The sequence below is a fragment of the Chanodichthys erythropterus genome, chromosome 10 (genome assembly GCF_024489055.1).
Source record: "Chanodichthys erythropterus isolate Z2021 chromosome 10, ASM2448905v1, whole genome shotgun sequence".
Lineage (NCBI taxonomy): Eukaryota > Metazoa > Chordata > Actinopteri > Cypriniformes > Xenocyprididae > Chanodichthys > Chanodichthys erythropterus.
The window spans coordinates 19025795-19097883 of record NC_090230.1 but is presented as its reverse complement, the minus strand read 5'-3'; the positions used below and the strand labels follow the sequence as shown (position 1 = coordinate 19097883).

Below are 72089 nucleotides of genomic sequence, written 5' to 3'. Positions count from 1 at the left end.
GACTAAATCATCAGCAATAAACAACTCAATTCATCTGATCGGAAGTTCTCTTGCGTTTATTGCTATCACTATCATGCCTTGATAACGCAGTTAAAGCAGACAAAGAAAATCTAATGTTATGTGTCAAGAATCAAGAGCCCATCTAAAGCAAACGCTCACCTCTATAACGGTGACTTCAAACTTTATTATTTTCTATAAAACACAAAGGCGATGTTCTCGTGACCTTGTTCAACTTTGCCTAAAAGTTCTCTAAAAGTGACAAAAATTCTGACATTTTACAGAACATTTGTGACATAAACGTCCTCTTTTGGTAATGAAAGTGCTGCAGTTCAAGGTTCCTTATATGACTTTAGGGGGACGTTCCAATTTGGGTCATTTTATGGTCACATAAGAACGTTCAAAACATTGAACTTCAAAAACATTTAGCAAATATGAATTACATCATAAAGACGTTACGGCTATAGCAATGTTGTTCTCACAACGTTTTCTCTATATAATGAGAACATTCATTAAGTACAGATTACAATGTAAGGACGCTTTTTATAAACATTGTACTCAGAACGTATTATGAAAACATTCTGAAAACATTTAGCAAATAATAATAACATTAAAAGCATGTTCTCAGAATGTTATCCTAAGAACGTTTTCGCTCAACATTACGAGAACATCAGTCAAGTACAAATAACGTGATAAGACGTTTCAAGAATGTTGTTATGGGAACGTTTTTACTCAACATTATGAGAACATCAGTCAAGTACAAATAACGTGATAAAGACGTTACAAGAACGTTGTTATGGGAACGTTTTTACTCAACATTATGAGAACATCAGTCAAGTACAAATAACGTGATAAAGACGTTACAAGAACGTTGTTATGGGAACGTTTTTACTCAACATTATGAGAACATCAGTCAAGTACAAATAACGTGATAAAGACGTTACAAGAACGTTGTTATGGGAACGTTTTTACTCAACATTATGAGAACATCAGTCAAGTACAAATAACGTGATAAAGACGTTACAAGAACGTTGTTATGGGAACGTTTTTACTCAACATTATGAGAACATCAGTCAAGTACAAATAACGTGATAAAGACGTTACAAGAATGTTGTTATGGGAACGTTTTTACTCAACATTATGAGAACATCAGTCAAGTACAAATAACGTGATAAAGACGTTACAAGAACGTTGTTATGGGAACGTTTTTACTCAACATTATGAGAACATCAGTCAAGTACAAATAACGTGATAAAGACGTTACAAGAACGTTGTTATGGGAACGTTTTTGCTCAACATTACGAGAACATCAGTCAAGTACAAATAACGTGATAAAGACGTTACAAGAACGTTGTTATGGGAACGTTTTTACTCAACATTATGAGAACATCAGTCAAGTACAAATAACGTGATAAAGACGTTTCAAGAATGTTGTTATGAGAACGTTTTTACTCAACATTATGAGAACATCAGTCAAGTACAAATAACGTGATAAAGACGTTACAAGAACGTTGTTATGGGAACGTTTTTACTCAACATTATGAGAACATCAGTCAAGTACAAATAACGTGATAAAGACGTTTCAAGAACGTTGTTATGGGAACGTTTTTACTCAACATTATGAGAACATCAGTCAAGTACAAATAACGTGATAAAGACGTTACAAGAACGTTGTTATGGGAACGTTTTTACTCAACATTATGAGAACATCAGTCAAGTACAAATAACGTGATAAAGACGTTACAAGAACGTTGTTATGAGAACGTTTTTACTCAACATTATGAGAACATCAGTCAAGTACAAATAACGTGATAAAGACGTTACAAGAACGTTGTTATGGGAACGTTTTTACTCAACATTATGAGAACATCAGTCAAGTACAAATAACGTGATAAAGACGTTACAAGAACGTTGTTATGGGAACGTTTTTACTCAACATTATGAGAACATCAGTCAAGTACAAATAACGTGATAAAGACGTTACAAGAACGTTGTTATGGGAACGTTTTTACTCAACATTATGAGAACATCAGTCAAGTACAAATAACGTGATAAAGACGTTTCAAGAATGTTGTTATGAGAACGTTTTTACTCAACATTATGAGAACATCAGTCAAGTACAAATAACGTGATAAAGACGTTACAAGAACGTTGTTATGGGAACGTTTTTACTCAACATTATGAGAACATCAGTCAAGTACAAATAACGTGATAAAGACGTTTCAAGAACGTTGTTATGGGAACGTTTTTACTCAACATTATGAGAACATCAGTCAAGTACAAATAACGTGATAAAGACGTTACAAGAACGTTGTTATGGGAACGTTTTTACTCAACATTATGAGAACATCAGTCAAGTACAAATAACGTGATAAAAACCCCCGACCCTATAGGTTGTTTTTCAAGCACCTTATTACGACCTTTATTTACGTTTTGAAGTCATGCGCCCTCTAGTGGGCGTAAAAACGTCTGTCGTCATGAAATGACGTCATAACCAATCAAAATGCGTGTTCATTTAAATGCAATGGGTCTCATTCATGAAACATTCGTAAATATACGAGTAAATATGTGAGTGATTTGCGCGTAAAGAGACCTTCCCGAAAACTGTGATAGGTGATAGTGAAATGTGTGTGTGTTAATGAATTCCAATCAGTCGTAAATGGGACGCGCGTGCACGCTCATTCTCAACTACCATAAACCCCACCCATTAAATCCGACTGACAACTATATATGGTCATCTTATTATGACACCAAACGAAGGATTTTGGCCATTTTATAGGAAACAATTTCCATAACAATTAAGGGGCCATTAGTTTGCCCAGCCCTATTGAAATCAATTAATTATTTGATTAAAGTGCTCCGTTTGCAGACGCTATTACTGGCTCTCACAATAAAAGTAAAAAGAAAAAACGTATGTAATTACTATATATAATATTTTTTCAAAATGCTGTGTAAATATGTACCTTATTAAGGTGAATTAAAATGCAACCTTATAATGAGCAATGTTAAACGCACTATTTACGCGTGGCTGGGAGCAGGTGTAGATTTCTTTCGTACCAACTAACATTTGGAAAATACAAACATTTTAATGAATCCGAAAATTTAAGGCAGAAACACTTTACACACGATTTACACAAAAATTAGTTCTGCTCATGTTTCATGAATAAGACCCAATGTCTGGACTTTTTACACCATTTCTCCTATTTCCATTTAGCAAAACTATTTTTTTTTTATTAACAACTGCACTTGAACTTCATACTCGTTGTTTCCCATTCACTGCCATTATAAAGCTGGGATGCGTTAGGATATTTATTAATATAACTCCGATTATGTTCATCAGAAAGAAGAAAGTCATATACACCCAGGATAACTTGAGGGTGAGTAAAGCTTGGGGTAATTTTCATTTTAAAGTGAACTAATCCTTTAAAGGTGCCCTAGATTGTTTTTTTACAATGTAATATAAGTCTAAGGTGTCCCCTGAATGTGTCTGTGAAGTTTCAGCTCAAAATACCCCATAGATTTTTTTAAATTATTTTTTTAACTGCCTATTTTGGGGCATCATTAACTATGCACTGATTTTTTCAGCACGGCCCCTTTAAGAGATGCGCTTCCTCTGCCACACGAGCTCTCAACTATATATACATCGCATAAACAAAGTTCACACAGCTAATATAACCCTCAAATGTATCTTTACAAGATGTTCGTCATGCATGCTGCATGCATGCTTCGAATTATGTGAGTAAAGTATTTATTTAGATGGTTACATTTGATTCTGTGTTAGTTTGAGGCTCTGCTCTGTGGCTAACGGGCTAAAGCTAACATTACACACTGTTGGAGAGATTTATAAAGAATGAAGTTTAATGAAGTGTTTATGAATTATACAGACTGCACGTGTTTAAAAATGAAAATAGCAACGGCTCTCGTCTCTGTGAATACAGTAAGAAACGATGGTAACTTTAACCTCATTTAACAGTATATTAGCAACATGCTAATGAAACATTTAGAAAGACAATTTACAAATATGACTAAAAATATCATGATATCATGGATCATGTCAGTTATTATTGCTCCATCTGCCATTTTTCGCTGTTGTTCTTGCTTGCTTACCTTGTCTGTGCACAGATCCAGCCGTTAATATTGCCTTTTCTTGTCTAATGCGTCGAATGGGCTGGCATTATGCAAATATTGGGGTCATACATATTAATGATCCCAACTGTTACGTAACAGTCGGTGTTATGTCGAGATCTGAGTGTTTTCCGGAAGTCTTTTAAACAAATGAGATTTACATAAGAAGGAGGAAACAATGGGGTTTGAAACTCAGTGTGTCTTTTCCATGTACTGAACTCTTGTTATTCAACTACGCAGAGGAAAATTCAAATTCTGATTCTAGGGCACCTTTAAGGAAGATACTGCAGTTGCTCTGCTGCCCTCATGAGGCTGCAAATAGAAGTTCTCCACTTATTTTCACCAAGGTGCTGCTACTGGATAATTTTGGTCTCACCACTAGATGGCAGCTGTTAATGACAGACTCTTTCTGTTTCATGTGAATGGTTGTTCGCTGCACACACTCAAGATTCATCATATAGGCTAGGCTATGTCAAACCGTGAGTTGACAGAAACACTTAACTTACATGAAACCAGTTCTGTTACTGTGAGATTGTTCATGAAACAGACCTCTTGAGTCACTCCACAGAATCAGTCCTGAAACTGTTTACAGCCACAGGCCTTTCTCTGTAGCAGTCAGTTTGTTTCAGTTTGTTGACTCAGTTTAATCAAACACACGCACGTCACAATATGATTAACACTATCAAAAATCTTATGAAACAGTGTTATAGAATAACTAAATCATTTTTGATTACTGAAGTGAAGATAATGGGGGCATTATATGTTGTGGTCAAAGTCACTTCCTCTGCTTGATGTGAAGTTTTTTCTTCTTGTCTTTGCTTCAGAGTTGCAGTAGATTCATCTTAAATGTTGTGTGGAGGGAAACAGATTCATATTGAGGTGTTTTAATCACAACAACATGAAGATCATTCATCTTCAGCTCTGTGAGTTCATTAAGATCAGTATTTTACATGTGCTTTGTCATTAATTGTTTTATGTTATAGGTTCACAATGATCTTAATTATGATGCTTTTTTTCTCTCTTATAGATGTCTTAATCTGTTGTCAAGCAGCAGCAGCAGATCAACTAACTGATTTGGGATCAAATGTGTCCATAAACTGTGATCTTGATGAAAATGAGGTTTATTGGATTTTACTGAAAACACCAGATCCTCCAGCAGTGATTCTACGATCATTACAATCACCACTACCACCTTTTTACTCAAATAAAACATTCAGAAAGAAATATTCAGTGCAATTTAAACATTGTCTGGTTATAAATAATGTGACTGCTGATGAATTAGGAGTTTATTACTGTATGAACACTGATACACCTCCGAAATTCAGCAACAGCTCCAGACTGAACTTCACCGGTGAGTTTATTTACTCCTTCAGAGATCATAATGATGATCATTGCAATTTATTTACTGTTCGTTTTATTGTTATTCACTACTTCAGTTTTTTAGACACATGAACAACATAATTATTTCTTTCATTGGTTGCTCCACACATATGAATATATAATAAGCTAGATATTATAGATGTATGAAACTGCAGTCATTGTGCTCCACTAGAGTCAGTTTTTACAGTAACAGATTATGAACACTTTCTTTCCAGAATCAACTCGACTAACTGAGTGTCACAATCATACAGTGATTGAGTTTATTGATCAGAATCAAACACAATGTCAGATTATCATCATCATATCTAGTCTGATGATCGGGCTTCTGCTCATTGTGCTGATCGGTGAGTGACTGTTCTTCATTTTAGAAAATAGAATATATGCAATTTGTAAAAAATATTAATATGATGCTCTTATCAAAGGCAGGTGGACTTCTTTATTTAGGATTGTGTATTCTGACTAATTAACAATTAATTTGTTATTTTTGTGACTTTGAATGTCTTTACATTTTAAGAAAGAATAATACAACCTTTAATAAATATAGAATCTGATTTCGCTGTTTGATTTTTAGGACTATTAAAAGTTATTGTTGATGGAAACAGAAGGTCTGCAGAAGAATCACAACTCACTGATCTGCAGCAGATGCACGTTATGCAGAATCAGGAGCTAATGCAGGTTAAATATGCAAAACCATCATTATAACTAATATTTCTGACTTGATAGTTATTGAGGAGTCTTATTTCAACAAATTATTGCTTATTTAGATTATGACATTAATTTTGGTTAAGCAGGTACAAATATTGTTTTCCTCATTGTTCTTTCAGGTGAATTTTACCTGCGTAAAAAATATTTGCCCTGCCAAATCAACAGGACCCATTCTGCTCTAAAGCTGCTGAAGTCATAAACACTTGAGCATGACTGAGCTCATACTTATATTGTACATTATATGATTATTAACTTTTTCAGGTTTTTATTAACCAATGTCTTTATGACTTCTGAGTCCTTGAATTCCAAGTATAGCACAAGTTTGTTATTGTTGTTGTTTTACCACACTGTAAAAAAAAAAACATTCAGATAAACTTTAAAATTCAAAGGCAATTAAAGAATATTTATCATTTAACAATGTAAAGAGTATTGTTCTTTCATCTTCATGTTTGATTTTTAAACCTTGATATGAACATTATTTGCCTCTTTAAAACTAGAGCTCACGTTACAGTTTCTGTTTTATGTGTACAGTCATATTTCCTTTGGGTGTCTCTGCCATTTTACTATGAAAAAAATGAGAGTAAGGGTCCATAAAAAGGCTGATACAGTAAAAATGCTAAAAAAAAAAAAAAAAAAAAAAAAAGGCTTTTGTTAGGGCAGTGCATCATATTTCAAGGCCTTTTTTCGACTTTAACGAATTCTGTGGTGGCCAAAAAAAAAATTGCACATTTGGAAAGAAACCTTTTTGGAAAGAAATCAATACTTTTGTTCAGCAAGGATACATTAATTTGATCAAAAGTAAAAACATTTATGATGTTACAAAATCTTTCAATTTCAGATAAATGCTGTTCTTTTGAGCTTTCTGTTCATCAAAGATTCCTGCACAAAATTGTACACAACTGTTTTTATCACTGATAATAATCATAATGTTTCTTGAGCAGCAAATCATCATATTCGAATGATTTCTGAAGGATCATGTGAAACTGAAGACTGGAATAATGATGCTGAAAATTCAGCTTTGCATCACATAAATTACATTTTAAAATATATTCAAATAGGAAACATTTTTTTAAAAAGTTGTAATATTTTACAATATTCCCGTTTTACTGTAAGTTTTGATTAAATAAATGACTGACAGAAAAGACTTCTTTTAAAAACATAAAAAAATCATACCAATCCCAAACTTTTGAATGGCCGTGTATATATGAATTCAATAAAAATTCAATTATTATTTTGTCTTGTGGATTATAATGTGAATATGTGTGAAATTAACACATTTTTTACAAGTTTTACTAATATTCTTATTTTTATTTTAAATGATCACACATATAATATGTTTATTATATAAATGGTTTTGTATTCAGAAAAAAAAGTTTCAGGCAACACCATGTGGTTAAACTCAACTGAAACGCTCAACCAAAACCAGAAACATGTTCCACTGGTCACTTGACAGCCAATGACAAACAGGGTCTCACCTTTGTCTAGAGTGGAGGTTTAATCATGAACCGAGAGCAGTGTTTTTCCAGTACCTTTATACGTTTATGTATCTTAGTTCTCACAGTTGTCTAAACCTCAAATGGAAACAACAGCACTGCAGTACATCTGCTGGGGTTTAAACACTGTTCTTTACTTCATGATGACCTTTTGTCTGTATATCTACATCAACACATTTAATATCAGAGCATATGACAACTCATAGTTACTGAAGATTTTATTTCAGTGAATGGTTATGCTCCACCTGTCAAACATGAAACTTGGTCTGCAACCGATAGCCAAAATCCCACAGAGATGTAGGCTACTGACATGTGAGAAACAGAGAGAGGGAGAGTAGATTTTGAGGAGGCCCTTTCTCATGTGCAACACTTTTAGATCAAGCGTAGCATTAGTTCTAGCAGGTCACATTAGTCAAGCTCACATCGGCTGACTTTCAGCTGATTCTCGTCTACCTAAAACAAGACAGTGCCTGTCACAGCATCCCTGTATAAGGTCCATTCAGTGTTATCAGCAGCTTTATCATGTTTCTCAGGAGCTCATTACCCTCCTCCATCCCCAGCTCCTCCTCTCGTCCAGTCAGGACTTGTCCTTCTGATATTCCTCTTCAAATCAGACTCATTTTCTTGAATTATGTTGTTACATTATATTATTAAGAACATTAATGATGCAATACGTTTATGCAGGGAGCTGTAGTTGCTATGGCAAAATAAAAAGTGAAAAGAAATCATAAAACGAACATTCACACTACAATCTGTAAATATGAGACTTGATATAAAGATGTAAAGTCAGGCTGAACATTGTGTGTGTGTGTGTGTGTGTGTGTGTGTGTGTGTGTGTGTGTGTGTGTGTGTGTGTGTGTGTGTGTCAATATTTAATAGAAGTAAATATTAAAAGTTATGTGCACTCACTAACTGATTATATGAAGTTACAGCAGATTTCATTTTCCCTTGGCTGTTAAGGGAGCATAAATTTTGAAATTGTTATTTTTGTGTTTTTGCGCAATTAATATTGGGGTAGATCTGGTATTTTGGTAAAGAATATTAACTTGTATTAACTAGCACCTGTACTGTATGTGTGTTTGTGCAATTGCTTTCTAGCTGGCATTTATCTGCAAAAGATTCTGATTTTAATGGTTTTATGCAATTTAGTTGAGTTTTAGCTACACAAAGTATTTGGATTTATAGTTTAATTTAATATTAAGAAGTATTCTTTTTGTGCACTCAAATGGAATAAGTTCACAGAACTCAAAACTGAAAGAGAGAGAAACAAAAAAAAAGTTTCATTATCACAAACAAAATTTATATTTCACCCCTTGTGAAATATGAATTTCATTTGTGATAATTAAATTAATCTTTTTGATGAAAGAAATGTCTGTTTGTTTTGAAATTATTTCTTTGCCACTAAGAAGAAAAAGAAGTTTGCAAGATAGTAATAGTGATGAATAACAGAATTTAACACAATTTTGTCAAGTACTTTTAAAATTCTTGCAAGCTTGATTTGTTTTCTGACCATTCAACATATTAAAGGTGGCCTTGTTTCAAAAATTGAATTTACCTCAGCATAGTTGAATAACAAGAGTTCAGTACATGGAAATGACATACAGTGAGTCTCAAACTCCATTGTTTCCTCCTTCTTATATAAATCTCATTTGTTTAAATGACCTCTAAAGAACAGGCGAATCTCAACATAACACCGTCTGTTACGTAACAGTCGGGGTGTACGCCCCAATATTTGCATAATGCCAGCCCATGTTCCCAACATTATGAAAGGCATTAGACAAGGGCAGGCAGTATTAACGTCTGGATCTGCACAGCTGAATCATCAGACTAGGTAAGCAAGAACAACAGCGAAAAATGGCAGATGGAGCAATAATAACTGACATGATTCATGATAACATGATATTTTTAGTGATATTTGTAAATTGTCTTTCTAAATGTTTCATTAGCATGTTGCTAACATACTGTTAAATGTGGTTAAAGTTACCATCGTTTATTACTGTATTCACAAAGACAAGAGCCGTCGCTATTTTCATTTTTAAACTCTTGCAGTCTGTATAATTTTAAAAACTTGCAGTCTGTATAATTCATAAACACAACTTAATTCTTTATAAATCTCTCCAACAGTGTAGCATTAGCCGTTATCCGAGCACAGCCTCAAACTCATTCAGAATAAAACTTTAACATCCAAATAAATACTTTACTCACATAATTCAAAGCATGCATACAGCATGCATGACGAACATCTTGTCAAGATCCATTTGAGGGTTATATTAGCTGTGTGAACTTTGTAAATGCGTTGTAATATAGTCGACAGCTCATGTGGCAGGGAGGACGCGATTTAAGGGGGCTGCACCGAGTGTAAATCAGTGCATTGATAATGATGCCCCAAAATAGGCAGTTAAAAAAAATTATAAATAAAAAAAAAACTATGGGGTATTTTGAGCTGAAACTTCACACATTCAGGAGACACCTTAGATTTATATTACATCTTGTGAAAGAACGTTCTTGGGCACCTTTAATAAACAACTCTTCAAAAAAAAAAAAAAAACACTATAAAGAAGACTACACAGATGTTTATGCGGCCAAAACAAACATCATATGCTGCAGAGCAGACAAGAGACCACAAATTCAGCAAGATCCACCCACTGACACTTCCTCTGACTGATGTGGGAAAAAAATATCTTTCTTTCTTTCTCATATCTTTGATTGCGATCTCTACAAAAGAGATTGAATGGTGTGTGGATGGAGTGTTTTAATACACAGCAACAACATGAGGATCTTTCAGCTTTTTCTCTGTGAGTTTATTATGAATATATTTACATGCACTTTATCATTTTTGTGGGTTCACAGCATTATGCTACTGTTGTTTTTTCTTTCTTTCTTTTAGATGTCTTAATCTGTTGTCAAGCAGCAGTAGCAGATCAACTAACTGATTTGGGATCAAATGTGTCCATAAACTGTGATCTTGATGAAAATGAGGTTTATTGGATTTTACTGAAAACACCAGATCCTCCAGCAGTGATTCTACGATCATTCTCAACACCACGATCACCTTTTTACTCAAATAAAACATTCAGAAAGAAATATTCAGTGCAGTTTAAACATCGTCTGGTTATAAATAATGTGACTGCTGATGAATTAGGAGTTTATTACTGTATGAACACTGACACACCTCCGAAATTCAGCAACAGCTCCAGACTGAACTTCACCGGTGAGTTCATTTGATCTGTGACTATTTACAGTTATAATTACTTTGTTGTTTTGTGTTGTAAAAGATACACTGTTAAAAAAAAACTGTCAAATTTACGGTAAAATACCGGCAGCTGTGGTTGCCAGGAATATACCGTGAAAAAAATGTGGAATCTGTAAAAGACAATACGGTATACTGGTTTTGTAACCCTAAATTTTACAGTAGACAACGTTTTTTTTTTTTTTACCAAAATCATGGTAGAAAAGAACAAATATATTTGTCAATTATACAGTAATTTTATGTAAAAAAAAAAATGCAACTTTCCATAGCTTTTTACAGATATTTGCAGTAAAAAAACAAGTTATAATATATACAGTAATTTGTTGTTAATTTAACAGTAATACTCTGTAAAAAAATCCCAGTACAATTTACTGTAAAAAAAGGTATTTCATTAACTGATATAATGTTAATTTACCAACCTAATGAAGTACTAATATCTGTTTTGTATCTTTATAATACACTGACAGTCACCAAACACAGTGGTGATGAGAGTCACATGATGAATCAAAGTTCATCACAAGCAGATTTCCCACAAGCTGAGAAACACAATACTAATATATTAGGTGCACACAGTGTCATTCACACACACACTAAACACCATCATGGTAACATGCAAGAAATTTTAAAAATGCAATAAACATTAATTTAACAACATTCGATGTAACATAAAACCCTAATGTACATAACTGATTAGAAAAAAATGAGAAAAACTAAGAAGAAACAGAGTTATGTCAACGAAAATATGTCAAATGTGAAGTATCAATCAGGGAATTGTGGGAATGTTAATTTATGTTTTTTCACTGTAATATTTACAATGAATTGTTATTTTTCACTTCCAAAAACTGTGAATTTAATGGTATTTTACCATAAAATTACATTAAATGTACCATTAGATTTATCACAGTTATTCACCGTATATAGTATGGAAACTTTCTGTAAACCAATTAATAGTTTTTCACAGCAGCATTTTTACAGTCTTTTACTGTTAAAATCACTGTCATTTTTTACAGTGTAGGATAGTCCCTATTATGGTAAATAACTGTAAAAATAACAGAAATATGTTAAACCTTATTAAAACCTTTGACAGTAAAAAACACAGTGAAATTGTGTAACATTTTGTATAACAAATTACAGCATTTTATTTTGACCAGATACATTTTACGGTAAATTCCTGGCAACCACAGCTGCCAGTATTTTACCACTAAAAATACAGTACAATATGAGGAACATAAATACTTTACTGTACATTTTACATTTGCAACCGCTAAATATAGAAAAATCTAAAGATGCTCATATATAACCAAGGTAGTGAATATTACTGATAAACAATGAGAAAATTTGACATACTATTTGAAAACAGACAAAAAAAAAAAAAAAAAAAAAAACATGGCCTGAAATAATAAATAGGCATTCACATAATAAATCGTGTTTGTTTCTAAATAATCTGTATGTGAAGAGCTCAGATGCAAAAGCCTCTAAGTGCCATCTGAATTTCTTCTAGAATGATCATTTTTATAAAGCAAAATCCCCAGTGTTAAATTAACACCCAAAGTGAACATATGAGTCCATCATACCGGGTGTTAAAAAGTAACACTGAAGCAGTGTTAAAGTTAATGAGATAATTGATTGATGATTGAGTGATGATTGACAATTAGTGGAGACACCTGATGATAATAAGCAGAATTGCTGAAGAAACAACAAGAGAAAAAGAGAGAGACACAACATCTACAACTGACTTCCAGCCATTAAACATTATTACACTTATTATTAACCAGTTTGATTTGATTTCTGTCATACATCAACAAAAGTTCTTACTGAGAATGAACAGATGTTTAGATGTTAAAGTTTTAATGAAAGATTAGTTTGAAGTCACCATGATGGTGAAAAGCATTTTCTTTAGCTGGGCTCTTGACTCTATTTATTAACATTAATTTATCTCTGGCTGTTCCAACTTTGTGTTTGTAGAGCACATTTGATATGGCCAGAGAAACTATAATCTGGGATGTGTTTCCCAATAGAGCTAAAGTTGATCAATTAAGGTTTACTATGCTTTGGGAATCACAATCATAATGGTTTTGAATTGAAGATCGACTTTCTCTTTGTGAAATGATCAGATTCATTGGTGACATTCAATATTGTCAGTCATATAGATGTTATATTATTTTTTTTCTAGTAAATCTGTTACCACTTGAAATCTAGAAGAGCTTTTATAACAGGGATGGACAACTCCGGTCCTGGAGGGCCAGTGTCCTGCAGAGTTTATCTCCATCCCTGATAAAAACTCACTTGCCTATAACTTTCTACTAATCCTAAAGACCTTGATTAGCTGGTTCAGGTGTGTTTGAATAGGGTTGGAGCTAAACTCTGCTGGACACTGGCCCTCCAGGACCAGAGCTGTCCATCCCTGTTTTATAATCTGAAGAACAGAGAAAAAAAAAAAAAAAAAACACAGACATCAAGAATCAGCATATGACCCTCAACAATGGTGACAATCAAACAAAGTGCTTCATGTTGCACTGCATGATGGGAGCCACCAATCAAAACTCATCCATGGCTCCCATCATGCATTGCTGCATGAATAAATTATGCAGCTGAATTGTCCTGTAATTTTCGTAGATTGTTCATGTCTGCTTTATTTTTCTGTTGTTTTGTTGTGACAGTAGCTTGTTTTGTGATGTTCAGAGTCGATCTGTTTGTCAGTATTTTGTATTTATTTATCGTCACCATTCTTGAGAATCATATGCTGATTCTTGATGTCTGTGTGTGTGTGTTTTTTGCCTTGAGTCTTCAGATTACAAAAGCTCTTCTGAATTTCAAGTGGTAATACATTTACTGAAAATAAAATAACATCTTTTTGACCATCAATATTGGATGTCACCAATGAATCTGACCACTTCACAAAGAGAATATCATCATCAAATCAAAACCATCATGACTGTGATTCCCAAAGCATGGTAAACCTAAATTGATCAACTTTAGCTCTATTGGGAAATACAACCCAGATTATAGTTTCTCTGACCATAACAAATGTGCTTTACAAACACAAAGTTGGAGCAGCCAGAGATAAATTAATGTTAATAGAGTCAAGAGCCCAGCTAAAGGAAATGCTTTTCACCATCATGGTGACTTCAAACTAAACTTTCATTCAAACATTAACATCTAAACATCTGTTCATTCTCAGTAAGAACTTTTGTTGATGTATGACAGAAATCAAATCAAACTGGTTAATAATAAGTGTAATAATGTTTAATGGCTGTGTCTCTCTTTTTCTCTTGTTGTTTCTTCAATGATTCTGCTTATTATCATCAGGTGTCTCCACTAATTGTCAATCATCACTCAATCATCAATCAATTATCTCATTAACTTTTTAACACCTGGTAAGATGGACTCATATGTTCACTTTGGGTGTTAATTTAACACTGGGGATTTTGCTGTGGTATAGTTAAGTACTTTCACTTAAATGACAATTAACAAGGTAATTTGCATTGCCATTTAAAGGTACAATATGTAAAATTTTTGCAGTAAAATATCCAAAAACCACTAGGCTAGTGTTATATATTTTGTCCAGCTGATTACAAACAATATCTCTAATGTTTTCAACTACTTGTAAATCATGAGAAAATTCCCATTCTAAACAGTGACACGGGGCAGTGCAGTCGCCTGTCAATGACGTCAGTTACCCTTTGATACCGCCTTTACTGACGTAGAAACCACATGACAACAGTGCCGTGGACAAATGCGGAAGTAGTATCTAGCGTCCAGCAAACCACTAGCTCGCTTCAAGCAGTTCCTTATTTACTTCTTGCACGTTTTATGGTGGATTGTGTTAATTATTTATGGAACATAATTATTGTTTACCATCTGCCGCTGGTTCTGTCGACAAGGACAGCTCCCGTAAACTCATGACCGGAAAAGCGGAAGCGGCGCCGGCGACTGTGTCATAATAAAAGTCCCGCTGCTCGTGAGGCGTGTGTTGATCAATCGCTCCAGCTCCTCGTTCAGCTCCCGCAACACTCTGCTTCATACTACAATAACGTTAATAATCGCATCCACGAACATGAGTTCTTCCAGACTCCAATCCCTATTCTTTTGCACCGTCCGTTGAGATGGAGACCACATGTCCCAAGTTTCCGCTCTAAAACGTCATCAAACTACGCCTTTGTTTTGAATAGGCTTCTAGCGACCTCTAGCGGAAAAAAATATCACAAATTGTACCTTTAAGTGAAATTATTGAACTTAAACATACAAGCTTGATAAAAATGATAATTCTAGAAGAAAATTTCAGATGGCACTTAGAGGCTTTTGCATCTGAGCTCTTCGTGTATTAATCATGTTGATAGGCCCTATAAAACAAATATTACATATTAATCATGTCAATTTCCTGCATCTGTTATTGACGTCCAAATGACGTCCAAAAAAATTGCCCCGTTCAAAGGTCAAATGTTGAACGTCAAGATGACGTCCAAGTTGGGTCATGGTTGAATAATTATACAGGTCCAAATAGTGGACCTGTATAATTGACAAATATATTTGTTTTTTTCTACCATGATTTTGGTAAAAAAAATACATTGTCTACTGTAAAATTTAGGGTTACAAAACCAGTATACCGTATTGTCTTTTACAGATTCCACATTTTTTTCACGGTATATTCCTGGCAACCACAGCTGCCGGTATTTTACCGTAAATTTGACAGTTTTTTTTAACAGTGTGGTTGGACGTCCAAATAGTGGACCTGTATAATTGACAAATATATTTGTTTTTTTCTACCATGATTTTGGTAAAAAAAATACATTGTCTACTGTAAAATTTAGGGTTACAAAACCAGTATACCGTATTGTCTTTTACAGATTCCACATTTTTTTCACGGTATATTCCTGGCAACCACAGCTGCCGGTATTTTACCGTAAATTTGACAGTTTTTTTTAACAGTGTGGTTGGACATCCAAATAGTGGACCTGTATAATTGACAAATATATTTGTTTTTTTCTACCATGATTTTGGTAAAAAAAATATGTTGTCTACTGTAAAATTTAGGGTTACAAAACCAGTATACCGTATTGTCTTTTACAGATTAAAAATCTACAGATTTATACTGTGAATTCCAATGTGCACAACCCCAAAAGATGTAGTTTTACTCAAATAATACCATAAAATTTAAGGGTTTTAGACATTTTCAACATTACAATATTTAATTGTAAAATGTATGCATATTTATTTGTTTTCACAGAAAATATTTATAATTTCAACATTTTATTACAGTAAAAAACAAAGTTTTATCCAGTCTCACAATTAACGGTTATTCAATCTATTTAATACAGTAAAAGGAAGTTTTTGGTTTTACGCTCCATTACCGTTGGAATTTGACGGTGTTTTGCTGTATATTTTACTGACTTTTTTTACAGTGTAGGCTCATTTGTTGCTTCATTCAACAGAGAGATTAATGTTTATTTTTAGTTTTAAAATTGCAGTGGAGACTGACAGTAACAGATTATGGACACTTTCTTTACAGAATCGGTTCAACCGTCTGAGTGTCACAATCATACAGTGATTCAGTTTATTGATCAGAATCAGAAACAATGTCAGATTATTATCATCATATCTGCTCTGATGATCGGGCTTCTGCTCATTGTGCTGATCGGTGAGTTTTTGCTCTTTCAGAAAAATTACATTTAAACAGCCAATGAAATATCAAACTCTAAAATATCAATATGATGCTCTTCTCCATAGGCAGGTGATGTTGTTGTAATTATGAATTTTCTTTTATTTAGTCTATTGACTTTTTGGCATTTCTACAATTGAAGAAAGTATAATATGTCCATTAGTAATTTATTGTTTCATTCTTAGTGTTTGCTGTTAGAAAAACAGAACGGTTGGAAAAACACGTTCATGATGATGATCTACTGCAGACACGAGTGATATATCAGCTTCAAGACCAAAACCAAATGCTTTCACAATAAAGTAAATCATGTGTCAGCATCAGAAACCATCAGTTTAGGACTGTATGAACACAGATAGATTAATTGTCATTGTAACACGGTCTTTCATTTGTTAAGTCTGTTATGAAGAGCTAGTTCATTTAATTGCATTAAACTAATTTAAAAAGGTGTTTGTATTCTTTATTTGTTTGTTAAAAAAAAAAAAAAACTAGTGATTTTTTGGAAATATCCTGGCATGAGTTACACCTTGTATTTACATTTTATATTGTAATGTTAACTGTTACAACTGTTGGTGAATTTTATTATAAATTATTATTATTATTGGGGATATTTATATAATTTATATATAAAATATATTAATATGTATATTAATTATTATTCCCGTGCATCTTTATATATATGTTATATAGATTTTAATAAAAAAAGCAATCTACAGGCTACATACAGCTTGGTTAAACTCAACTGGAGTGCTAAAAGACAGAAACATGTTCCACTGGTTGGTAACTTGGTCATCTGACAGCCAATGACAAACAGAGTCTCTCGTCTTCGTCTTGAGTGGTGGTTTAACCTTGAACCACATGCCAATACCTTTATATGTTTATGTATGTCAGTTCTCATAGTTTATAACCTCAAATGGAAACACTGGGTTTAAGCTCTTCACGAGATGAGGCTGTTTGTTTGTGTATCTAGATCTACACATTTAATATCAGAGCATTGGACTGTGCTGTAAAACTTAGAAATCACTTTTACACTTGAGGATTATATTAACAATGACTCCAACTGTCAAAGCTGTCTGACATGGATCAGAGTGATTCTCAGGGGGTTGTGTGTGACACGGTCATTGACTAAAGAAGGGCAGGTGGTTATATATCCTCATAAATCAAATGAGCTTTACTGGTTTATAAAACCCCACCCAACCCCCGTCCTTCATAATTTAATTGTTAATCACTGTTAACAGATCTGCTGTAAACCTCAGTTAGCCTACATATGAGATCTGAACATTTACAAAATAATAAATAACAATGAATAATAATATTACAAATTTACATTTCCTTTGCATTTATTTTTTTTTTTTGCCGTCAATGATTAAAATGAGGACAATTTCAATAACAAAATAAAACCTTCGTTTTAAAAATACACTGGCACACGTTAAAGAATTTTAAACACCTAGGGTGTTTTAATAACTATATGAAGAGTTTCGTTGCAAAACGAGATAAATCCATTTTTTTTTAAATTTTTCAAAAATCTTGTTTTTTGGTTGTGCATTCCAATTAATATCAATTCAACTGCAGTTGGTTTGTTTTGATTTAAACCTTCATAACTTGAAAAATACAGCTAAGTAGCACCATAAAACAAAATAATAACATGATAACATAATAATAAACATGTTTTGACAAAAATGTTAAAAACGGATTTATCTCGTTTTGCAACGAAACTCTTCATATGTTGATGTACATGAAAACATTTTCCACTGTTTTCTGTACGGTGTTGAGATCATAAATGACCTACAGAGGGCAGCAGAGGAGCTCTGATGCACAGAAAAACACCAGCAAATGTCCAAAATACATAACATCAAGTATCAGCGCTGTCATGTGAACTGTGTTATGAAGTATACAGTGTAAGTGTACATTTCCCTGATCAAGCATACTGAAAGAACACCAACAACAACAATATGGGTGATTTAGTAAAACTGAGTAAATGAGCAAATCAGTAAATCAGCAAATCATTTCTATCAATGAAAAACATTAGTGACAGATTGGCATATTCACAGCTTGTCTGATCTTCTGACATTTTGTAAAATCATAATTTAAGCCAAATTGTAACCTAAACCTTAAATCTTTCTTACCAGAGAAGAGAATTAAAGGTAGCTACTCTAAGTGATGTCACGCGTTTTTAGGCCAAAACATTTTTTTGTCACATACAGCAAACATCTCCTCACTATCCGCTATAGCTGCCTGTCCCCTGAACACACTGTAAAAAACACGGTCTCTGTAGTCGCCACAAGCTCCGAAAACGGCAATAAAAAAAAACCGGTGCAGTCTGGACCACTAAACATAATAAACATGGTCCAGCCAATAACGACAAGAATAATTTTAAATGTGCGTTCATGACTGTTTCAGGAAGCACGGAGGGGAGGAGAAGGAGTAGGAGGAGGAGGAGGGAGGGTCTAGCTAGCCTCTGTTTTGTTTGACAACACTTCGAACGTCAACAGGAAGTTACTCCACCTAGGATCACTTAGAACACTTTTAAGGTAATATAATGGCATCATGTGACACCAGGTTAAACTTGAGCTGGACTACGTCATGCTCGAGAGAAAAAGGTGTGGACGATTTCTGATGAAATAACAAGAAAGAACAAAATATTGCTACAATGATCTATATAATACATGGTTACATAATTATTTACAGTATGTATATACAGTTATTAATGTTAATGAATTCCAATCAGTCGTAAATGGGACGCGCGTGCACGCTCATTCTCAACTACCATAAACCCCACCCATTAAATCCGACTGACAACTATATATGGTCATCTTATTATGACACCAAACGAAGGATTTTGGCCATTTTATAGGAAACAATTTCCATAAAAATTAAGGGGCCATTAGTTTGCCCAGCCCTATTGAAATCAATTAATTATTTGATTAAAGTGCTCCGTTTGCAGACGCTATTACTGGCTCTCACAATAAAAGTAAAAAGAAAAAAAGTATGTAATTACTATATATAATATTTTTTCAAAATGCTGTGTAAATATGTACCTTATTAAGGTGAATTAAAATGCAACCTTATAATGAGCAATGTTAAACGCACTATTTACGCGTGGCTGGGAGCAGGTGTAGATTTCTTTCGTACCAACTAACATTTGGAAAATACAAACATTTTAATGAATCCGAAAATTTAAGGCAGAAACACTTTACACACGATTTACACAAAAATTCGTTCTGCTCATGTTTCATGAATGAGACCCAATGTCTGGACTTTTTACACCATTTCTCCTATTTCCATTTAGCAAAACTATTTTTTTTTATTAACAACTGCACTTGAGCTTCATACTCGTTGTTTCCCATTCACTGCCATTATAAAGCTGGGATGCGTTAGGATATTTATTAATATAACTCCGATTATGTTCATCAGAAAGAAGAAAGTCATATACACCCAGGATAACTTGAGGGTGAGTAAAGCTTGGGGTAATTTTCATTTTAAAGTGAACTAATCCTTTAAAGGTGCCCTAGATTGTTTTTTTACAATGTAATATAAGTCTAAGGTGTCCCCTGAATGTGTCTGTGAAGTTTCAGCTCAAAATACCCCATAGATTTTTTTAAATTATTTTTTTTAACTGCCTATTTTGGGGCATCATTAACTATGCACTGATTTTTTCAGCACGGCCCCTTTAAGAGATGCGCTTCCTCTGCCACACGAGCTCTCAACTATATATACATCGCATAAACAAAGTTCACACAGCTAATATAACCCTCAAATGGATCTTTACAAGATGTTCGTCATGCATTCTGCATGCATGCTTCGAATTATGTGAGTAAAGTATTTATTTAGATGGTTGCGTTTGATTCTGTGTTAGTTTGAGGCTATGCTCTGTGGCTAACGGGCTAAAGCTAACATTACACACTGTTGGAGAGATTTATAAAGAATGAAGTTGTGTTTATGAATTAAACAGACTGCACATGTTTAAAAATGAAAATAGCGACGGCTCTCGTCTCTGTGAATACAGTAAGAAACGATGGTAACTTTAACCTCATTTAACAGTATATTAGCAACATGCTAATGAAACATTTAGAAAGACAATTTACAAATATGACTAAAAATATCATGATATCATGAATCATGTCAGTTATTATTGCTCCATCTGCCATTTTTCGCTGTTGTTCTTGCTTGCTTACCTTGTCTGTGCACAGATCCAGCCGTTAATATTGCCTTTTCTTGTCTAATGCGTCGAATGGGCTGGCATTATGCAAATATTGGGGTCATACATATTAATGATCCCGACTGTTACGTAACAGTCGGTGTTATGTCGAGATCCGAGTGTTTTCCGGAAGTCTTTTAAACAAATGAGATTTACATAAGAAGGAGGAAACAATGGGGTTTGAAACTCAGTGTGTCTTTTCCATGTACTGAACTCTTGTTATTCAACTACGCAGAGGAAAATTCAAATTCTGATTCTAGGGCACCTTTAAGGAAGATACTGCAGTTGCTCTGCTGCCCTCATGAGGCTGCAAATAGAAGTTCTCCACTTATTTTCACCAAGGTGCTGCTACTGGATAATTTTGGTCTCACCACTAGATGGCAGCTGTTAATGACAGACTCTTTCTGTTTCATGTGAATGGTTGTTCGCTGCACACACTCAAGATTCATCATATAGGCTAGGCTATGTCAAACCGTGAGTTGACAGAAACACTTAACTTACATGAAACCAGTTCTGTTACTGTGAGATTGTTCATGAAACAGACCTCTTGAGTCACTCCACAGAATCAGTCCTGAAACTGTTTACAGCCACAGGCCTTTCTCTGTAGCAGTCAGTTTGTTTCAGTTTGTTGACTCAGTTTAATCAAACACACGCACGTCACAATATGATTAACACTATCAAAAATCTTATGAAACAGTGTTATAGAATAACTAAATCATTTTTGATTACTGAAGTGATGATAATGGGGGCATTAGCTAGATGTTGTGGTCAAAGTCACTTCCTCTGCTTGATGTGAAGTTTTTTCTTCTTGTCTTTGCTTCAGAGTTGCAGTAGATTCATCTTAAATGTTGTGTGGAGGGAAACAGATTCATATTGAGGTGTTTTAATCACAACAACATGAAGATCCTTCAGCTTCAGCTCTGTGAGTTCATTAAGATCAGTATTTTACATGTGCTTTGTCATTAATTGTTTTATGTTATAGGTTCACAATGATCTTAATTATGATGCTTTTTTTCTCTCTTATAGATGTCTTAATCTGTTGTCAAGCAGCAGTAGCAGATCAACTAACTGATTTGGGATCAAATGTGTCCATAAACTGTGATCTTGATGAAAATGAGGTTTATTGGATTTTACTGAAAACACCAGATCCTCCAGCAGTGATTCTACGATCATTCTCAACACCACTACCACCTTTTTACTCAAATAAAACATTCAGAAAGAAATATTCAGTGCAATTTAAACATTGTCTGGTTATAAATAATGTGACTGCTGATGAATTAGGAGTTTATTACTGTATGAACACTGATACACCTCCAAAATTCAGCAACAGCTCCAGACTGAACTTCACCGGTGAGTTTATTTACTCCTTCAGAGATCATAATGATGATCATTGCAATTTATTTACTGTTCGTTTTATTGTTATTCACTACTTCAGTTTTTTAGACACATGAACAACATAATTATTTCTTTCATTGGTTGCTCCACACATATGAATATATAATAAGCTAGATATTATAGATGTATGAAACTGCAGTCATTGTGCTCCACTAGAGTCAGTTTTTACAGTAACAGATTATGAACACTTTCTTTCCAGAATCAACTCGACTAACTGAGTGTCACAATCATACAGTGACTGAGTTTATTGATCAGAATCAAACACAATGTCAGATTATCATCATCATATCTAGTCTGATGATCGGGCTTCTGCTCATTGTGCTGATCGGTGAGTGACTGTTCTTCATTTTAGAAAATAGAATATATGCAATTTGTAAAAAATATTAATATGATGCTCTTATCAAAGGCAGGTGGACTTCTTTATTTAGGATTGTGTATTCTGACTAATTAACAATTAATTTGTTATTTTTGTGACTTTGAATGTCTTTACATTTTAAGAAAGAATAATACAACCTTTAATAAATATAGAATCTGATTTCGCTGTTTGATTTTTAGGACTATTAAAAGTTATTGTTGATGGAAACAGAAGGTCTGCAGAAGAATCACAACTCACTGATCTGCAGCAGATGCACGTTATGCAGAATCAGGAGCTAATGCAGGTTAAATATGCAAAACCATCATTATAACTAATATTTCTGACTTGATAGTTATTGAGGAGTCTTATTTCAACAAATTATTGCTTATTTAGATTATGACATTAATTTTGGTTAAGCAGGTACAAATATTGTTTTCCTCATTGTTCTTTCAGGTGAATTTTACCTGCGTAAAAAATATTTGCCCTGCCAAATCAACAGGACCCATTCTGCTCTAAAGCTGCTGAAGTCATAAACACTTGAGCATGACTGAGCTCACTTATATTGTACATTATATGATTATTAACTTTTTCAGGTTTTTATTAACCAATGTCTTTATGACTTCTGAGTCCTTGAATTCCAAGTATAGCACAAGTTTGTTATTGTTGTTGTTTTACCACACTGTAAAAAAAAAACATTCAGATAAACTTAAAAATTCAAAGGCAATTAAAGAATATTTATCATTTAACAATGTAAAGAGTATTGTTCTTTCATCTTCATGTTTGATTTTTAAACCTTGATATGAACATTATTTGCCTCTTTAAAACTAGAGCTCACGTTACAGTTTCTGTTTTATGTGTACAGTCATATTTCCTTTGGGTGTCTCTGCCATTTTACTATGAAAAAAATGAGAGTAAGGGTCCATAAAAAGGCTGATACAGTAAAAATGCTAAAAAAAAAAAAAAAAAAAAAAAAAAGGCTTTTGTTAGGGCAGTGCATCATATTTCAAGGCCTTTTTTCGACTTTAACGAATTCTGTGGTGGCCAAAAAAAAAATTGCACATTTGGAAAGAAACCTTTTTGGAAAGAAATCAATACTTTTGTTCAGCAAGGATACATTAATTTGATCAAAAGTAAAAACATTTATGATGTTACAAAATCTTTCAATTTCAGATAAATGCTGCTCTTTTGAGCTTTCTGTTCATCAAAGATTCCTGCACAAAATTGTACACAACTGTTTTTATCACTGGTAATAATCATAATGTTTCTTGAGCAGCAAATCATCATATTCGAATGATTTCTGAAGGATCATGTGACACTGAAGACTGGAATAATGATGCTGAAAATTCAGCTTTGCATCACATAAATTACATTTTAAAATATATTCAAATAGGAAACATTTTTTTAAAAAGTTGTAATATTTTACAATATTCCCGTTTTACTGTAAGTTTTGATTAAATAAATGACTGACAGAAAAGACTTCTTTTAAAAACATAAAAAAATCATACCAATCCCAAACTTTTGAATGGCCGTGTATATATGAATTCAATAAAAATTCAATTATTATTTTGTCTTGTGGATTATAATGTGAATATGTGTGAAATTAACACATTTTTTACAAGTTTTACTAATATTCTTATTTTTATTTTAAATGATCACACATATAATATGTTTATTATATAAATGGTTTTGTATTCAGAAAAAAAAAGTTTCAGGCAACACCATGTGGTTAAACTCAACTGAAACGCTCAACCAAAACCAGAAACATGTTCCACTGGTCACTTGACAGCCAATGACAAACAGGGTCTCACCTTTGTCTAGAGTGGAGGTTTAATCATGAACTGAGATCAGTGTTTTTCCAGTACCTTTATACGTTTATGTATCTTAGTTCTCACAGTTGTCTAAACCTCAAATGGAAACAACAGCACTGCAGTACATCTGCTGGGGTTTAAACACTGTTCTTTACTTCATGATGACCTTTTGTCTGTATATCTACATCAACACATTTAATATCAGAGCATATGACAACTCATAGTTACTGAAGATTTTATTTCAGTGAATGGTTATACTCCACCTGTCAAACATGAAACTTGGTCTGCAACCGATAGCCAAAATCCCACAGAGATGTAGGCTACTGACATGTGAGAAATAGAGAGAGAGAGTAGATTTTGAGGAGGCCCTTTCTCATGTGCAACACTTTTAGATCAAGCGTAGCATTAGTTCTAGCAGGTCACATTAGTCAAGCTCACATCGGCTGACTTTCAGCTGATTCTCGTCTACCTAAAACAAGACAGTGCCTGTCACAGCATCCCTGTATAAGGTCCATTCAGTGTTATCAGCAGCTTTATCATGTTTCTCAGGAGCTCATTACCCTCCTCCATCCCCAGCTCCTCCTCTCGTCCAGTCAGGACTTGTCCTTCTGATATTCCTCTTCAAATCAGACTCATTTTCTTGAATTATGTTGTTACATTATATTATTAAGAACATTAATGATGCAATACGTTTATGCAGGGAGCTGTAGTTGCTATGGCAAAATAAAAAGTGAAAAGAAATCATAAAACGAACATTCACACTACAATCTGTAAATATGAGACTTGATATAAAGATGTAAAGTCAGGCTGAACATTGTGTGTGTGTGTGTGTGTGTGTGTGTGTGTGTGTGTGTGTGTGTGTGTGTGTGTGTGTGTGTGTGTGTCAATATTTAATAGAAGTAAATATTAAAAGTTATGTGCACTCACTAACTGATTATATGAAGTTACAGCAGATTTCATTTTCCCTTGGCTGTTAAGGGAGCATAAATTTTGAAATTGTTATTTTTGTGTTTTTGCGCAATTAATATTGGGGTAGATCTGGTATTTTGGTAAAGAATATTAACTTGTATTAACTAGCACCTGTACTGTATGTGTGTTTGTGCAATTGCTTTCTAGCTGGCATTTATCTGCAAAAGATTCTGATTTTAATGGTTTTATGCAATTTAGTTGAGTTTTAGCTACACAAAGTATTTGGATTTATAGTTTAATTTAATATTAAGAAGTATTCTTTTTGTGCACTCAAATGGAATAAGTTCACAGAACTCAAAACTGAAAGAGAGAGAAACAAAAAAAAAGTTTCATTATCACAAACAAAATTTATATTTCACCCCTTGTGAAATATGAATTTCATTTGTGATAATTAAATTAATCTTTTTGATGAAAGAAATGTCTGTTTGTTTTGAAATTATTTCTTTGCCACCAAGAAGAAAAAGAAGTTTGCAAGATAGTAATAGTGATGAATAACAGAATTTAACACAATTTTGTCAAGTACTTTTAAAATTCTTGCAAGCTTGATTTGTTTTCTGACCATTCAACATATTAAAGGTGGCCTTGTTTCAAAAATTGAATTTATCTTGGCATAGTTAAATAAGAAGAGTTCAGTACATGGAAATGACATACAGTGAGTCTCAATCTCCATTGTTTCCTCCTTCTTATATAAATCTCATTTGTTTAAAAGACCTCCGAAGAACAGGCGAATCTCAACATAACACCGTCTGTTACGTAACAGTTGGGGTGTACGCCCCAATATTTGCATATGCCCGCCCATGTTCCCAACATTATGAAAGGCATTAGACAAGGGCAGGCAGTATTAACGTCTGGATGTGCACAGCTGAATCATCAGACTAGGTAAGCAAGCAAGAACAACAGCGAAAAATGGCAGATGGAGCAATATTAACTGACATGATTCATGATAACATGATATTTTTAGTGATATTTGTAAATTGTCTTTCTAAATGTTTCATTAGCATGTTGCTAACATACTGTTAAATGTGGTTAAAGTTACCATTGTTTATTACTGTATTCAGAAAGACAAGAGCCATCGCTATTTTTCATTTTTAAACACTTGGAGTCTGTATAATTCATAAACACAACTTCATTCTTTATAAATCTCTCCAACAGTGTAGCATTAGCCGTTATCCGAGCACAGCCTCAAACTCATTCAGAATAAAACTTTAACATCCAAATAAATACTTTACTCACATAATTTAAAGCATGCATACAGCATGCATGACGAACATCTTGTCAAGATCCATTTGAGGGTTATATTAGCTGTGTGAACTTTGTAAATGCGTTGTAATATAGTCGACAGCTCATGTGGCAGGGAGGACGCGATTTAAGGGGGCTGCACCGAGTGTAAATCAGTGCATTGATAATGATGCCCCAAAATGGGCAGTTAAAAAAAATTATAAAAAAAAAAAAAAAACTATGGGGTATTTTGAGCTGAAACTTCACAGACACATTCAGGAGACACCTTAGATTTATATTACATCTTGTGAAAGAACGGGCACCTTTAATAAACAACTCTTCAAAAAAAAAAAAAAAAATACTATAAAGAAGACTACACAGATGTTTATGTGGCCAAAACAAACATCATTTGCTGTAGAGCAGACAAGAGACCACAAATGTTCTCCTATCAATTCAGCAAGATCCACCCACTGACACTTCCTCTGACTGATGTGGGGAAAAAATATCTTTCTTTCTTTCTCATATCTTTGATTGCGATCTCTACAAAAGAGTTTAAATGGTGTGTGGATGGAGTGTTTTAATACACAGCAACAACATGAGGATCTTTCAGCTTTTTCTCTGTGAGTTTATTATGAATATATTTACATGCACTTTATCATTTTTGTGGGTTCACAGCATTATGCTACTGTTGTTTTTTCTTTCTTTCTTTTAGATGTCTTAATCTGTTGTCAAGCAGCAGTAGCAGATCAACTAACTGATTTGGGATCAAATGTGTCCATAAACTGTGATCTTGATGAAAATGAGGTTTATTGGATTTTACTGAAAACACCAGATCCTCCAGCAGTGATTCTACGATCATTACAATCACCACTACCACCTTTTTACTCACATAAAACATTCAGAAAGAAATATTCAGTGCAATTTAAACATCGTCTGGTTATAAATAATGTGACTGCTGATGAATTAGGAGTTTATTACTGTATGAACACTGATACACCTCCAAAATTCAGCAACAGCTCCAGACTGAACTTCACCGGTGAGTTCATTTGATCTGTGACTGTTTACAGTTATAATTACTTTGTTGTTTTGTTTAGTAAAAGATAGGCTCATTTGTTGCTTCATTCAACAGAGAGATTAATGTTTATTTTTAGTTTTAAAATTGCAGTGGAGACTGACAGTAACAGATTATGGACACTTTCTTTACAGAACCAGTTCAACCGTCTGAGTGTCACAATCATACAGTGATTCAGTTTATTGATCAGAATCAAACACAATGTCAGATTATCATCATCATATCTGCTCTGATGATCGGGCTTCTGCTCATTGTGCTGATCGGTGAGTTTTTGCTCTTTCGGAAAAATTACATTTAAACAGCCAATGAAATATCAAACTCTAAAATATCAATATGATGCTCTTCTCCATAGGCAGGTGATGTTGTTGTAATTATGAATTTTCTTTTATTTAGTCTATTGACTTTTTGGCATTTCTACAATTGAAGAAAGTATAATATATCCATTAGTAATTTATTGTTTCATTCTTAGTGTTTGCTGTTAGAAAAACAGAACGGTTGGAAAAACACGTTCATGATGATGATCTACTGCAGACACGAGTGATATATCAGCTTCAAGACCAAAACCAAATACTTTCACAATAAAGTAAATCATGTGTCAGCATCAGAAAACATCAGTTTAGGACTGTATGAACACAGATAGATTAAGTGTCTTTGTAACACGGTCTTTCATTTGTCAAGTCTGTTATGAAGAGCTAGTTCATTTAATTGCATTAAACTAATTTAAAAAGGTGTTTGTATTCTTTATTTGTTTGTTAAAAAAAAAAAAAAATCTACAGTGATTTTTTGGAAATATCCTGGCATGAGTTACACCTTGTGTTTACATTTTATATTGTAATGTTAACTGTTACAACTGTTGGAGGCTACATACAGCGGTTAAACTCAACTAAAGACAGAAACATGTTCCACTGGTTGGTAACTTGGTCATCTGACAGCCAATGACAAACTGAGTCTCTCGTCTTCGTCTTGAGTGGTGGTTTAACCTTGAACCGCATGCCAATACCTTTATATGTTTATGTATGTCAGTTCTCATAGTTTATAACCTCAAATGGAAACACTGGGTTTAAGCTCTTCACGAGATGAGGCTGTTTGTTTGTGTATCTAGATCTACACATTTAATATCAGAGCATTGGACTGTGCTGTAAAACTTAGAAATCACTTTTACACTTGAGGATTATATTAACAATGACTCCAACTGTCAAAGCTGTCTGACATGGATCAGAGTGATTCTCAGGGGGTTGTGGGTGACACGGTCATTGACTAAAGAAGGGCAGGTGGTTATATATCCTCATAAATCAAATGAGCTTTACTGGTTTATAAAACCCCACCCAACCCCCGTCCTTCATAATTTAATTGTTAATCACTGTTAACAGATCTGCTGTAAACCTCAGTTAGCCTACATATGAGTAGATCTGTGATAACAACATTTACAAAATAATAAATAACAATGAATAATAATAATACAAATTTACATAAATTTCCTTTGCATTTATTTGAGTTTCTCCTTTTCTGTCTTCTGTGCTTTTTTAGAATTTTTTTTTTTTTGCCGTCAGTGATTAAAATGAGGACAATTTCAATAACAAAATAAAACTTGTCAGGATAATGTACATCCACAAACTTTCACTTTAAAAATACACTGGCACACGTAAGTGTTTTATTACTAGATATGCTACTATATTGATTCACATGAAAACATTTTCCATTGTTTTTTGTATGGCGGTGAGATCATAAATGACCTACAGAGGGCAGCAGAGGAGCTCTGATACACAGAAAAACACCAGCAAATGTCCAAAATAAAATGTTCAGTTAATCGTATCAGCGCTGTCATGTGAACTGTGGAGTATACAGTGTAAGTGTACTTTTTCCTGATCAAACGTACTGAAAGAACACCAACAACAACAATATGGGTGATTTAGTAAAACTGAGTAAATGAGCAAATCAGTAAATCAGCAATTTCTATCAATGAAAAACATTCGTGACAGATTGGCATATTCACAGCTTGTCTGATCCTCTGACATTTTGTAGAATCATAATTTAAGCAAATTTGTATCCTGAAACTTAAATCTTCCTCGGAATGAACAACTTCGCCTACCAGAGAAGAGAATTAAGGTAATATAATGGCATCACGTGACACCAGGTTAAATTGGAGCTGGACTACGTCATGCTCGAGAGAATAAGGTGTGAATGATTTCTGATGAAATAACCAGAACAAAATATTGCTACACTGATCTATATAATATATGGTTACATACAGTTAGACAGTTAGAATTTATAGGGTATCCATAAATATTTGGACACTCTGGACTTAATTTTTATCAAAAAGTCTTGAATTACTACTTGATTCAGAGTTTACGTATGTGAATGTCCTGAAGTTAAATATGCAGTTATGTATACCTCATTATTATTGCATATCTTACTGTATATAATAATATGCTGAAGTATAGCACAAAACATGTCACTATTCTAAAACGTAAACTGTAGTATTTGTATGCTTATTTATGTATATGTCTTTTTCTGACACTATTATTAAAGGTGCTAAAGAGGATGTTTTGTTTTATACATTTTTGCAATATTACTTGAAACTGTCTTTACTAACTGATAAAAGACTATTTATTAGGTGCACTGAAAGGAATAATATTAATATACATCATCTGTGCACGAGGTAGGGCCTTAAAAACATCAGCCAATCGCGTAAACGATTGGCCCTCTGGCTTGTCAATCACTGCCGTGACATTCCTTGTGAAAGACGTGCGCGGATTGGCCCTCTGGCTTGTCAATCACTGCCATGACGTTCCTTGTGAGAGAAAAAACTCAGTAACAGTCTTTGGTTTCTCAGTCGACGAAAAGATCCTCTTTATCACCTTTAACATGACAGATAAGCCCAAAAATGAAACAGCCATCTGTTTAACTATGAAAAGAACGGATATCTGATGGAAGCTGATAGCTGCTCTCATTTTAATAATGAAATGAAAGTGGAGATTCAACAGATTAGTAGCAGCTTCTTTATTTGTGGACTGCTTGTTTAGTCACTATATTTCTTGAATACACCGGCTATAATTAGCCAAAATATTGTTCATCTTTCCAAAGCAAAGCAGTTGTGTCTGGTTTTGAGTGAACTCTTGTCTACGTCACATCTCCTCACTCCTCAGTCATTATCTAAAATAGCACCAGTTGAAGAACCTCAAGAGCATCTTGGAGCAGCTCAGGCCAAAAATAAATCCCAGTGCTCCTATATTTAGCTGGAAAAAAAAAATTCTATTGGCCACATTTAGGAGAAATTAAACAGCAAGAAACAGGAAAGTATAAAAAATATGAAAGATAGATAAATTTTGCTCCTCAATCTAAGCCTACCACCAAAATGTCGTATTTATTTTCCAGTAGTGTGTTCATCACGTCCATAAACTTTTATTCTGGGAAAATCTTGCTAAACCATATTTCCATGGTTGTAAATGATGCTTTGTGTATGTTAAATCAGCTGTTATGTGTTTATGTCAGGAAAAGCGTGATCACAGGATGTTGAGAAACCACTCCCTCTGCAGCCCTCCCTTGAGACTATAGAAGAGACAAGCCACAGTCTCATTCAAACCAGCTACACACTGAGACATTCACACATACACACACACATGCACACATCAGTGTAGACTACTCCAGCACAGTAGGTTATAGACACACACACACACAGGGGCTTCCCTCTCACACAGCTGTCTATATTTCTACCTCTTGCTTGCAAACTCACACATAAACAACAGCTGGTAACATGTTGCTGCCAAGAGCTTTGACCCTGTTCATCTTGTGGGGTAAGTGCCAACTTTCTTTCCTCCCAAAATGTAGGGATTTGCATCCCAGCAAAGCATGTTCAAAGTGTGTGGTCTCTCAAGTTTGAGTTTCTGGAAAACTGTTGCAGAGTCAATGGAAAAGTTTAAGAATTTGCATCATATAGTCACTGTAAGATATTATACATTCTTAGTTAGCGTATTAGCATGTGACAGTATGTAATTGCTTAACAAATGTTAAATTATTCAGTGACCTTGTGATATCTAGTGTTTGTATGTGATACCTAGTGTTTCATAAGGTATAACATGATGCTAAATAGGCACTATAAACAAAACTTATACATGCTAGGTTTTTACTGCACTTAAAAATATCTCTAATTTCTAAGCCCTCTTTTTTAAGTTAACATAGTTAAACTGTATCCTTAGTTACAGTGTATGAGTTAAAATTGTAGTTTAACCTTCGCACCTATTACACAAGGGAATGTGGTGAAAAGGAAAATCGTGCTTTCATGTCTTTGTCATTTTTTATGAATAGGAGTTTTGCATAGCTGTAAACTTAGAGGCTTTTTGTATTGATCACTGTTGTTCAGTATGACTCAGCTCAACTATTTACTATTTACAGCTCAACTGTTGTTCAGTATGACTCAGCTCAACTCAACTAATTATTTATTTATGTATTACACCGCACAATTCCCTGAATTCAACTGGACACTCCCGAAGTTCTTCTTAGGGAATCTCTTAGAAATATCATGTTTGACACACTGTGACACCTGAACCCACCTGTCACCTGAGCACATCTAAAGCTAATACTAATGTCCTTTAATCAGCGCAATTGGTGTCTAACAAACATATAACAGATGAGGTGTTGACAGTGTTGGGGAAGCTACTCTGAAACTGTAGTTTGACAAGCTACAAGCTACTCATGAATTAAAGTAGTTAAACCACAGTCAAGCTACCCTTTTGAAAAAGTAGTTAGCTACACTACAAGTTACTATCAAAAAGTAGCTAGCTACATTGAAACTACTTTTCATTTTTTATTTTAAATGACAGCATATTACAAATAACTGGATAACTGTTAATGAAGAATGTTTAGGTAAGAAAGTTTAGGTATATAGTTTTGTAAACTATATAAAAAAATGCAATACTCAAATGTATATAGGCAACTCAAATGTCAATACTCCTATATCTCAAACTGACTCTCTTTGCACGTTTTATATATATTAAAATTCTGAATACATTATAAGTTTTGTTTTTCATTTCAAGAGGACCGAAAACCTATTGCACTCTGCAGTTTAGAAGTGTTTTCTAGCCTACATATAAATGCAGGATTCACGCTCAAAATTTCTACCCATAACCATAACACGGGACAAAAATATGCGATAATAAAAATAAGCATAAATGCAGACTAGAAAAATATTAAAAATATTTTTGAAATTCTATTCCAATTATTATTCCAATTATCCAATCATGCACTTCTCGCGTGAACATTCTTGTTTTCTGTTCAGCTGACGAATGCTTTAACAATGCAATGACTCAAAACACCACGTTAGTGATCGTATGTTCATTATACAACTGGCAGGACAGATTAGACCATGGCGGGTCACCACTGCAATAATATAGTTTGCATACATTTGATATAGACTGCAATAAAGCAGAATAATCCATTTTAAAAGGCTATTATTCACCTGTATGTGCTTGAAGTCTTCGGCACAGACAACGTTTTAATCATGTTTATAAATTAAGCGTAACCTTTACTAATCGATTCGTACAGTGTGAACCCACTCCTGTCCTTTACATAATCATCAGGCGATGTCTTCTCGATGAACTGCTGACGAACTTATAAAGCCACAAGATGCGTTATATTATATATTTTATTATTATATTATAGTTTGTGATCTGAAGACGCTGTGCTGCTTCATGAATGAGGTCGTCAGAACGCAACACAAAACAGAATGTAGCTTGCAGCTTTTGGTCGCGCTACACCGATACTTGCTAGAAAATGTAGTTAACTACTGGAAAAGCTACACTGTTTAAAAAGTAGCTGAACTACATACAAGCTACTGAAAAATGCAGTTAAACTAGTAGCGCTGCTACATGTAGTTAACTACTCCCCAAGACTGGTTGTTGACATGAGTAATACGTCTAATCTTACACTGGAATCTGACTGATCTGTTTAATATATCTGCATGTGATCTGCTAAAATTAAATACTTGAAATCATGACTAGTTTGCCGACTTCCTGAAAAGAATGAGTATGTTTTATTTGAATTCCTATGATATTTTGTTTATTCCATTGACTCTTTTTAGGTTGTGCCTCTTGTGTGAGGTATCGGGCTGACTTCAACATGATGGATATCACTGGTTGGATCAAATTTGACTCCACGGAGCTGATGTCTACTGTTAATCTCACAGGAAACAGCACATGCCGATCATTCAATATCTCCCTCACTATGTTCCCTGTTATGTATGGCCATTTCGCTTCACCCTGTCAAAAGTCAGTCATAGGAGACAGTGTTTTCACCTTTTCTGTAGATCGGCCCCAGGCTGTGGTGAATGTGTCCGCTCTGTTTGAACAGCACCTTAGTCTGGATTCCCTCTCAGTGCTGGTTGAGACATGTGGTGGCATAAGGATTTGTGCCGGACTCATGTCGGAGTCCCAGGTCAGAACTTGGCAGGCACGATTTTTCAGTCCCGTTGCCGGGAACATCTACATCCGGCAAGTGACAGGAGAAGCAGGGGCGAGGGTTCTGTCAGATCTAAGAAATGTCAATCAGACCAGGACTTTTACAAACGTTACAATTTTGGTGTCACAAAGCTCTGCCACCAGCTGCGCTATGCTTCTTGGTAGTCTGGATCCCAAGAGTCTTACAAAGCTAGGCCTTCTGAATGTGGGATCAACTCTAGAACCCGCAAAGTCTCGGTTGGAAATCTCGGTTCTCAGTTCTAGTGTCCGCTTCGCCGTTCTCAGCTTTACCTCAAGCTATGCATGTGCAGAGATCCGAAGTGTTGCAATGAAGGTTGTTAGCTCTGTCCTGAATATGCAAGGGATTAAAGGCTACTTCACCTTTCAACAACCATCTCCGTTTGATCTCACCACTATCACTGTTAACCTGACAAACCTGAACAGAAGAGTTGGGCCGTACCACGTTCATCAGTTTCCTCTACCCCAGATGAGATCTCCCTCGGATAGCAGCTGTAGTAACAACAATGTTGGGGGTCACTGGAACCCCTTCAACGTGAATGTTCAGGCACCGGCGTATCCGCCACCAAGAGGGTCCACTCATGATCGCTTTGAGGTCGGAGATCTGAGTGGCAGGTATGGTTCTCTGGAGAATACAAGTAACTTTCAGGCCACTTTCACAGACTGGAACCTACCTCTGTTTGGGCGGAATAGCATTGTGGGTCGATCTGTCGTGATACATTCACCCAATACGACCAGATTTGCCTGTGCAAGTATAGGCTATCCGGGTGAAGTGACTGTCGCCAAGGCGGAATTTCGTGGTCTGGTTGTGGGGAAGGTACTGTTCACCCAGGTCAGTAGTGACCCATATTCTGATGTCTCCGTGTTCATGGACCTATCTTACGGACAACTCTCTGCACCTTCTACATTGAATCACAACTGGCACATCCACAACTATCCCATCAGCACTGAGATCGACAGTGACAATGCATGTTGTCTGTCCACTGGAGGACACTGGAACCCATTCTACGTAGACACCACGGTGAGTGCATACAGTGTTAACTGTGGTCCCGACAGCCCTTTTGCCTGTGAAGTTGGGGATATCTCTGGCAAGCACAGGACTCTGGACCTACAGTCTGAGATCGGGACGGTGGCAACCAAGAACTTTTTTACTGACACAACCTCTTGGATATCTGGAATTATTGGTCGTTCTTTGGTGGTACATGGTCCCAACCAAACAGCTCCACGGATCGCTTGTGCAAACCTCACCTTGTTCCGCTTTCCCTCTGCTCACTCCATTTCCTGGCACGGGCCTGAATCTTCTGAAGGTCATGTCCAATTCTCCCAAGTCTCTCCTCAAGGGCCAACAATCCTAAATATCTCCTTCACTGGGCTTAACGCTAGAGCCAGTGGCTACCACGTCCATATTCTTCCAATCAAGAGCGCACAGGAACCCTGCTCCGACAGTAACATCATGGGGCACTTCAACCCATTTTCTGTGAACGTATCTTTATCTCCAGCTCCAGGGATTGGCACGGTTGACCAGTATGAGATTGGAGACATCAGTGGGAAGTTTGGAGGCCTGACGGGTCAGAACAACTTTCAAACTCAGTACATGGATGGTAATATGCCACTTTCAGGACCAAACAGCATCATTGGCCGGTCTCTGGTCATACATTACACCAATGGCTCAAGGTTAGTATCTTTACAAATCATGCATCCTCAAACAGTCACCTGGCTGATTGCCCTTCACAACAATTTGACCTTTGAAATAAATATGAGATATTAGTTTGCTTCTCCTTAAACTATTAGAAGCAGAACCACAAATAGCCGAGACAGGGAAACAACTGCAGGTGCAAGTTGTGATACAACTGATTCCCAATTCTGCATTTTGTCTCAGTTCCTCATGACGTTTTTCATATCAAAGCAATCTTCTGCATTTGCGCCAGTGAGGCAGCAGTGAGACTGACAACAAGATACTTTTTCCCAACAGGCATAATTGAGTATTCTGGAAAAATACCTCAGTTTTCTGTAAAGCTATTTAGAATAATTATGGAGTCAGATATCTGAAATATCTAAAAACCATCCTGTCATGATAAACATGCGTGGGAGGATTCACACAGCTCATTCCTCTACACACATTGTTTATATAAACATTACACATAACGTTTATACAAGTAATACACCAGGTTTCTTTGAATCACCTAGGAATGCGGGAGGAAAATTGTGAAATTTACTTAAAAAAAGATAACTTGAAATAGATTCTTTCCCTATTTACAGAATGAGGTGTGCAGATATCTCAGCAGAGGACACCCCAGATGGAAATTGGGTGAAAGCTGAGGCCATGTTCAGTGGAGCTGTAAATGGGACAGTGATGATGGTAAGAAAAAAAAGCAAATTTAATATAGGTGTCTTTAAGAATACATCATATAAGTAGATTTTTATATGTGGTGCTTCCCTCTTCAAAACTCATTGTCATGAGGGTAGGGTCGTCTGGGTGGTTGCCAGGATATAAGGTGTTGCTACAAGGCTTGAATGGCTCCTACTGTTTCCATGGTAGCTAAATTAGAGGGAACTGTAAAAAAATAAGTATCTTCCTCATCTCTACTCTCTCCCACCCTAAAGTGGCTTAAAATCTACCGTCACTTTAAATCTGCCACAAAAAGATGACGCTGTTAATAATGCTGGATGGAGGAGGAAGGGGTGGTGAGGGGTAACTGGGTGAGGCTGTGGTTGTGGAGGGGTACAGCTCTTGTCCTGCTGGGACGGTATGAAGCTCATCTCTACCGCAGGCAGATGGATCTGTCACATGCCGCACAGCAGACCTGCAGCTGTCCTGTGGTCTTGGTGTTGTGAGCGGAAGAACGATTCACATGATTTACAACAAAAAATGACAATGACTGATAATATAAAAAATACCCCAGGACATTGAGTCTTGTTTTCCAGTACATTAGGATGCAAATAATAATAATAAATGTAATAAATGTTTTTTTTTCCCTAAAAAAATATTGCTTATATGGCAATCAATACATATGTTATTATAAATATTTTTTACAAATATATACGGGTCATTGACGAATAAGGTTTTTAAAAGTGTAAAAAAAAAAATACATAATGGAAATATAATTAATTTTGAAGTTTTATTAAGTGTGGTTTTTATAATCAATTAACATTGTCATTTTTTACAAGATGGACAAAATTTGTCACCAAAAAAGTCATTTGGTTTAACCAAAATTTCGGTTTTACCGAATGACACTTTTGGTTATACCGAATGATGATGTTTTCGAACAGTGTTAATAGGCTGATATCTAGGACAAAAGGACAATCAAACATTTTATATTTAAATCAAGTTTTTAAAATATTACAACATTTTCCATGTTTTATAGCGGTTGTACCGAATGACCTGATGTTTCAGGACATGCGTATGAGCGAGTGAAAACATGAATTTTTCAAATATTTAAGAGAGAGTTAGTTACTTTGCTTCATGACCATGTGGTCCTTTGCACATCCTGTCACATGATAGACTGCATGACTTGATCCAAAATGATCCCTTTATATTGGTTACTTCGAATGACATCAATGAAATTCATTTTTCCAGACATTCGTTCTTATAACAAAGCAACGACTTCTACACATCATTTTGATACCATTTTGCATTATATTGATATATGATGTTATAAAATTATGCCAGAATAAAAAATATATACATTTATTATATTTTAAGATCTTTTAATCACAAATGAATTGGCTGTATTGAGCTTTGGACGGTTAAACCGAATGACCTTCTGGCTTCAAAAAACTTTAAAATACCTTTCTATGCAGCAAAATATAATTAATACCTTTTGGATTCATTAAAGAGATCTAGTTGTACTATTTTACATAATTTGGATGTCATATCTTTGTTTTTTTATTATTATTAAAGCCTTTGGACAAAAAAATGACCCGTCACGTCATTGACCCATATATTTACATTTATAAAAAAATATATAAATATTATGACATTAAGATTTTTTTTTTTAAATAAAAAATAACATTTAGTAATTTACTGCTAAGTGATCCACTGTACATGTTTTAGTCCCAGCAGACCTTTCCAGATGGCAGCTATGGTGACGTTATGTTAGAGGTGGATGTGCGGGCATCGCAATTAAATGTAAGTTGAGTTAAGCAAAGTTAAGTTTTTCAGTAGTCATGTTAGCCATTAATTAAACTGAATATGAGAATTTTTTTTACTGCTTTCTAGTTTGCAGAGGCTTCCTGGTACATTGCAGATGAGCCGGTGGGGTCAGGCGGTGCGTGTCCTGGGGAAGATAAAATGTATAATCCATTTAACATGACAAATGTGAGAGAAGATGAAGGCCTGTTTTCTCATCAAATGCGAAATTTTATTTTTTGAATATATTATGCAAAATTAATTAAGACAGAAACAATTGTGTCTCAGACAAACAGCTGTTCTCAGGTGAGGGCTCTCTCCTGTTGGGTTGGAGATCTGACAGGCAGACATGGATCCATAAGTCTCACCAAGAGACAACTGTACAATGACATTGTGTTGCAGCTATCCGGAGACTTCACAGGTAGCAAATATGAATAACTTTCACACTTGCGCAAACATGATATTGTCATGCGTTGGAATAGAATTCTGCATAACGAACAACATAGAAATTGTCTCAATGTTTTACCCCCAGTTGTCCAGAGGTCATTAGTTCTCAGACTCAATACCACCACAGCCGCATGTGCAGATATTCACCCAGAATCCCCTTCTGCCACGCAGATTTTCCCCAACAGGGCCTCCTTCAGCAGGTGCGTTCAAAAATCCAGAAATGTCCTTCATACACTTAACTTGCAATTTAACTGGTTTTTATATTCAAAATATTAACTGCATCAACTTGAATACTAAAAATGTAGTTTTAATGAATTAGATTATAGGTAGAAGTAGATCCTTTAGGTTTCACTGTATGAAAATACAAAACATTCACTGAAATAATTAATCAGTTCATTTCTGTGTGTAAAAATATAAACCACAAAAATAAGTCAGCAATCAATAAATGTCATGGATGGGAAATGTTTATTATAATTTAAAAAAACATTCATATATAGATTTCTTGTAACTAGCACGTGATATGTCACCTTATATGTTGTAATGATAATGACATTTTGAGCCAATACATCAATACATCACAAAAGAATAATCACAAGTCATCCATTAGATTAAATATTAAATATATTTTTGCAAAAGCAATGCGTGTTTTATTTTGACACATTGACTGTTGTGTGCAGGTATGATTTCCGTAAGAGAGTGGCAGATGCGCTAAACCTCCCCATATCCAGAGTTTCCATCTTACCTGGTTCTCCTTCACAACGGTCTGATGTGAAATGCCAGCAGGTCAATTATCTGGTGTCAGGTAAACAAAAGAATATGAAGTTTTTACTTCTGCAACTTTTGCTGCTTTTCAAAGAACTGTTTTCAGCTTCACATGACAACTTAAATATGTGGCGCTCATAGCGTAAGATGCTGAAAAAACAGTGAGATGCCCATCTGACGCATGTATACATAGACTAACAATTAAAAATAGCTCAGTGTTTAATGATAGGAAATAATACTATCAATATGTTTTATTATACAATAAACTACGGAAGAGGATTAGGGCCAAGCAATAATAAAAAAATGTTGAGAATAAAGTCATTAAATTACGAGAAAAAAGTTGTTAAATTACGAGAACAAATTCGTTAAATTATGAGAAAAATTTTAAATTTCGAGAAAAAAGTCAAGATAAAATGCTGAGAATAAACTCATTAAATTACGAGAAAAAAGTTGTTAAATAACGAGAACAAATTCATTAAATTATGAGAAAAATGTCTTGTAATCTCGTAATTTAATGACTTTTTTTCTCATAATTTAACAAATTTGTTCTCATAATCTAACGACTTTTTTCTCGTAATTTAATGACTTTATTCTCAACATTTTATCTCGACTTTTTTTCTCGAAATTTAACAAGTTTTTTCTCGTAATTTAACAAGTTTATTCTCAACATTTTATCTAGACTTTTTTCTCGAAATTTAACGAGTTTTTTCTCGGAATTTAACGAGTTTATTCTCAACATTTTATCTAGACTTTTTTTCTCGAAATTTAACAAGTTTTTTCTCGTAATTTAACAAGTTTATTCTCAACATTTTATCTAGACTTTTTTCTCTAAATTTAACAAGTTTTTTCTCGGAATTTAACGAGTTTATTCTCAACATTTTATCTCGACTTTTTTTCTCGAAATTTAACAAGTTTTTTCTCGTAATTTAACAAGTTTATTCTCAACATTTTATCTAGACTTTTTTCTCTAAATTTAACAAGTTTTTTCTCGGAATTTAACGAGTTTATTCTCAACATTTTATCTCGACTTTTTTTCTCGAAATTTAACAAGTTTTTTCTCGTAATTTAACAAGTTTATTCTCAACATTTTATCTAGACTTTTTTCTCTAAATTTAACAAGTTTTTTCTCGGAATTTAATGAGTTTATTCTCAACATTTTATCTCGACTTTTTTTCTCGAAATTTAACAAGTTTTTTCTCGTAATTTAACAAGTTTATTCTCAACATTTTATCTAGACTTTTTTCTCTAAATTTAACAAGTTTTTTCTCGGAATTTAACGAGTTTATTCTCAACATTTTATCTCGACTTTTTTTCTCGAAATTTAACAAGTTTTTTCTCGTAATTTAACAAGTTTATTCTCAACATTTTATCTAGACTTTTTTCTCTAAATTTAACGAGTTTTTTCTCGGAATTTAACGAGTTTATTCTCAACATTTTATCTCGACTTTTTTTCTCTAAATTTAACGAGTTTTTTCTCAACATTTTATCTTGACTTTTTTTCTCGAAATTTAACAATTTTTTTCTCAAAATTTAACAACTTTAATCTCAAGATGGTTTTATTTTTTTATTATTGCTTGGCCCTAATCCTCTTCCGTAATAAACAGTATACAATTCCATAAATAATATCTATTACACATATGATCTAAAATATGCATGCATATACATCTGAGTGCACATATATGTATACACATATACTTCTAAATTAATATAATTATCATATTACATAATTATAGCAATTATAATATGACAACCAATCATAATCAATATTAAAATTTGTATGATCACACATCATATTATATATGAATATAATTTTGTTAATATATATTTTTTATGAACAAAGGACCTTTCTGCTTATTTCATTTCAAATGTTTAAACATTCAAAATAATAATATTCATATATTCAAGCACAAGAGCTGGCAGAAAAGAGTTACGCTTGTATTAAATCTTTCTGAGGGGCCTGGGTAGCGTTTCCCAAAAGCATCGTAAACCTAACATTGGTTTCAATGGAGCTACGATCAACTTAAGCTTACGATGCTATTGGGAAACGCAGCCCTGGTGTGTCTCTTCATATATTTTTGAAGTTGTTTGATTATTGCATTCTTTTGCTGAACTGACTTGGTATGCTTTGTCTGTCAAAACAATGAACAATCCAGTCCATTCAAAAGACACAAAACAGGGAAACTGCACGGTAATCTGATGCACAGGTGGAGCATAGAGACATGAAACAGGAGAGCGGTATATGACAGAGGTCTATACCTCAGGACAGCAAGGACAACAGAAGAAACAATAGAAGTCTTTTTTTAGTTTTACTTTTTAAATAGAATGTTTTATATTTTATATTTTATGCAATTCTTAACGAAAGCAATCAACTGGCAAAGTATGATGTATCTAATAGTTTTTTGTTTTTTTACTCTATTCACTATCTTGCCTTAAAAATGGGAAAAATCCAATTTAAATCATAAAAATGAACAAACTTTAATAGGTTAAAACTGTGAACATTTTTAAAACTAGAAATGACCAAAAGTTAAATGGAAAATGTTGTTGTAAAATGTTGTTTTGCAGGTGAAGTGAGCCAAGAGAAGCTGAACTCAGTTAAGACCAGTGACAAGATGGGTGTGTTCAAAGAATCAAAGACATGCACACCAAGTAAGCCTGAACTCTGTGGTAATCAACATTTACATCATGTAAAAGTGTTTTACACTTTTTAACCTGGAATATCTTCCTTTTTCAGGTGGAAACGCAGGACTGATGCTGGTCCCCTGCAGGATGTTACTGTCTGTCATGACGGCCGCAGTCTGTCTGCTCGGGTTACTGAGGCGCTAGACCCTACAATAAAAAATCACAGCACTGCTTTCACTTCAATACTTCAATAAACCAGGACAGGTTCGCCCCAATCTTAGAAAGCAATCAAATTGTGGTCAGACCCCATATTGAATTTAACACGGATGAAAACAAGGCTGTGAGACTTACAGTTTTTAACATGCATGGCACGCACTATAAAGGCCCTAGAGATAATGTCATTTTCACAAAACTGTTTTATGGAGTTCTTGTCTACTGAAAGTTTTTTTTTTCCCGGAAAGACTGAACAATCAACAGCAGTACAATCCACATACTTCTATCTCTCACAGCCTAGTTTTCATTTTGTCAGTAAATTAAATATACACTACCATAATTAAAGTCTATACTGTAAAGAACATTTCTCATTTCTTCATGTGCATTATATACTGTACACCCATATACATTTAAGAAAATGACTTGATCATGTTCAACAAACGTATGGAACTTGCTGCTCTGCTCTTAATGGTTTTTCAAAGTAAATTCCATTGTAAATTTGTTGTAAATTCAGTGTAAATTCCTCAACAGCCTAACTTAATTCTGTATCATACTCCTTTATTCCCATGTTACTCTGGTTTCTATTATGTGTATGTTTTGAATGATGCAATCAGTTTGAAAAAAACACAGCCCTTGTTTTGATGCAACACAACTATATTTGTTATCTGAGCCTGTGAAAGTCTCTAACATTGTTTGTTTAGTTTTTTTTAGTTTAGTTTAGTTTAGTTTAGTTTAGTTTAGTGTGTGTTGTGAATGTTTGGCAGGTGACTTACTAAGAATAATTAAAAATATATACTATTAAAAATTTGGGGGGATTTAAGTTTTTTGGTAACACTTTACAATACGGGTGCACAAATTCGCATTAATTCATACTTGAAGGATTAGTTCACTTTCAAATGAAAATTAGCCCAAGCTTTACTCACCCTCAGGCCATACTAGGTGTATATGACTTTCTTCTTTCTAATGAACACAATCAGAGATATTTTAATAAATATCCTGATGCATCAAAGCTTTATAATGGCAGTGAACAGGGTTCATAAGTGTGAGCTGAAGAAAGAGCCTCCATCCACCATAAACATATTCCATATTTAAAAAGTTATGAAGTAAAATCATTTGTAAATCTCATTTGTAAGTCGCTTTGGAGAAAAGCGTCGGCTAAATGTAAAATATCTAGCTTCCGCCAGACTGCCTTTCATATTCAACTTGCATAGAAAGTGTAAACTGGCGTAGCGTCAGTTACACTTTTTCCATAAGTTGAATAGGGAAGGCATATGTAGCAAACCTTGTGAACTGCAAGAGATTTACACTTTCTTTGTACGTTGAATACGGAAGGTGGTCTGGTGGAAACCAGATATTTTACTTTATAACTTGTTAAATATGGATATGTTTTACACAAATGCATCGCTTCGCTTCAGAAGACCTTTATTAACCCCCCAGAGCCGTGTGGAAAATGTTTATGAAGGATGGATGCAGACACTTTCTTCAGCTCATATTTGTTGGTATAGCTCATTGGCATTATAAAGCTTGGGTGCGTCAGTGTATTTATTAATATATCTTTGATTGTGTTTATCAGAAAGAAGAAAGTCATTTACACCTAGGATGGCTTGAGGGTGCTGTGTAAAGCTAATTTTCATTTTAAAGTGAACTGATCATTTAAAGGGTAGTTCACCCAAAAATTTTATTTCTGTCATTAATTACTCAACCATTATGTCTTTCTAAACCTGTAAGACCTTCATTCATCTTCGTAACACAAATTAAGACATTTTTGATGAAATCTGAGAGCATTCTGATCTCCCAATACTGAGCCGGCGTTCTGACGTAGAACCTGGAAGCGCTGCAATGTAAAAAGCGTAGGAGAATGACAGGGAAGAAATGAAGTTTCATTAATAAAATGTGAAAAATTTGGTTTGCATTGACCCCACTTCTTTTTATTTTCTAATAAAATGAACAAATGTATAATATGTTGTTCTTTACATTTCAGATGTTCATTCTCTGGATAAAAAAGCACATCAAATACACACAATTCTATCATTCACTCCAGTTTTCTATTAATACAGAATTCTACATTTTCCAAAAATAATCTTGCATAAATACAGTGGAAAAAAAACAGATGCAAAATAATGGCAATGGCAATTTATTTATATAGCACAATTAAATACAATCTATGTTGTCCAATGTGCTTTACAATAGCTAAAAACACAGAAAAACACAATAAGTAAAAAGAACATTAAAAAAAAAGTACACTCTAAAAAATGCTGGGTTAAAAACAACCCAAGTTGGGTTGAAAATGGACAAACCCAGCGATTGGGTTGTTTTAACCCAGCAGTTGGGTTAAATGTTTGCCCAACCTGCTGGGTAGTTTTACTTAACTCAACTATTGTTTAAAAATTACAGTATTGCTTACTTAAAATGAACCCAAAATATCTTGAAAATTAACATTTATTAATATGTTTAATAAATGAACATTTTAATTTCATTTTAGATTCATTTTAAGTCAGCCATATAGTCATTTTCAAACAATAGTTGGGTTAAATAAAACTACCCAGCAGGTTGGGCAAACATTTAACCCAACTGCTGGGTTAAAACAACCCAATCGCTGGGTTTGTCCATTTTCAACCCAACTTGGGTTGTTTTTAACCCAGCATTTTTTTAGAGTGTATTAAGCAATAAAACATGCACAGAGAAATTGTAAAACCATACCATAAAATAGACTAAAATTGGTGCTTCAACGTTAAAAGAATACAATGAAAGGGTGCTTCAACATGTATTATATGCCTTATCAAACAAATATGTTTTCAACTTAGATTTAAAAACAGATAGAGATGGAGCCTGTCTAATTGAAATGGGCAAATCATTCCAGAGTCTAGGACCAACTACAGAAAAGGCACAGTTCCCCATACATTTTAACCTAGATTTAGGGATAGACAGGAGTCTCTGTTTAGATGACCGAAGTGATCTTGTTGGATGGTGTTCAGTCAAAAGGGTGGAAAGGTCAAGTGAAGCCATTCCATTTAGGGATTTATAAACGAGAAGTAAAATTTTAAAATCCACTCTGCAGTGTACTGGTAACATTTATCTCTGGCTGCTCCAACTTTGTGTTTTTAGAGCACATTTGTGAGGGCCAGAGAAACTATAATCTGAGCTGTGTTTCCCAAAAGTGCTGTGAGCCAAAGTTGATTCATTTAGGTTTACAATGCTTTGGGAAGCACAGTCATAATGGTTTAGTTTTGATGGTGACATTTTCTTAGTGAAATGAACACAAAGTTGAAGCAATCAGAAGAAAAATTAACAGTAAAAGGTAAAGAGTCAAGAGCCCAACTAAAGCAAACGCTGACCTCTTTCATGGTGACTTGAAATGAAACATTCCATAAAACATTAACACCTTTTTTTCTCTCTTTCCTTCAGCAATTCTGCTTATTATCATCAGGTGTCACCACTAATTGTCAATCATCACTCAATCATCAATCAATTATCTCATTAACTTTAACACTGCTTCAGTGTTACTTTTTAACACCCCGTAAGATGGACTCACAAATTTACACTTTGGGTGTTCATTTAACACTGGGGATTTTGCTGTGTAGGAAATACTGAGCTTAAATCTTTTCAAAGCATGCTCAGCAGGAAAAATTCTATGAAGCATTTTGTAAGACACTTCCTTAATTTTGTTATTGTATACAGAACTTATTTGGCAGTTTAACCCAAGATATATTACTAAATAAAGAAGACCAAAACAGTCTTGCAGCAGGAAAGGACACAGAACAAAAAACATTCTTTATAACCTGTTTTAGAACATTATCAAAGAAAGTCTTCTCACAAGTATTATCCATGTTGATTTCCTCCGAACTAGAGATCTGTAAAAGTAACTTCACACTCTTTGGAATCGAGTCAAGAACTCAAACTCAAACTCTCTTGGTTTAAAGGTGCAATATTTAAGAATTTTTTCAGTAAAACATCCAAAAACCAGTGTTATATTTGTTCAGTTGAGTACTTAAAATATCCCAAATGTTTCCAACTATTTGTAAATCATGAGAAAATTGCTATTTTAACCAAGGCTCCGGGACGTGCGAGGAGTCGCCTGTCATTTGCGTCATACCCTCATTACCCTCATATTTTTTATTTTGTTGAAACCATGGAAAAACACCAAAGACGCTTTAATATTTACATGTGTTAATAGGCAAGGGAACAACTGTTTTGATATATTTATAGACAGAAAACTAATTGATGTTATATAGCTCAACACGTTTAGTCTTATTGTTTAAATCTAATTTTCTTGATTTTCCACGAGTACCATGCCTATTTTGTGAAGTAGCTAACAGAGCATAATCAGATGCAGCTTTATTTTTAATAACAGTAATACAGAATTTTCTCCATCATACAATAGTTTTAAAATTATTTGCATGCCATTTATCAACACAAGCCATTCAGCATTTAATATGATATTCTAAAATCGATCTATCTTACTGCAGTGTGCAACAGTGTCTCACAGCACCCGCCGAGTGAACGCACAGAGTAAAGTTATAACATCTTTTTCAACACACTCAAATGTATCTAACATGATAAACAGAGCTGCGTTACCTCATACTCATGACCAGAAAAGCGGAAGCGGCACCGGTGACTGTGTCATAATAAAAGTCCCGCTGCTCGTGAGGCGTGTGTTGTGCAATCGCTCCAGCGGCCACGTTCAGCTCCCACAACACTCGGTCCTGCTCTGCTTCATACTACAGTAACGTTAATAATCGCATCCATGAACATGATTCCATCCATTTTCCACCGGCTGTGAGGTGAAGACCACATGTCCCAAGATTCCGCGCTTAAACTTGGCGTCATCAAGCTACGCCTTTGTTTTGAATAGGCCTCTAGCGGACAGAAAATCCTACATATTGCACCTTTAACTGGAAATTGAATTTTTGAAGAAATTCAGAATTACAACAAATACCCATGGGAATTAACCAACTGTCTTACTAAAATAATGCTTTCACTGAACCAAGTATGATAAAATAATGATTTGTTTTTGAATAGTATGTCTGTTATTCCTTATGAAATAATTGTGCTTATACCAATTTCCATGTTATAAGGCTTGTCAGTGAAAACTGGATTTTTGTTGAAAATTCCTGAAAAATTATATTTCAACAAAAAGTCTATGCCTCCAAGAGCATCAATTAACATATCTAACATAACTTGAGGTCTTTATAGTATTATATATAAATTATATATATATATATATATATATATATATATATATATATATATATATATATATATATATATATATATATATATTATATCTTTATAGTAGCCTACACTTAATGACACTTTCAAAATTAAATGTTCGATAGAGTTTACGAAGAACAGAGAAAGTCCTTGGAACGTATTGCCTAATTATTGGCAATACGTTCCAAGGACTTTCTCTGTTCTTCGTAAACTCTATCGAACATTTAATTTTGAAAGTGTCATTAAGTGTAGGCTACTATAAAGATATAATATATAGCTATATGTAATACTATAAAGACCTCAAGTTATGTTCGATATGTTAATTCATGTTTCATTGAAATATTCTATATTTCTGTAGAGTAGCAGTCTTTAAGGAGAAAACAACACAGAAAAAATTATTTTAAGGCCTGAAACAGCAGTGAAAGCCTCAAAATATCTAATTATTTTATGGTACTTCAAATTTGTTTTTCAAAAAAAAAACTGCAGTGTCATCAGCAAACTGGTTAAGTTTAAATTCTACACCTAAAGCTGTGATATGTGAACAATAAACAGTTAAGCTCATTGACTAGAAGTGGGAGAGTCTCATGTGCGCCATGTGACTGGAAGAGGCAGCCTGTCACGTGCCCGCATACGTCATCACTGTAATGGCAGCTTCCTTTGCACACTAACACAAGGAACAGCAGAGTTTTTACCAATAGTTTACATTTCAGGACTCGCTTCTCCAAGGTAACTGGTGAATTGTTTGATGTCAGTCATTCACTACATGTGCTCGGAAAACGGCAGCGGATTGTGCAAGCGCGAGACCAAGACGAGTGTTGTTGTTGTCGCTTGCATAACATGCGTGTGTTTTCATAATCGAGGAAGCGTCGGCGCGCATCACACAAATCTCTCCTTTGATAAGAAAGAAAAAAATGTATAAACATGCGTGCAAAATTAATAAAACTAAATATGTTTGCAGATTATTACCATTTCTGTAATCGAAAGCGTTGTGTTTGGATGAATAATACGGGGGACTGCCACACCTACCTCGAATAAACATAATACAAATCGATCCTAACTAAGTATTGTTTCGGTTTAATTTAAGTTTACTGATGCGTTGTTAATTCCTCGTGCACAAATGAATGCTCGCTAATTGATTGTTCGAGTGTAGATTGTTTATATTGTCGAACTGTGGAGCTCGTCTGTCCAATCAGCTGTCGATATGATAATTCCATTGAAGTGATTGGATGGTGTAACAGCTACCTGCTCTAGCTTTTAGACAAAAGCGCATATTATTTGTGAATGAATAAGCACAGAACACAATTTAATTTTTGTCCTGGCTAAAATATGTATCCACAAAAATAAATAATAATCTAATATTTATAATATCTGTGACTTCAGGAGCCCTACAAAAAAGCATTAAAATAACCATACTTTTTACCAAAATAGCATAGTATTTTTAATAATACTGTAAAATCATAATAAATTATAATACATTCTCTCATAGAAAATCAGAATATTTATTTACTCACTTGTTTGATTCCTTCATTGATTGATAACAATGACAGAAACTTTTTTCTTTGAAAGAGAGTTAGTCTTTTGCAAAATGAACCAATAAAGCTCTTCAGTTTCACATTTGGTAAATGGTTGCATGATCACAGAACAAGAAGACAGACAGTAAATCTTTAACTATGGGATGGTCGCATTATGCCACCTGAGAGACAGTCTGTGCGAGGTAAAGGTTAACAATCTCATATCTTTCCAACTTTGAGCTCCACGTTAACAGTAAGATCTCAAGTTCACAGAGGGAAAATGGCTACAGGTAATTCTTTCTGTTCACAAAAGCTTTTTTTTTTTTTTACACTTAAACTTGTAGATGTCTGTTTCGCCGACAATAAAATAATTAGTTGATTGTGATTTAATGTTGATAGACTTGGAAATTGATCTGATGTCACTGAAGTAGTCTAGCAGTGGTTTTAATTTAATATAATCTTATATCAAAGTTGCATTTTTCACAATGCTGTGAACGAATTTGCAAAATTAATTGTTTGGTTCACATAAAAATTTTGATTTCTTTCACACAGGGATCATTTGACTGAGATTATATTTAATTAGCCTAGGCCTGAAAATGAAAGGTCGCGTGTATTAGAATTAGATATCGACTAAAATATCACATTAGAGAATTACTGATTGTTTTTTTCACTCTTTGGTCATCAGTGATGACTAGATGTCATAAATTATTTGCTTGTGTAACTTTTGCCACTGACTTTTTTTCTCTCTCTTAACAGACGCTATGTCCCCAAAGATCACAGTGGAGTTGCTCAGGCAGCTCCGGCAGGCCATGAGGAACAGCAAGTGCATCACAGAGCCCATCCAAGCTTACATCATCCCATCAGGAGATGCTCATCAGGTGAACCTGAGCTGTGCTCCACAAATGTGAAACACAATTTATAAACATAAAGTCTGTGATTTATAAACACTCCACATTATAAACCTGCTGCTGTGATTTATTAAAATTCAGCCTTAAAATCATACATTCTGTGATATATACAGCCTGTGATTTATAAATGTAGACTGTGATTTATAAATATACAGACTGTGATTTATAAATATACAGCCTGTGATTTATAAATATGTAGACTGTGATTTATAAATACATAAATGCAGTCTGTGATTTATAAATGTAGACTGTGATTTATAAATGTAGACTGTGATTTATAAATATACAGCCTGTGATTTATAAATATATAAATGCAGCCTTTGATTTATAAATGTAGACTCTGATCTATAAATATACAGCCTGTGATTTATAAATGTAGACTGTGATTTATAAATATACAGCCTGTGATTTATAAATATATAAATGCAGCCTTTGATTTATAAATGTAGACTGTGATTTATAAATATATAAATGCAGCCTTTGATTTATAAATGTAGACTCTGATTTATAAATATACAGCCTGTGATTTATAAATATGTACTGTGATTTATAAATATACAGCCTGTGATTTATAATTATATAAATGCAGCCTTTGATTTATAAATGTAGACTGTGATTTATAAATATATAAATGCAGCCTTTGATTTATAAATGTAGACTCTGATTTATAAATATACAGCCTGTGATTTATAAATATGTAGACTGTGATTTATAAATATACAGCCTGTGATTTATAAATATGTAGACTGTGATTTATAAATATACAGCCTGTGATTTATAAATATATAAATGCAGCCTTTGATTTATAAATGTAGACTGTGATTTATAAATATACAGACTGTGATATATAAATATACAGACTGTGATTTATAAATATACAGCCTGTGATTTATAAATGTAGACTGTGATTTATAAATATACAGACTGTGATTTATAAATATACAGCCTGTGATTTATAAATATGTAGACTGTGATTTATAAATATACAGCCTGTGATTTATAAATATACAGCCTGTGATTTATAAATGTAGACTGTGATTTATAAATATACAGACTGTGATTTATAAATATACAGACTGTGATATATAAATATACAGCCTGTGATTTATAAATGTAGACTGTGATTTATAAATATACAGACTGTGATTTATAAATATACAGACTGTGATTTATAAATATACAGACTGTGATTTATAAATATACAGACTGTGATTTATAAATGTAGACTGTGATTTTATATACAGACTGTGATTTATAAATGTAGACTGTGATTTATAAATATACAGCCTGTGATTTATAAATATATAAATGCAGCCTTTGATTTATAAATGTAGACTGTGATTTATAAATATACAGACTGTGATATATAAATATACAGCCTGTGATTTATAAATGTAGACTGTGATTTATAAATATACAGCCTGTGATTTATAAATGTAGACTGTGATTTATAAATATACAGACTGTGATCTATAAATATATAAATGCAGCCTTTGATTTATAAATGTAGACTGTCATTTATAAATGTAGACTGTGATTTATAAATATACAGCCTGTGATCTATAAATATATAAATGCAGCCTTTGATTTATAAATGTAGACTGTGATTTATAAATATACAGACTGTGATTTATAAATATACAGACTGTGATTTATAAATGTAGACTGTGATTTTATATACAGACTGTGATTTATAAATGTAGACTGTGATTTATAAATATACAGCCTGTGATTTATAAATGTATAAATGCAGCCTTTGATTTATAAATGTAGACTGTGATTTATAAATATACAGACTGTGATATATAAATATACAGCCTGTGATTTATAAATGTAGACTGTGATTTATAAATATACAGCCTGTGATTTATAAATGTAGACTGTGATTTATAAATATACAGCCTGTGATTTATAAATATATATATGCAGCCTTTGATTTATAAATGTAGACTGTGATTTATAAATATACAGACTGTGATTTATAAATGTAGACTGTGATTTATAAATATACAGCCTGTGATTTATAAATATATAAATGCAGCCTTTGATTTATAAATGTAGACTGTGATTTATATATATACAGCCTGTGATTTATAAATGTAGACTGTGATTTATATATATACAGCCTGTGATTTATAAATGTAGACTGTGATTTATAAATATACAGCCTGTGATTTATAAATGTAGACTGTGATTTATAAATATACAGCCTGTGATTTATAAACGTAGACTGTGATTTATAAATATACAACCTGTGATTTATGAATATATAAATGCAGCCTTTGATTTATAAATATACAACCTGTGATTTCTAAATTATAAATGCAGCCTTTGATTTATAAATATACAACCTGTGATTTATTATTTTATAGACTGTGATTTATATAGACTGTGATTTATAAATGTAAACTGTGATTTATAAATATATAAATACAGCCTGTATATTTATAAATATAAAACGGTGATTAAAAACTGATTGTGATTTACAAATATAATATACAAATACAGCCTGTGATTTATAAAAGATCCACCTTATAAACATTCAACCTGTGATTTATAAACATGCAGTCTGTGATATAAAAATACACCCTGTGATTTCCAAATGTAGTCTGTGATTTATAACATCCTGCCTGTGATTTATAAAAATTCATCCTTATACAAAATTCAATCTGTGATTAATAAACTTACAGCCTGAGATTTAATTATGCAACCTGTGATTTCCAAATGTAGACTGTAATTAATAAACATACTTTTTTTTTACATTCCACCTTATAAACATTCAACCTGTGATTTAAATCTACAACCACTTAATTCTAAATGTACATTCTGTGATTTTTAATCATAAAGCCTGTGATTGCTGAACATTTTTTTTTTTACATAATTTACTTCAGCTGCTGCAGTTTAACTGTGTGCTTATGTGTGTGTGAGTGTGTAGTGTTTCAGTCGTGTTGTTTAATTTCTTTTGTACGAGTGATGGGCTTCCCTCACCCCCTCCTGTCTGGCTCTGTGATTATGAATTCACCTCTGATTACGTGCGTGTGTGTGTCCTCCCGCCAAGTGTTTTCTTTCATTCTGCTGGGAGGTTAAATTTGCAGTAATTAGGACTGATTGCTGACAGAGCTGAACTCACTTTTTCCCTTCGTCTCTCTCTTTTTCCTGCTACATCTGTCCATCCTGCAGAGTGAATACATCGCACCCTGTGACTGCCGTCGTGAATTCATCTGCGGATTCAACGGCTCTGCAGGTGTGTGCACATTTTACTGTAACTTTGTTGAATTTTGGGATCTACAGGATTGACGATATGACAATAGTATTATTTAATACCCTGTATCACTGGGTCACAGTGGAGATTTATCAGCTATAGAGCTGCGCAAACATCATAGTTGAACACACATATTGGAATAATGACATTTATTACAAGATATAGATTACTTATCACAATCAGACAATATAATCCCAGATAAACACACACACACACACACACAAAACTGACAATTATCGACATTGCAACTACAAGAAGTTCAGTTCAGCCCACCTCAGTCTCATTCACCCAGAGAATGGGGAAGTAAAACTGGGATATGAGGTTCATGTCTCATGACGATGAGAGACCACTTGTCATACCATACATGATTTACAGCTCAGTGCTGTGACAGATATTTTTTGACTGTGGTGGTTTATGTGAGGCACTGATTCATTCAGGGGTGGCATGAAGCATAAGCCAACATCCCTCATATATTATGACTAATGATGATGATAATAATAATAATAATTATAAATAACTTAAAAGTAATAATTTAATAAGAATTATCTAAAATGTATTGTTTTTATTATACATTATTATTTATTATTATTATTATTATTATTAATTTACAACAACAATATTAAAAGTAATAATTGAATAAGAATAACTCATCTAAAATTTTAATAATAATGTGAGTAATAATAATAATTATTATTATTTTAAATTAATTATTTTAATTTAAGATGAATAAGTTTATTACATTTATATTACATTTAAATCAAATGAATATGAATAATATGAATAATAATAATAATATTTATAATAATAATAATTATTATTATTATTATTATAAATTAACAGCAACAATAATTTAAAAGTAATAATTTAATAAGAATAACTGTCATCTAAAATGTCATTTTAATTGTAATAACAATAATAATAATAATTTTATTGTATATTATTATTATTAAGTGTAAATCTAATTATTATTATTAATTAATATTGTTTACAATAATTTTAAATTATTTCAATTTGTTAAAATTATTATTACTATTATTAATTTATCTTAGAATAACAACAAAAACAAACAAAATATCTAACATTATTTTTTAATTAAAATTGTATATTTATTATTGTCTATTTCACTTTTTCATAATAACAAGTGGTTCTTCTGGTTTTTCTTTTGTTTATAATAAACAAACATGTTTAATAAACAAACAAAAAAACATGTCTGTAGGCTATATAGTTAAGCGACTTTATTATGCTGTGTTTGCTTGTTTCAGGTACTGCTATTGTCACAGAACAGCATGCAGCTTTATGGACAGATGGGCGGTACTTCCTTCAGGCCAGCCAGCAGATGGACAGTAACTGGACTCTGATGAAAATGGGTACAGTGGATGTTGGCATACTTTTATGACATGGGGTTGCTAGGTCATTACATTTGTTATCAGATTGCTGCTATTGTTGGCCAAGCTATCATAAGCCAATACAAAACATTCATTAGAATGTTTTCCCGAATTTAATACTGAGCCACATTCCAATAACTTCACGTAGATCAGTCTTAAGATTTATGTCTATTATACACCGTTGTTCAAAAGAGCAATTTGAATATGATTATGATGTTTTGTCTGCTCAGGACTGAAGGAAACACCGTCCCAGGAGGACTGGCTCATCAGCATTCTCCCAGAAAACTCCAAAGTGGGAGTTGACCCTTGGATCATTGCTGCCGGTAAGGAATTCAACAATAACACCTTTGAATATATAAATAATAAATATAGATATGAACAAAAATGGAGCAAATCACCTTTAAAAAGTAACTTGACGCTTCAAATAAAGATAGTATCGATTACATCTTTATACCAGTAGGTGGCGACAAGTGACTTTTAAAAAATGTATTTATCATTGAATCATTAATTCAAGAGTTTCGCTCAAAAATGCTGATTCATCCAGTAAAGAATCAAGTGAAGTCTTTATGAGTGAGTCATTGAATCATTCGCTCAATCAGTTCTTTCAAATTCATTTAACGTTTGTATTAAATAGACTGCAGCGATTAACATTTTGTCAGAACCTCCAGTAAATTATTATTTTGTTAGAATCTGTTCAGATTCGTGGGAGAATCTTTATTTTAAACCAAAAAATTGTAAAGTTGCATCATGTGTCTGTGATTGTGTTTTTCAGACCAGTGGAAGAACATGTCTAAGGCTTTGAGCAGTGCGGGTCACTCTTTGGTTGCGGTGCAGGACAATCTCATTGACGCTATCTGGGAGGATCGGCCGCCTCGACCCAGCACCAAACTCATGGCCCTGGGGCTCAAATACACCGGTCAGCACTTCTCAATGGATTAAATACACTATATAATTTTGATTTTAAAGGTCAGTCAAACCAAGTTTGAGCTGCTGAACATTAAGAGGAAATTTCTTGTCATTTTGTCCCATGTAGGTCTCACCTGGCAAGATAAAATTACAGCTCTGAGAGGAAAAATGGCAGAAAGGAAGATTTCCTGGTTTGTGGTGACGGCTCTAGATGAGATTGCGTGTACGTATCACCGTACAGCACGGTTTGTGTGTGCTTTTAGTGTGTCGGATCACGACCCAGCCGTCATTCTCCTCTCCACTTTCCTATTAACCCCAGTTAAAGAGCTCTTGTGTCGGATTAGCTTGTTTTGATAATTATGGACATGATTGCGTGAGGCACATGTTCATTGGGAGGCCACATTTGGTTTTCACAAATATAGTAAACCCTCTAAAAATGACTTGTGAGGTCATTCGAATGATTTCAGACTCACTTTCTCTCTCCAGGGCTTTTTAACCTGCGCGGGTCAGATATTGAGTACAACCCCGTGTTCTTCGCCTACGCGATCATCGGCCTTAGCAACATAAAGTAAAACTGCATTCCTGATTCTTTACTTTATGCTGAAAATTTCCCAGATTTCACACATGACCCATTCTCATTGCTGTCATCTGGTCCATATGTTATGTTAGATTGTTTGTGGACAGCAAGCGTTTGTTGGACCCTGCGGTCCGGCAGCATTTGGAACTGGACAGCCCGAGCCAACCGGATCTGAGCGTCCAGTGCTTTCCGTACGAGTCTGTGTTCACGGAGCTGCAGGCGGTTTGTGCGGCGCTGGCGCCCAAAGATAAGATGTGGATTTGCGACAAAGCCAGCTGCGCTCTTACACAAGTCATACCCAAGGTGAGTCAAAAAGATCAAACTTGAAAAAGTGTAGACAGTGTAGACAGCTTATAGCTGTTGCGCTGTGTCCTGTTGTGATGTGTCAACAGTATAGACTCGTGTAGCCAAAGCATGATGTCATTTATAGCACTCACAAACATTGTCTAAAGAACATTTCTTATTGATACTCTCTGGAAAACATCAGGAAAATCAGGCCCTTTCTAACAGAACATGCAACACAACTTCTGGTCCAGGCTCTGGTCATTTCTAGGCTTGATTACTGCAATGCTCTTCTGGCTGGACTGCCATCATGCACAATCAAGCCTCTACAAATGATTCAGAATGCAGCAGCACGTCTCGTCTTCAACGAGCCCAAAAGAGCCCACGTCACGCCTCTCTTCATCTCTCTGCACTGGCTACCACTTGCTGCTCACATCAAATTCAAGGCGTTGACGCTTGCTTACGGATCTACCACAGGCTCAGCACCCTCCTACCTCCACTCACTCTTACGAATCTACACTCCTACCAGAAGCCTGCACTCATTAAAGGAGCGAAGGCTTGTGGTACCATCACAGAGGCACAAAATCACTTTCCAGAACATTCTTATTCACCGTCCCTTGCTGGTGGAATGATCTTCCTGCCTTCATCCGGAATGCGGATTCCCTGGCAATATTCAAAAGACAGCTGAAAACCCATCTCTTTCGTGAGCACTTAACCTCATATTTAAAAAAAACAAACAAAAAAAAACTTCTTATTCCTATCCTTTCACTTCCTCTAATCCCTCTCTATTGTAGCTCATGATAATCTGAGCACTGCCTATAACTTGTATTATGAGCACTTCTTGTCTATTTGCCTCTTCATGGTGACTCGCTTGTTGTATTCCTCACTTGTAAGTCGCTTTGGAGAAAAGCGTCTGCCAATAAATGTAAATGAAAATGCAACTGAAAATCATCAGCGTAAAAGTGGTCCCAAAATTGTCCCCTGAGGGACGCCGCATACTAAAGGGGCCTATTTGGAGGAAAAATTCCCTGTATTAACATGAAATGTCCCATCCTTTGGATAGGAGGCAAACCAGTGTCATATTACAAAATATGTCATATTTTTAAAACTGCTTAAAGGATTAGTTCACTTTCAAATAAAATTTTCCTGATAATTTACTCACCCCCATGTCATCCAAGATGTCCATGTCTTTCTTTCTTCAGTCGAAAAGAAATTAAGGTTTTTGATGAAGACATTCCAGGATTATTCTCCTTATAGTGGACTTCAATGGCCTCCAAATGGTTGAAGGTCAAAATGACAGTTTCAGTGCAGCTTCAAAGGGCTTTAAACGATACCAGACGAGGAATAAGGGTCTTATCTAGTGAAACGATCAGTCATTTTCGAAAAAAATGCAAATGTATATGCTTTATATAAACAAATGATTGCCTTCCAAGTGGTTCTACCAAAACGGCACTTTCGTATTCTTCAAAAAGCTTACGCCGTATGTCCTACGCCTTCGCTATTCTACTTATGGAAAAAATGGAACTGGCTCTGCGTTCGTTCCCTAAGTTGAATAGGGAAGGTGTAGGACATACAGCGTAAACTTTTTGAAGAATACGAAAGTGCGTTTTTGGCACTTGGAAGGCGATCATTTGTTTATATAAAGCATATACATTTACATTAATGACCAATCGTTTCGCTAGATAAGACCCTTAATCCTCGTCTGGTATCGTTTAAAGCCCTTTGAAGCTGCACTGAAACTGTCATTTTGATCTTCAACCGTTTGAAGGCCATTGAAGTCCACTATATGGAGAATAATCCTGGAATGTTTTCAACAAAAACCTTTCTTTTCGACTGACGAAAGAAGGACATGAACATCTTGGATGACATGGGGGTGAGTAAATTATCAGGAAAATTTTATGTGGAAGTGAACTAATCCTTTAATGCATTTTTATGGTTGCAATGTGACCAGTTTGCTATTCAAAGTCTTGATATTTGAATTTTCCATCTAAAGTGAATATGAATATTGATATGAATATTTTCTATATAAAGTGAAAGTTGAATATGAATAAATATTATTGATTAAATTATAGTTGTAATTGTCCAGGCCCACAGATCTGCAATCCCATACACACCCTTATGTCTGGCTAAAGCCGTCAAGAACCCCACAGAGATCCAGGGCATGAAAATGGCACATGTAAGTCCACATGGCTAGAGATATTCTAGAAATCTTAAATTTTTTGCCTAATTAATCAAAATATATATTTTTTTTATCACAGATAAAAGACGCAGTGGCACTGTGTGAACTTTTTGCCTGGCTGGAGAAAGAGGTATCGTTGTGTATAATTTCTTTTATTTTTGTCTGTTGGAAATATATTCAGGAAGACTTTTCCATGTTTTCCTACTAAAATTTCCTTATTGATTGAATGATGAATACATAATGAAAATATAAAAGTATTTGTCATTTATATAGATTCCCAAAGGTACGGTCACAGAGATATCAGCAGCAGATAAAGCAGAAGAATTACGCAGGTGAGTCGAACATGCTGCATTTGACCTGAAAGAAGAAGCAAACCATCAGTTTCTCTACACATAAAGACTTCGTTATATTTTTATATAATTTTATAAATGATATCATAGATAGTACTGATGCCATGGTTGGCAGTGAATTTAAAAAGCTGCATTACTTGCTGGTTTTCTCTTAAATGAGATTGTGGCTCCACCATCTGGTGATCTGTGGAACTGCAGACACTGAAGCAGCAAGAAAATCTGCTTTCAATTGAAAATCTTTTTTTCTGTGTCTGTCTAGTCAACAGAAAGACTTTGTTGGGCTGAGTTTTCCATCCATCTCTAGTGTCGGACCAAATGGGGCCATAATACATTACAGGTGGGCAGTTTTGATATATTTAACCATACATTCTCTCTTTTATGTTGTTACTTAATTGTTTTTAAAATACCTGTCACTTTCTGATCTGTCTTTTAGGCCTCTCCCAGAAACCAACAGGACTCTTTCTCTTAATGAAATTTATCTTATTGACTCCGGCGCTCAGTACAAGTAAGTACAAGAGCTGCAGAACAATTAGTGCTTTTACATCACATTTATTTATTTATATGTTAATTAAGTGTAATTAAGATAATTTGTTAATATATATATACATACAAACACACAAATATACATATATTGTGGCCTTTTTTATCTTTATCCAGAGATGGAACTACAGATGTGACTCGTACGGTGCATTTTGGGACTCCTTCTGATTATGAGAAGGTAAAAAAAAGGTTTTATTTTCCTTCAAGATCGATCTTTCTCTTTACTTTATAGTCCAAGAACTATTAGTCTACCCATAATGCTTATATTTCTGCCCACAGGAATGCTTTACATACGTTTTAAAGGGACACATCGCAGTCAGTGCTGCGATTTTCCCCAATGGCACCAAAGGTATGTCCTTAAATTCAGAAACCTGAAGAGTTTGGTTTGTTCGGGAGCAATATGAAGTGCTCTAACGCTGTGTAGAGTAAGGTTAAGAGAGGACTGTGCTCTTTTCTACAGGTCACCTGTTGGACTCGTTTGCTCGTGCTGCTCTCTGGGACTCTGGACTGGACTATCTTCATGGTACGGGCCACGGCGTCGGATGTTTCCTTAACGTGCACGAGGGTCCGTGTGGCATCAGCTATAAAACGTTTGCAGACGAACCTCTGGAGGCCGGAATGATTGTCAGCGATGGTACAAAAACACACTTATTTTCATTCTGGATTTATTCATTGCAGTTTATAAGGAGCTGAAAGTGTTTTAATACTCCTTTTTAAACCTATTTCTGTAATACTATTATAAGGCAACATTATTGCAACTCTGCCTCAAATTTTGTTAAAGTTTATGGTGCAGTTGGTACAATATATTTGAGTCTTGTGCATGTGTTATTCCAGAGCCCGGGTACTATGAAGATGGATCTTTTGGCATTCGGCTGGAAAACGTTGTCCTGGTCGTTCCCGCAAAAACCAAAGTAACTATTGCATCTAACCATTACATAATCAGTTCATATTAACACTGAGAAAGTACATGAATTTTCTGATACAGCACATTTCAAAGGGGCACAAGGTAAAAAAGATTTAATGCATCCTTGAGAGGTCTGAAGTACAACATTTCAGGATTTATTTTCCTTTCTTTTATTATATAACTACAGGAACCGATATAGTCTGTCCAAATATTTGCATTTACGTGATGCTTCCTCCACACCAGTAGGTGTCAGCATTGCGCCTATGATATAACAACACTAACTAAACAAAAAATTATTTAATGCATCTTTGAGAGGTTAGAAGTACATCATTTCAGGATTTAATTTCCTTTATTTTAGTATAACTACAGGAACCGATATAGTCTGTCCAAATATTTGCGTTTACATGATGCTTCCTCCACACCAGTAGGTGTCAGCATTGCGCCCAAGATGTAACCACCCTAACTCAACAAAAAATTATTTAATGCATCTTTGAGGTTAGAAGTACATCATTTCAGGATTTAATTTCCTTTATTTTAGTATAACTACAGGAACCAATATAGTCTGTCCAAATATTTGCGTTTACATGATGCTTCCTCCACACCAGTAGGTGTCAGTATTGCGCCTATGATGTAACAACACTAACTAAACAAATATTATTTAATGCATCTTTGAGAGGTCTGAAGGACAATATTTCAGCTTTTAACTTCCTTTCTTTAGTATAACTACAGGAACAGATAGTCCGTCCAAATATTTGCATTAACGTGATGCTTCCTCCACACCAATAGGTGTCAGTATTGAGCCCAAGACGTAACAACACTAACTACACCAAAAATTATTTAATGCATCTTTGAGAGGTCTGAAGTACAATATTTTAGCTTTCAACATGCTTTCTTTCAGTATAACTACAGGAACAGAGGTAGTCTGACGTTTGAACCCCTCACCCTGGTCCCCATCCAGCTGAAGATGATCAACACAGACCTGCTCACACAGAAAGAGGTAAGAGCAGACCGATTGCAACTCAACCCTAGTATCTATGGCCGACTACTTCATCTAGATTTTTTTTCTTGCATAAACACAAAGTTTTGATATTAGTAATGGTGGTGCTTTAATTAGCATGCTAAGTTTGCTGTGTTTTAGCTATTAATTAGGCAGTCTGTACTATAAGTACGAAAAAAAAGTCTTGTGTTTATTTACAAAAATTCTAATAACAACTGAAAAATGATTAGAGATGCCTAAAGCCCAAAGTATACTTCAGTTTTTATGCGTGCACTTAGTGTAGTCCGTTTGATAACAGTAGAAAATGTCATCCTTGTCCATTGTCTGCACTGTTTCTTTCCAGACGTTATGAGCGATAAAAAGGTCATTGTACTCTTTTAAACTAGAGTTGCGAGTATCTTTTAATCCACACAAACAAATGCTCATCAACGTGGGCGTTTGTTGTTCAGTATCATCTGATTCTATTTGGATTGTAAAACAATTAGCGCAACAAAATTCAAAGTTGAGCTTACAGAGTATGCGCAGTTAGAAAGATCAGGCTGTGTGCAAACAGTACATCCTTACCGTACTGATGATGGAATTCATGCCATGCATACTGTATGCATACCTAGCATAATAATACATAAAAGCTTAAGTATGCATTGGGCTTTATGCTTAACATTTGAGTGCATAAATCCTTTAAACCTCTCTGAAATGGCTTTCATTAAAGCATGGACTGCTGTAATATACAAACTTGTCATCCTGCAGCGCGATTGGGTGAATGACTACCACAGGAAATGCCGGGAGACGATTGGGGCAGAGCTGGAGCGGCAAGGCAGGAAGGAGGCTCTGGATTGGCTGGTCCGGGAAACTCAGCCAATTGTCTAAAAAAATTGTTTACTTTTTTTTTGTCATCGTCGTAACGATCGCCAGTGAATTTTTTCCTGTCGTTCTCTCTCAGTCTTGGTCTCTATCTGCTTTTCTGGTGGATATATTTCACTTTCTGCTTCTTTTGTAAAGCACACTTTAAGCTGTTTTATGCGCTAATTAAAAAATGTGTGGAAAAAGATGCACTGCCTTTTTCTTTTGTTCACTCCAAAGAGTTTTTTTCTCCAAAGGAATAATTAATCTGATCATTTCTAAATCTATACTCTTAACTTTTTGTGAGGAACAGATGTAATTAAGCTAGAATATAGCACAGAAAACATGAACCTTTATAATGGTGATTTTGGTCACCATTCACTTTCATTGTAAGAAAAAGAGCAGCGTGAACATTCTGATAACCGTCTCGTTTTGTGTTCCACGTAAGAACGTCATATGGGTTTTGGATGACATGCAGTCATTAAAGTGTTCCTTAAATATTAACTTCCAGGACGATCTACAGCTGCATGTAAAAAATGGGCGGGACCAGGGTGATCCCGCTCTTGGGGTCGTTGGCGTAGTCCTGCAGCGTGAGTGGAGTGTGCGTAAACACTGTGTGAGGGGGGACTCTGTCCTCCTCGTGTCCCACCGGCAGAGGGTTGGTGTAGATGTAGTGGATCCGCGAGTTGTCCTTCGGCCCCTCCTGTCGTCTGAAAAAGGCAAGCGGGTTACGGAAACTACGGGCTTTCCTCACACGAGTAACACCCACTGGCTCTTCGGGAACCTCACAGGCCACGGCACTCTCATAGACACGCGCCCTCTTACACTTCCTGTGACACAAAAATATGTACCACGACAGCTATTAGACACAATTTAGGATCTGGTAAGAAGGTCAAATAAATGGGACAAATAAAATAGAGATGGGAGGAAAACTAAAATTTGAATACTATTGCTTTCTCTTGCTTTGGAAATGCTGAAAATTTCCTGAAGAAACTTTGGATTTGCTCGCAAAATGTTTGTCAAAAACAAGATAAGATGGAAGGAAAAACTATATTTCAGTGTTTTTGCAAGTGAACGCAACATTTTTGCAAGCTCAAAGGCTTTCAAATAAATTATATTTCAATGATTTTGAAAACTTTTGTGATGAAAATAATATGGGAGGAAAATTTGGAAGCAAATGCAAAGTTTCTCAGGGGAACACTACTTTTGAAAGAATGCAAAAAGAAAAGAAAAAACTCAAAATTGAAATATACACATATACACTAAAGTTTCTCAGAGGATGCAAAATCATTGAAATATAGTTTATGTATGTATATATATATACTACCTTTCAAAAGTTTGGGATCGGTAAGATTTTTAATATTTTTAAAAAGTTTTGTCTGCTCACCAAGATTGCATTTATTTAATTAAAAATACAGTAAAAACAGTAATATTGTGAAATATATATATATATATATATATATATATATATATATATATATATATATATATATATTTCAATGAAATGGATGTACTATATTTTAGTTTTATAATGTTCTTTTTATTTAATATTTTCTATTTTTAGGGGATTTTATGGTACAAAATTATATTTAGGCAGTAGTTATAATCCATTTATTCACTTTTTGAGCATAGACCTGAAGATGAAATTTCCAACTTAAACTGTCATAATCTTGAGTGCTTTGGAGCACAGATTGAAGTTGTAGAATTATGTTTATTGTTATGAATTATAAAAATTGAAAATAGTATTTTTGTGCATATGATATATATATTTTCCAAAACACGTTTTACTCTAAAACTGCAAGAAAATCAAGGCCACAAATCTAAACAAATTGTGTTACAAATTTGAGGTTGATATCTAAACAACAAAAAAAAGCTTTCAGTAAGATTTTGGTTGGCTGTAGTACCAAAAGCTTCCACTATTCATTTCCAATGCCATCATTTTTAACTGAGGAGTACAAGTGTGATTTTTTTTTTTTCAGGACCATTTAACCTTTTCAAGTCATCTATGATTTTGTGTGTGTTTTTATGTTCACATAACAAGTGCCAAAACCTTTACCAAGTTTTTTACCATTCCGATGAAGAAAAAAATTCTAAAAAAAACAGCAAAATGTAAAATTTCATTGCCAATTGTCCCAGATTCTCTGAGATTTTATTTAATACAATCAGACATTAATTCTTAAGTGTCCAAATATTTTTTTGGCCCACTGGACATGTCTGTTTACTCACCTTCGGTGTCTTTGATATGAGATACAGGTGATGATTCCTGTCATTGTCAGGACGCACAGAGCTATTGAAAAAAGCGTGATGTTAAACACCTTGACTTCTGTGTGAGAAAAAAAAAATCATTTAGACTTTTAAGCAACATTTAGCACATATTTTGAGACCGATAGCTCAAACACATCTTTGATATAACAGTACTGTTCAAAATGAGTTAAAACACAGTTTTCTCACCATAGAGAGCAGCTTGTGTTTCTGTGCTGTTTGGTTCCAATGAGGCCGTCCCATTAAGAGACAGAGCGATCCCCATTAGGCTCATGTTGCAGATGGCATAAGCCAAAAGTGACCAACAAACTGCTCGGTCTGGAAAGAGGTGGTCAGAATATTCATTAGTATGAAGCCATGTGACTTTTGTGGATTTGTTTCCATGGAAATGGCAGTACCTCATCACCCCAGAGGCCCCCTAAATTCATTCTACTTTGGCAGTTTGGGGTCCTTAAAGATCCAGGCCACATCCCAGAAACCCAAAGCAAAAACAATTGAAAGGTTTTGTGCACAATCCAAAGAATTCACAGGACAAAATTCATTTGGAAACTCGTGTTTGCATAAAATTAAAGGGAAATTTTTCATAACGTTTGCATGCAGCATCTCCTTTTGCAGTTGCAGTCTGAACAGATAAACACAAAGCCTGCATTCATTAGCGTTCATGCTTCATTTCATCTGGGACTTTAAAAACAAAATTCCTCAATTATTCTAACTCTGGCACTCGACATGAGAATGCCGGGAAATAATCCCATGATGCTCACACGTTTCCCACATTGTTTACAATGTAGGCCTACCCCATATTCTCAATTTGCCTTCAAAGTTCTTTTGAGGAATAATTACGATTTATTATTAGACAATCCCTGACCTTTCTATTTATAAGATAAACAAATTCCGGTCCCGCCAGGACATTCCTCAGACAAATATACACAAACATCCAAAATTTGGCCAGATAATTAGCAAGGTCTGCACGGCCCATTAAATCATGCATTGTAAATTTTCAGTGTCTTCACATGACTAGTAATGTTTCGTGCCTATAATAATAAATAGGCTATAGCTTTATATGTTCTCTGGTAATATTAGTTTTGAACAGAGATAATCATACCAGATTTGTATTTTGTACACCACGATACATATGTGCACATGGTGTATAAGTAGGACCTACTGTTTATGCAGTGCTCATATCAACCACTAGATGTCAGTGTTGACGCTCAAATAATGCCGTTTCTGACGAGCAAACTATTTTTTAATATCAACGCCAGGCTAATATAATACAGTAGACCTATATTAGACACATAACACGGTATAGACACAAATAGACATATGTTGAAAGGCTCAGTCATATAACACTGTATTTACTTGATACCAAGATATGGAATTAGTTACTACATTTTCTAAGCTTAAAATACTGTAAAATTGGCAAGTAACAGTAGCCTAAAAGTTTAGAAAATGAGAACATCGTGCGGTTTCAGTAGTTGATTTATGGCGTCCGGTTTCCTGGTAGAGAATTGTCGAAATTATCGCTCACATAAGTACAGGGTTTTACACATTAAACAATATCTGCATTATATTAGTCAAGCTAGTAAATAAACATTTGTCTTACCGTATAGATAGCTGCTTTAGATCATAAAGTACTCGCATTAGCGCAATATGCTATCCTGCACGTAAATATCAACAATAGAGTGATTCACATTTCAAATTACAACACATAAACGACTCTGGGAAGTTTTGCAATGAGTCATGAATCATTGACCTCTGAGCTGTAGATCCATTGGCTCCTTATTCAATAACATTCATCTTTGTAAGGCATCTACCAGTTGTTCTGGTGGAAATTGCCTAATATTTGTAGGATATTTTAAGTTTTAATACATGCAGGCTATATGTTGAAAGGCTCAATCATATAGCACTGTATTTCAAGCTTGACACCAACATGTGGAATAAATTACCATCTTGTTTGGTCTTCAGCCTGAACAAGGGTTGTAAATGGATGCTGGGTTAAATTATTTGTATAAACGTGTTCCTCTTCAAGTTGTGCCAGAGTCAATAGATTTGATGCATAACCGTGAATTCATGGGATCACCGACACCTCACCGCCCTTGCTGAGAATGTTTGCTGGACAGCCTGGTGGGTAAATCTCAGTTATATTGGACTCAGACATGGGTCAATGAAAGGCTTCAATGCTGATTTATGACAAATGCCAGTTATAAAAACACAGATCTTTCTCACCATACGCCAAAGGCTGCCACACAAATACCAAGCGATTCTTGTGGGTCGTTCTCTGTGAACTGCATGAAATTTTCATGATTTTTTTCCCCACAATCAGATTTAACATATTAAATATTAAAATACTGATAATGTAAGAGAAATTCAGTTTGAACTATGTGGTGAAACAGCGTGTCATTCATTATTTATATATTCATATTTTTGTGAACAACTTGAACTTGTTACGAAATCTGTGCGTGGAAATCTTTCGCCCTCACACAGAGTTCCCGATGACATCAATTCATATTGAAATGACTGGATTTTGCATGTGTAAATATGCAGAACAATGGTAAATACAATGACCACACACTGTAAAAAAAAATCCCAGTAATATTTACTGTAAAAAACCGGCAGCTGTGGTTGCCAGAACTTTACCGTAAAAAAAATACCGTAGCAACATAAAAAAAAATCTGTTGAATTTACGGTAAAATAACGTATTTCATTAACTGATATAATGTTAATTTACCAATCTAATGAAGTACTAATATCGGTTTTGTACCTTTATAATACACTGAAAGTCACCAAACACAGTGGTGATGAGAGTCACATGATGAATCAAAGTTCATCACAAGCAGATTTTCCACAAGCTGAGATGGACAACACTAGCATATAGAAGGTGCACACAGTCTCATTCACACACACACTAAACACCATCATGGTAACATGCATGAAATTTTAAAACTGCAATAAACATTAATTTAACAACATTAGATGTAACATACAACCCTAATGTACATAACTGATTAGAAAAAAATGAGAAAAACTAAGAAGAAAGTTATTTCAACGAAAATATATGAAATGTGAAGTGTGACACAGGGAATTGTGGGAATGTCAATTTACGTTTTTTCACTGTAGATTTTACAATGAATTGTTATTTTTCACTTCCAAAAACTGTGAATTTAACGGTATTTTACCGTAAAATTACATTAAATGTACCATTAGATAGATCTATTACAGTTATTCACCGTGTATAGTACGGAAACTTTCTGTAAACCAATTGACAGTTTCAGCTGCATTTTTACAGTCTTTTACTGTTAAAATCACGGTAATTTTTTACAGTGCACATTAACAGCTGAGTGACAAATTTGGCGTGATCTCAGAAAATACATACATTGCTTAAAAATTGCTACACAGTGAAAGCATGATATTTTAATTTAAATAAAATCTAGATTTTCTGTAGAACTGTTACATTTTCTGTAACCATTTATTTGGGTTTAACTCTAATGCAAAGTGGCTGATTCTCTAAAAAAAAAGAGAGAGAGAGAGAGAGAAACATTGTAACATTGTAAAATAAAATGGTTTAGTATCCTGTTAATTATATCTGTATTAAGTCATTAAGTCAAATGCCACTGAGAATAACTCATTTACGAATCGCTTATGATGCATTTAGTGTTTCATCATATCTGTATCTTACAAACATTGATGAATCAATTACATTCCAAAATATTCTTTGTTTTCACAGCTGGAAATGGCATATCTCACTGAAATACAAACACAAACTGCATCCAAACTGGGAAGTGTCCATGTGCATGATGTGCAAATCTCTTGTTTCCACTCTGCAAGATATTAGGGCAGTTTTACACGGACCATGATGCATTAAACAATAGGGGTTTTGTGACCCTGGTCGACCCAACACTTGGCATTTATAAATGCATAAACACACAAAATCATAAATGTATTTACAGACAAACACATATAGATGAAACAGAGCTGACAGATGCATTGACTCATTATGAAAGTAAGCCTAAATATTTAGTCAAATAACCTATGTGTACAGTACGAAGTTAGAATCATTTACAGCAGTTTCTTGTAGAAAGTAGTGATAATGATGTTTTTCATAAATGTTATGCGTCACAGCCTTATCTACAGCATCAGGACATGTTCATTCATTTACTTCAGAACCAGCATTGAAACACACACACAGTTCTGTGTCTCAAAGTCTGACTTCATCAAGCAGAAATGTGAATCATATTTCTGTTCTTCACAAAGATGCTTTTGTTTTCTTCTGCTTTACCGTTTTGCTGAATTATGCTAATTATAGTCAAACTTTACCCTAAAACTTTTGGCATTGTTTAATTTGATTTATTTAGTCTGTTTAGACTTTATTTTTTTAGATTAGACATTTTTAGGAGATATTTGTCCTCAAAAGTACAGCTCAGTGTTACTTTATTGAAAAATATATAAATACTACTAAAGTATATATATATATATATATATATATATATATATAAAAATGTAATCTTTTCTTTCGTAAATAGTAATAATTAATGATAATCACAGTAAGGTCAAGAAAACAGATTTTTACTTTTATCTAAATGAGGACATACCATAGACTTTTTTTATAAAGCTCATTTAAATTTATATACACTAACTTTAAAGGATTAGTTCACTTCAGAATTAAATTTTCCTGATAATTTACTGACCCCCATGTCATGCAAGATGTTCATGTCTTTCTTTCTTCAGTTGAAAAGAAATTAAGGTTTTTGCGGAAAACATTCCAGGATTTTTCTCCATATAGTGGACTTCAATGGGGACCAATGGGTAAAAGGTCCAAATTGCAGTTTCAGTGCAGCTTCAAAGTGCTCTACACGATCCTAAACAAGGAATAAGGGTCTCGTTAAGTGAAACAATCTATCATTTTCTAAAATATATATATATATATATATATACTTTTTAACCACAAATGCTTGTCTTGCATTCGCTTTACAATACGCCACACATTACGTAATCACGTTGGAAAGGTGACACATGATGTAGGCCGATCAAGTGTATACAAAGCGAATGTGCAAAGACTAAGTCAAACGGCCTTTACAAAAAAGTTTTTCACACTACCACGATACCTCCGCCTACGTCACGCATGACCTTTCTAACGTGATTACGCAATGCGTGGCACATCGCAGAGCAGTGCAAGATGACCATTTGTGATTAAAAAGTATATAAAGTTTTATTTTTTTTTAGAAAATGACTGATCGCTTCACAAGACAACTGACCTTTATGCAGATGCTCAGCATGAGACGTGTGTTCGGCTGGACAGATCGCAAAACCCTGCTGGGCCGGAGCGAACCGACCCGGCTATTTCTGCTCGCAGGACTGCTTACAGTTTGGCAAGTGACCCGTCGCACAATGTGGGAACCGGTGGAGAGTTCATTCAGTAAGTGAGGCAGAGACAGAGCCAAATGACAGTGAATGGAAGCAGCACTCAGACATTGTAAACTATTCAAACAAAGACGTCAAACTCCAGGTTAGCAACAGCTCCCATGACAATGTGCAGGATAAAGATGCCGTGCTGTGAGCCATTTCCAAGTGTAATGTGGCAAGCCTAATTAAACCTGATTTGGTTACTTAATTGTATCCTTGTGTAAGATTTTCAGCTTTGAGAAAGAACACAACATGGTAGCATTGTGTTCATTTGCATACTCAAAGTCAAACGTAACTTTGTTTCATTGCCAAAAATCACTCAAAAACTTCAAATCACTAAATATTATTAAAACCGAAAAACCTCTGGTCTCTTTGACCAAAACCAGCTTTGATAAGAGAGACAGCATTTTGTTGTCTGCTTTGTGTATTTCTCTGTAGCTTCTTGATTGGTAACCCCACCCACAGTCAAACCTCATTGGTCCAAAATCATATTCCTCATGAATATTAAACATTATGGATAAGAAAATACTGATTGTGAAACATCAGCTCGACAGTAAAGATTTTCTCATTTTTCATTTTCAATGGCCCCATCAGATAATGAATATAATTATAAATATGTTGTTAATATCTATAATACTATATTTTATTTAATTATAGTATATAGTTTATATGTTTTTCCCTCCAAATTTAGTTTAAAAAAACTACTTTTTGATTTTTTGTTGTTATACACATTACACAATAATGTAGGAAATATACTAAGGGAGACAAAAAAGTATCTGTTTTGAAAGATTAAACATCAAAACTCTAATAGACTGACTTACTTTTTTTTGCTAGAAAACCATGCAAAACTAGAAAACTGTTTTCTACACATTCTTACTTAGGCATATAAGTCATTTTTGCAAGAGAAAACTCTTCTGATTGGATGTTATTTTGTAGCGTCACACTGCATTTTTGGTTTCTGAATACCCATTATGGTCACACTTTAGATAAGAGTCCAATTCTCACTATTAACTAACTATTAACTATGACTTTAGCCTCAATAAACTCCTAATTACTGCTAATAAATAGTTATTAAGGTAGTTGTTAAGTTTAGGTATAAGGGATGTAGAATATGATCATGCAGAATAAGGCATTAATATGTGCTTTATAAGTACAGCCAATATCCTAGTAATATGCATGCTAATAAGCAACTAGTTAATAGTGAGAATTGGACCCTAATCTAAAGTGTTAGCCAGTACAATCTAGTTTTGTCACGTGGCTTGTTTGCAGTTTAGACATGGAGTAAAACTGACCTGAAGATAAAACGTCAGGTTGAATACAGCAGCATGGAGCAGTTGAAGGTGGCGCTGGGCCTCACGTCACTGTGTGTGGGTGGCTTTGATTATTTGATTGTTTGTATGAAGTGAAGTGGACCAACTACTATCGGCACATTGGTGATTGTGTTCGTTGAGCTGTGGCGTCTTTTACAAAAGATCAAAACAGAAGACCACCCAAAAACACACAGGGAGGCCATGCTGAATCAAGTGACGTGAAAAAGTGTGAATATAAATAGACATAAATATAAATCAGACATTAATACATAGTATGTGTTGCAGATTGTGTTTAAAAAGTCGTATATGAATTGCAAGTGGTTATAAAATATTATGTGCCGTCAGCATTAATCTTTAAAGAGCATTGTTCTCTATATGTCTGACATATTTTAGGCTGAATTCTGTATCACAGATTAATCTCTGTCTGTTCTGTATCTCCGTTTCACCCTGTTTTACAGATCCTGGATGGGGGAGCCTGACAGCCCACACAAACACCCCAGTCAGGACGCCCCAGCGTTTCATTAGCGATGGCAAGTCCTGTCTGAGCCTTTTACTTGTGTAAACACAGATTCCATCCTGTGATGAACTTCAGTGGAAAGAAAGAATGAATGAGAGAAAGAGGCGGAGAGGATGTTGTGATAAGTATCTATTTCAGTAAGATCACACTGATACACCTCACTGACTATATTAACATTTATAAACATATTAACACTTTCCCCTTATATGCTAATTGGTGTGTGAAGTGTACAGAAACCTTGCCAGGTCATTTTTTTTCTTCTTAAATTTGATTTTCTTTCTTTTTTTCTTTTTTTTTTTTTTGTGGCGTATTATAATAAAACTGGGCAAAAAAGAATTTAAAATCTTTCTAAAAAATAAAATATATATGAAAATTGACAGAAAATGTAAAAAAAAAAAACATATGCACCTATATATATATATATATATATATAATGTATATAATAATAATGTATATTATAAAGCATCTACAATATATAATAATTATAATG

At 34.4% G+C, this 72089-nt stretch overlaps 3 protein-coding genes across 8 annotated transcripts; 2 read left to right on the top strand and 1 right to left on the bottom strand.

The window, feature by feature from the left end:
- The first annotated feature begins 31220 nt into the window (after positions 1 to 31220).
- cusr (Copper-only SOD repeat protein) lies at positions 31221 to 44176 on the top strand. Its single transcript, XM_067398768.1, has 10 exons — positions 31221 to 31415; positions 33698 to 35765; positions 36351 to 36450; positions 38146 to 38220; positions 38311 to 38409; positions 38509 to 38641; positions 38753 to 38867; positions 39345 to 39469; positions 41992 to 42075; positions 42161 to 44176. Exons 1-10 carry the CDS (start codon positions 31376 to 31378, stop codon positions 42250 to 42252), a joined length of 2931 nt encoding a protein of 976 aa, XP_067254869.1. The 5' UTR covers positions 31221 to 31375; the 3' UTR covers positions 42253 to 44176.
- A 3907-nt stretch (positions 44177 to 48083) lies between these two features.
- Positions 48084 to 62155, top strand: xpnpep1 (X-prolyl aminopeptidase (aminopeptidase P) 1, soluble). Of its 4 annotated transcripts, none has more exons than XM_067396379.1 (20): positions 48084 to 48198; positions 49740 to 49861; positions 53072 to 53135; positions 54416 to 54520; positions 54769 to 54861; positions 55311 to 55454; positions 55572 to 55667; positions 55931 to 56012; positions 56114 to 56324; positions 58390 to 58479; positions 58562 to 58612; positions 58756 to 58814; positions 59092 to 59169; positions 59266 to 59337; positions 59490 to 59550; positions 59652 to 59721; positions 59833 to 60006; positions 60207 to 60283; positions 61175 to 61273; positions 62021 to 62155. In XM_067396379.1, exons 2-20 carry the CDS (start codon positions 49745 to 49747, stop codon positions 62138 to 62140), a joined length of 1863 nt encoding a protein of 620 aa, XP_067252480.1. In that variant the 5' UTR covers positions 48084 to 48198; positions 49740 to 49744; the 3' UTR covers positions 62141 to 62155. The 4 variants fall into 4 exon arrangements, 3 of the variants coding, with proteins under 3 accessions (XP_067252480.1, XP_067252481.1, XP_067252479.1); XR_010896089.1 differs by lacking the exon at positions 48084 to 48198 and adding an exon at positions 49155 to 49273 and having other exon boundaries at positions 60453 to 61273; positions 62021 to 62054; XM_067396378.1 differs by lacking the exon at positions 48084 to 48198 and adding an exon at positions 49157 to 49273.
- A 475-nt stretch (positions 62156 to 62630) lies between these two features.
- si:dkey-246e1.3 (uncharacterized) lies at positions 62631 to 66089 on the bottom strand. Of its 3 annotated transcripts, XM_067396382.1 has the most exons (5): positions 65976 to 66049; positions 64774 to 64825; positions 64565 to 64693; positions 64340 to 64436; positions 62631 to 62943 (listed from the first exon to the last, which is right to left on the bottom strand). In XM_067396382.1, exons 3-5 carry the CDS (start codon positions 64647 to 64649, stop codon positions 62631 to 62633), a joined length of 495 nt encoding a protein of 164 aa, XP_067252483.1. In that variant the 5' UTR covers positions 64650 to 64693; positions 64774 to 64825; positions 65976 to 66049. The 3 variants fall into 3 exon arrangements, with proteins under 3 accessions (XP_067252483.1, XP_067252482.1, XP_067252485.1); XM_067396381.1 differs by lacking the exon at positions 64774 to 64825 and having other exon boundaries at positions 65976 to 66089; XM_067396384.1 differs by lacking the exon at positions 64774 to 64825 and having other exon boundaries at positions 64340 to 64400; positions 65976 to 66089.
- Positions 66090 to 72089: the final 6000 nt, after the last annotated feature.

Excerpts from the sequence above, each read along its gene's own strand:
- cusr (XM_067398768.1), top strand. The coding sequence starts at position 31,376 with ATGTTGCTGCCAAGAGCTTTGACCCTGTTCATCTTGTGGG. Across the intron at positions 35,766-36,350 it reads CATTACACCAATGGCTCAAG|AATGAGGTGTGCAGATATCT; the intron begins GTTAGTATCTTT and ends CCCTATTTACAG. Across the intron at positions 42,076-42,160 it reads ATCAAAGACATGCACACCAA|GTGGAAACGCAGGACTGATG; the intron begins GTAAGCCTGAAC and ends TTCCTTTTTCAG.
- xpnpep1 (XM_067396378.1), top strand. Across the intron at positions 56,013-56,113 it reads ATCGGCCTTAGCAACATAAA|ATTGTTTGTGGACAGCAAGC; the intron begins GTAAAACTGCAT and ends ATGTTATGTTAG. Across the intron at positions 58,815-59,091 it reads AAAGCAGAAGAATTACGCAG|TCAACAGAAAGACTTTGTTG; the intron begins GTGAGTCGAACA and ends GTGTCTGTCTAG.
- si:dkey-246e1.3 (XM_067396381.1), bottom strand. The coding sequence starts at position 64,649 with ATGAGCCTAATGGGGATCGCTCTGTCTCTTAATGGGACGGCCTCATTG. Across the intron at positions 64,437-64,564 it reads AACACAAGCTGCTCTCTATG|AAGTCAAGGTGTTTAACATC; the intron begins GTGAGAAAACTG and ends TTTCTCACACAG. Across the intron at positions 62,944-64,339 it reads TCATATCAAAGACACCGAAG|GAAGTGTAAGAGGGCGCGTG; the intron begins GTGAGTAAACAG and ends TTTGTGTCACAG.